Below are 70,927 nucleotides of genomic sequence, written 5' to 3' on the forward strand. Positions count from 1 at the left end.
AAATTGAACAAGGCGTTTACGATGAAACGTTGGAAATGAATTATCTCCAAAAAATAATAAATCATGGTTTTTCCTTGACAGCTTATAGGGAAGGTAACAAAACGGGGATGAAATGCTATATCATTCCGTATATAAACGTATTTCCATGTTTAAAGCGTGTTCAAAAAATGGAATTTAGCGTTAAAAAATGCTTTTTCAATTAAACCTGGAAAATGAGGCTCTCTCCAAATATCAACAAATAAATATTCCTTCCCTTGTTGCGGAGAGTTGGTACCACGGTCCGACTCATTTTCGTTTCGTTCAAGTTGTATTTTCGCTCCATTTCTGTTCCGATTCCGCTCCTTTTCCGCTTCCTTTCCGTTCCTTTTCCGCTACGTTTCCGCTCCGTTCCCGGTTCCATTCCGCTTCCTTTCCGTTTGCTTTACCCTAATAAAGGATATCTCAAAGCAGCAACAAATGAATGTTTTTTCTTTATTATCGAATAGAAATGTCACAAGATGAGAATTCAATGCTATTTAATTCTGCATTTGTACCTATTTCAATGTGCAACACGGATTCAAACATAATGTCTTTAAAAATTGAACAAGGCGTTTACGATCAAACGTTGGAAATGATTTATCTCCAAAAAATAATGAATCATGGTTTTTCCTTGACATCTAATAGGGAACGTAACAAAACGGGGATGAAATGCCATATCATTCCGTATATAAACGTATTTCCATGTTTAAAGCGTGTTCAAAAAAATTGAATTTAGCGTTAAAAAATGCTTTTTCAAGTAAACCTGGAAAATGAGGCTCTCTCCAAATATCAACTTATTATTATTCCTTCCCTTGTTGCGGAGAGTTGGTACCACGGTCCGACTCATTTTCGTTTCGTTCAAGTTGTATTTCCGCTCCATTTCTTTTCCGATTCCGCTCCTTTTCCGCTCCCTTTCCGTTCCTTTTCCGCTCCGTTTCCGCTCCGTTCCCGGTTCCAATCCGCTTCCTTTCCGTTTGCTTTACCCTAATAAAGGATATCTCAAAGCAGCAACAAATGAATGTTTTTTCTTTATTATCGAATAGAAATGTCACAAGATGAGAATTCATCGCTATTTTATTCTGCATTTGTACTTATTTCAATGTGCAACACGGATTCAAACATAATGTCTTTAAAAATTAAACAAGGCGTTTACGATGTAACATTGGAAATGAATTATCTCCAAAAAATAATAAATCATGGTTTTTCCTTGACAGCTAATAGGGAAGGTAACAAAACGGGGATGAAATGCTATATCATTCCGTATATAAACGTATTTCCATGTTTAAAGCGTGTTCAAAAAAATGGAATTTAGCGTTAAAAAATGCTTTTTCAATTAAACCTGGAAAATGAGGCTCTCTCCAAATATCAACTAATATTTATTCCTTCCCTTGTTGCGGAGAGATGGTACCACGGTCCGACTCATTTCCGTTTCGTTCAAGTTGTATTTCCGCTCCATTTCTGCTCCGATTCCGCTCCTTTTCCGCTCCCTTTCCGTTCCTTTTCCGCTCCGTTTCCACTCCGTTTCCGCTCCTTTTCCGCTCCGTTTCCGTTTCATTCCCGGTTCCTTTCCGCTACCTTTCCGCTTTCTTTCCATTAAAAAAAGGGTATCTCAAAGCAGCAACACATATGTTTTTTCTTGATTATCGAATAGAAATGTCACAAGACGAGAATTCAATGCTATTTAATTCTGCATTTGTACTTATTTCAATGTGCAACACGGATTCAAACATAATGTCTTTAAAAATTGAACAAGGCGTTTACGATCAAACGTTGAAATGAATTATCTCCAAAAGATAATGAATCATGGTTTTTCCTTGACAGCTAATAGGGAACGTAACAAAACGGGTATGAAATGCCATATCATTCCGTATAAAAACGTATTTCCATGTTTAAAGCGTGTTCAAAAAAATGGAATTTAGCGTTAAAAAATGCTTTTTCAATTAAACCTGGAAAATGAGGCTCTCTCCAAATATCAACAAATATTTATTCCTTCCCTTGTTTCGGAGAGATGGTACCACGGTCCGACTCATTTCCGTTTCGTTCAAGTTGTATTTCCGCTCCATTTCTGCTCCGATTCCGCTCCTTTTCCGCTCCCTTTCCGTTCCTTTTCCGCTCCGTTTCCGCTCCGTTCCCGGTTCCTTTCCGCTTCCTTTCCGTTTGCTTTCCCCTAATAAAGGATATATCAAAGCAGCAACAAATGAATGTTTTTTCTTTATTATCGAATAGAAATGTCACAAGATGAGAATTCATTGCTATTTTATTCTGCATATGTACTTTTTTCAATGTGCAACACGGATTTAAACAAAATGTCTTTAAAAATTGAACAAGGCGTTTACGATGAAACTTTGGAAATGAGGCTATCTCCAAAAAATAATAAAACATGGTTTTTCCTTGACAGCTTATAGGGTACGTAACAAAGCGGGGATGAAATGATATATCATTCCGTATATAAAAGTATTTCCATGTTTTAGTGTGTTAAAAATAATGGAATTTAGCGTTAAAAATGCTTTTTCGATTAAATCTGGAAAATTAGGCTCTCTCCAAATATCAACATATAAATATTCCTTCCATTGTTGCGGAAAGATGGTACCAAGGTCCGTTTCATTTCCGTTTCGTTCAAGTTGAATTTCCGCTCCATTTCCGCTCCGTTTCCGCTCCCTTTCCACTCCGATTCCGCTCCGTTTTCGATCCGCTTCCGCTCCCTTTTCGCTCCTTTTCCGCTCCGTTTTCGTTTCGTTCCCGGTTCCTTTCCGCTACCTTTCCGCTTTCTATTCATTAAAAAAAGGGTATCTCAAAGCAGCAACACATATGTTTTTTCTTAATTATCGAATAGAAATGTCACAAGACGAGAATTCAATGCTATTTAATTCTGCATTTGTACTTATTTCAATGTGCAACACGGATTCAAACATAATGTCTTTAAAAATTGAACAAGGCGTTTACGATCAAACGTTGGAAATGAATTATCTCCAAAAGATAATGAATCATGGTTTTTCCTTGACAGCTAATAGGGAACGTAACAAAACGGGTATGAAATGCCATATCATTCCGTATATAAACGTATTTCCATGTTTAAAGCGTGTTCAAAAAAATGGAATTTAGCGTTAAAAAATGCTTTTTCAATTAAACCTGGAAAATGAGGCTCTCTCCAAATATCAACTAATAATTATTCCTTCCCTTGTTGCGGAGAGATGGTACCACGGTCCGAATCATTTCCATTTCGTTCAAGTTGAATTTCCGCTCTATTTCCGCTCCGTTTCCGCTCCGTTTCCGCTCGGATTCCGCTCCGTTTCCGCTCCGTTTCCGCTCCTTTTCCGCTCCGTTTCCGTTTCGTTCCCGGTTCCTTTCCGCTACCTTTCCGCTTTCTTTCCTTTAAAAAAAAGGTATCTCATAGCAGCAACACATATGTTTTTTCTTAATTTTCGAATAGAAATGTCACAAGATGAGAATTCAATGCTATTTTATTCTGCATTTGTACTTATTTCAATGTGCAACACGGATTCAAACATATTGTCTTTAAAAATTGAACAAGGCGTTTACGATGAAACTTTGGAAATGAAGCTATCTCAAAAAAAAATTAAAACATGGTTTTTCCTTGACAGCTTATAGGGAACGTAACAAAGCGGGGATGAAATGATATATCATTCCGTATATAAACGTATTTCTATGTTTTAGTTTGTTAAAAAAAATGAAATTCAGCGTTAAAAATGCTTTTTCGATTAAACCTGGAAAATGAGGCTCTCTCCAAATATCTACAAATAAATATTCCTTCCATTGTTGCGGAAAAGATGGTACCACGGTCCGACTCATTTCCGTTTCGTTCAAGTTGAATTTCCGCTCCATTTCCGCTCCGTTTCCGCTCCGTTTCCGCTCCGATTCCACTCCGTTTCCGCTCCGTTTCCGCTCCGTTTCCGCTCCTTTTCCGCTCCGTTTCTGTTTCGTTCCCGGTTCCTTTCCGCTACCTTACCGCTTCCTTTCCATTAAAAAAAGGGTATCTCAAAGCAGCAAAACATATGTTTTTTCTTAATTATCGAATAGAAATGTCACAAGATGAGAATTCAATGCTATTGAATTCTGCATTTGTACTTATTTCAATGTGCAACACGGATTCAAACATAATGTCTTTAAAAATTGAACAAGGCGTTTACGATGAAACGTTGGAAATGAATTATCTCCAAAAAATAATAAATCATGGTTTTTCCTTGACAGCTAATAGGGAAGGTAACAAGACGGGGATGAAATGCTATATCATTCCGTATATAAACGTATTTCTATGTTTTAAGCGTGTTTAAAAAGATGGAATTTAGCGTAAAATATGTTTTTCGATTAAACCTGGAAAATGAGGCTCTCTCCAAATATCAACTAATATTTATTCCTTCCCTTGTTGCGGAGAGATCGTACCACGGTCCGACTCATTTCCGTTTCGTTCAATTTGTTATTCCGCTCCATTTCCGCTCCGTTTCCGCTCCGTTTCCGCTCTGATTCCGCTCCGTTTCCGATCCGCTTCCGCTCCCTTTTCGCTCCTTTTCCGCTCCGTTTCCGTTTCGTTCCCGGTTCCTTTCCGCTACCTTTCCGCTTTCTATTCATTAAAAAAAGGGTATCTCAAAGCAGCAACACATATGTTTTTTCTTAATTATCGAATAGAAATGTCACAAGATGAGAATTCAATGCTATTTAATTCTGCATTTGTACTTATTTCAATGTGTAACACGGATTCAAACATAATGTCTTGAAAAATTGAACAAGGCGTTTACGATCAAACGTTGGAAATGAATTATCTCCAAAAAATAATAAATCATGGTTTTTCCTTGACAGCTAATAGGGAACGTAACAAAACGGGGATGAAATGCTATATCATTCCGTATATAAACGTATTTCCATGTTTAAAGCGTGTTCAAAAAAATGGAATTTAGCGTTAAAAAATGCTTTTTCAACTAAACCTGGAAAATGAGGCTCTCTCCAAATATCAACAAATAAATATTCCTTCACTTGTTGCGGAGAGTTGGTATCACGGTCCGACTCATTTCCGTTTCGTTCAAGTTGTATTTCCGCTCCATTTCTGCTCCGATTCCGCTCCTTTTCCGCTCCCTTTCCGTTCCTTTTCCGCTCCGTTTCCGCTCCGTTCCCGGTTCCTTTCCGCTTCCTTTCCGTTTGCTTTCCCCTAATAAAGGATATCTCAAAGCAGCAACAAATGAATGTTTTTTCTTTATTATCGAATAGAAATGTCACAAGATGAGAATTCATTGCTATTTTATTCTGCATTTGTACTTATTTCAATGTGCAACACGGATTCAAACATAATGTCTTTAAAAATTAAACAAGGCGTTTACGATGAAACGTTGGAAATGAATTATCTCCAAAAAATAATAAATCATGGTTTTTCCTTGACAGCTAATAGGGAAGGTAACAAAACGGGGATGAAATGCTATATCATTCCGTATATAAACGTATTTCCATGTTTAAAGCGTGTTCAAAAAAATGGAATTTAGCGTTAAAAAATGCTTTTTCAATTAAACCTGGAAAATGAGGCTCTCACCAAATATCAACTAATATTTATTCCTTCCCTTGTTGCGGAGAGATGGTACCACGGTCCGACTCATTTCCGTTTCGTTCAAGTTGTATTTCCGCTCCATTTCTGCTCCGATTCCGCTCCTTTTCCGCTCCCTTTCCGTTCCTTTTCCGCTCCGTTTCCGCTCCTTTTCCGCTCCGTTTCCGTTTCGTTCCCGGTTCCTTTCCGCTACCTTTCCGCTTTCTTTCCTTTAAAAAAAAGGTATCTCATAGCAGCAACACATATGTTTTTTCTTAATTTTCGAATAGAAATGTCACAAGATGAGAATTCAATGCTATTTTATTCGGCATTTGTACCTATTTCAATGTGCAACACGGATTCAAACATATTGTCTTTAAAAATTGAACAAGGCGTTTACGCTGAAACTTTGGAAATGAAGCTATCTCAAAAAAAAATTAAAACATGGTTTTTCCTTGACAGCTTATAGGGAACGTAACAAAGCGGGGATGAAATGATATATCATTCCGTATATAAACGTATTTCTATGTTTTAGTTTGTTAAAAAAAATGAAATTCAGCGTTAAAAATGCTTTTTCGAATAAACCTGGAAAATGAGGCTCTCTCCAAATATCTACAAATAAATATTCCTTCCATTGTTGCGGAAAAGATGGTACCACGGTCCGACTCATTTCCGTTTCGTTCAAGTTGAATTTCCGCTCCATTTCCGCTCCGTTTCCGCTCCCTTTCCGCTCCGATTCCACTCCGTTTCCGCTCCGTTTCCGCTCCGTTTCCGCTCCTTTTCCGCTCCGTTTCTGTTTCGTTCCCGGTTCCTTTCCGCTACCTTACCGCTTCCTTTCCATTAAAAAAAGGGTATCTCAAAGCAGCAAAACATATGTTTTTTCTTAATTATCGAATAGAAATGTCACAAGATGAGAATTCAATGCTTTTTAATTCTGCATTTGTACTTATTTCACTGTGTAACACGGATTCAAACATAATGTCTTTAAAAATTGAACAAGGCGTTTACGATGAAACGTTGGAAATGAATTATCTCCAAAAAATAATAAAACATGGTTTTTCCTTGACAGCTAATAGGGAAGGTAACAAAACGGGGATGAAATGCTATATCATTCCGTATATAAACGTATTTCCATGTTTAAAGCGTGTTCAAAAAAATGGAATTTAGCGTTAAAAAATGCTTTTTCAATTAAACCTGGAAAATGAGGCTCTCTCCAAATATCAACTAATAATTATTCCTTCCCTTGTTGCGGAGAGATGGTACCACGGTCCGACTCATTTCCGATTCGTTCAAGTTGTATTTCCGCTCCATTTCTGCTCCGATTCCGCTCCTATTCCGCTCCCTTTCCGTTCCTTTTCCGCTCCGTTTCCGTTTCATTCCCGGTTCCTTTCCGTTTCGTTCCCGGTTCCTTTCCGCTACCTTTCCGCTTTCTTTCCTTTAAAAAAAGGGTATCTCATAGCAGCAACAAATATGTCTTTTCTTAATTATCGAATAGAAATGTCACAAGATGAGAATTCAATGCTATTTTAATCTCCGTATGTACTTATTTCAATGTGCAACACGGATTCAAACATATTGTCTTTAAAAATTGAACAAGGCGTTTACGAAGAAACTTTGGAAATGAGGCTATCTCCAAAAAATAATAAAACATGGTTTTTCCTTGACAGCTAATAGGGAACGTAACAAAGCGGGGATGAAATGATATATCATTCCGTATAAAAACGTATTTCTATGTTTAAGTATGTTAAAAAAATGGAATTTAGCGTTAAAAATGCTTTTTCGATTAAACCTGGAAAATGAGGCTCTCACCAAATATCTACAAATAAATATTCCTTCCATTGTTGCGGAAAAGATGGTACCACGGTCCGACTCATTTCCGTTTCGTTCAAGTTGAATTTCCGCTCCATTTCCGCTCCGTTTCCGCTCCTTTTCCGCTCCGTTTCCGTTTAGTTCCCGGTTCCTTTCCGTTACCTTTCCGCTTTCTTTCCATTAAAAAAAGGGTATCTCAATGCAGCAACAAATATGTTTTTTCTTAATTATCGAACAGAAATGTCACAAGATGAGAATTCAATGCTATTTAATTCTGCATTTGTACTTATTTCAATGTGCAACACGGATTCAAACATAATGTCTTTAAAAATTGAACAAGGCGTTTACGATGAAACGTTGGAAATGAATTATCTCCAAAAAATAATAAATCATGGTTTTTCCTTGACAGCTAATAGGGAAGGTAACAAAACGGGGATGAAATGCTATATCATTCCGTATATAAACGTATTTCTATGTTTTAAGCGTGTTTAAAAAAAATGGAATTTAGCGTTAAATATGCTTTTTCGATTAAACCTGGAAAATGAGGCTCTCACCAAATATCAACTAATATTTATTCCTTCCCTTGTTGCGGAGAGATGGTACCACGGTCCGACTCATTTCCGTTTCGTTCAAGTTGTATTTCCGCTCCATTTCTTCTCCGATTCCGCTCCTTTTCCGCTCCCTTTCCGTTCCTTTTCCGCTCCGTTTCCGCTCCGTTTCCGCTCCGTTTCCGCTCCGTTCCCGGTTCCTTTCCGCTTCCTTTCCGTTTGCTTTCCATTAAAAAAAGGGTATCTCAAAGCAGCAACAAATATGTTTTTTCTTAATTATCGAATAGAAATGTCACAAGATGAGAATTCAATGCTATTTTATTCTGCATTTGTACTTATTTCAATGTGCAACACGGATTCAAACATAATGTCTTTAAAAATTGAACAAGGCGTTTACGATGAAACGTTGGAAATGAATTATCTCCAAAAAATAATGAATCATGGTTTTTCCTTGACAGATAATAGGGAACGTAACAAAACATGGATGAAATGCCATATCATTCCGTATATAAACGTATTTCCATGTATAAAGCGTGTTCAAAAAATGGAATTTAGCGTTAAAAAATGCTTTTTCAATTAAACCTGGAAAATGAGGCTCTCTCCAAATATCAACTAATATTTATTCCTTCCCTTGTTGCGGAGAGATGGTACCACGGTCCGATTCATTTCCGTTTCGTTCAAGTTGAATTTCCGCTCCATTTCCGCTCCGTTTCCGCTCCCTTTCCGCTCCGATTCCGCTCCGTTTCCGCTCCGTTTCCGCTCCTTTTCCGCTCCATTTCCGTTTCGTTCCCGGTTCCCTTCCGCTACCTTTTCGCTTTCTTTCCATTAAAAAAAGGGTATCATATAGCAGCAACAAATATGTTTTTTCTTTATTATCGAATAGAAATGTCACAAGATGAGAATTCAATGCTACTTAAATTCTGCATTGTCGTTGAAAATGTTGTCGTTGAAAAAGTTGTTGTTGTTGTTGTTGTGTTTGTTGTTGTTGTTGTTGTTGTTGTTGTCGTGGTTGTTGCTCTTGTTGTTGAAACAGTTGTCGTTGAAAACGTTGTGGTTGAAAATATTGTTGTTGAAAATGTTGTCGTTGAGAATGTTGTCGTTGAGAATGATGTCGTTGAGAATGTTGTCTTTGAGAATGTTGTCGTTGAGAATGTTGTCGTTGAGAATGTCGTCGTTGAGAATGTTGTCGTTGAGAATGATGTCGTTGAGAATGTTGTCGATGAGAATGTTGTCGTTGAGAATGTTGTCGTTGAGAATGCTGTCGTTGAGAATATTCTCGTTGAGAATGTTGTCGTTGAGAGTGTTGTCGTTGAGAATTTTGTCGTTGAGAATGTTATCGCTGAAAATGTTGTCGTTGAGAATGTTGTCGTTGAAAATGTTGTCGTTGAGAATGTTGTCGTTGAAAATGTTGTCGTTGAGAATGTTGTTGTTGAGAATAATGTAGTTGAGAATGTTGTGGTTGAAAATGTTGTCGTTGAATATGTTGTCGTTGAAAATGTTGTCGTTGAAAATGTTGTCGTTGAAAATATTGTCGTTGAAAATATTGTCGTTGAAAATGTTGTCGCTGAGAATGTTGTCGTTGAGAATGTTGTCGTTGAAAATGTTGTCGTTGAGAATGTTGTCGTTGAGAATGTTGTCGTTGAAAATGCTGTCGTTGCAAATAATGTCGTTGATAATGTTTTCGTTGAAAATATTGTCGTTGAGAATGTTGTTGTTGAGAATGTTGTCGTTGAGAATATTGTCGTTGAGAATGTTTTCGTTGAGAATGTTGTTGTTGAGAATAATGTAGTTGAGAATGTTGTGGTTGAAAATGTTGTCGTTGAATATGTTGTCGTTGAAAATGTTGTCGTTGAAAATGTTGTCGTTGAAAATATTGTCGTTAAAAAGATTGTCGTTGAAAATGTTGTCGCTGAGAATGTTGTAGTTGAGAATGTTGTCGTTGAGAATGTTGTCGTTGAGAATGTTGTCGTTGAGAATGTTTTCGTTGAGAATGTTGTCGTTGAGAATGCTGTCGTTGAGACAGTTGTCGTTGACAATGTTGTCGTTGAGAATGTTGTCGTTGAGAATGTTGTCGTTGAGAATGTTGTCGTTGAGAATGTTGTCGTTGAGAATGTTTTCGTTGAGAATGTTGTCGTTGAGAATGCTGTCGTTGAGACAGTTGTCGTTGAGAATGTTGTCGTTGAGAATGTTGTCGTTGAGAATGTTGTCGTTGAGAATGCTGTCGTTGAGAATGTTGTCGTTGAGAATGTTGTCGTTGAGAATGTTGTCGTTGAGAATGTTGTCGTTGAGTATGTTGTCGTTGAGAATGTTGTCGTCGAGAATGTTGTCGTTGATAATGTTGTCGTTGAAAAAGTTGTCGTTGAGAATGTTGTCGTTGAAACTGTTGTCATTGAAAATGTTGTCGTTGAAAATGTTCTCGTTGAGAATGTTGTCGTTGAAAATGTTGTCATTGAAAATGTTGTCGTTGAAAATGTTGTCGTTGAAAATATTGTTGTTAATAATATTGTAATTGAAAATGTTGTCTTTGAGAATGTTTTCGATGAGAATGTTGTCGTTGGTAATGCTGTCGTTATGAATGTTGTCGTTGAGAATGTTGTCGTTGAGAATGTTGTCGTTGAGAATGTTTTCGTTGAGAATGTTGTTGTTGAGAATAATGTCGCAGAAAAAGTTGTCGTTGAGAATGTTGTCGTTTAAAATGTTGTCGTTGAAAATGTTGTCGTTGGAAATGTTGTCGTTGAAAATGTTGTCGTTGAAAATGTTGTCGTTGAAAATGTTGTCGTTGAAAATGTTATCGTTGAAAATGTTGTCGTTGAGAATGTTTTCGTTGAGAATGTTGTCGTTGAATATGTTGTCTTTGAGAATGTTGTCGTTGAGAATGTTGCCGTTAAGAATGTTGTCGTTGAGAATGTTGTCGTTGGGTATAATGTCGTTGAAAAAGTTGTCGTTGAGAATGTTGTCGTTGAAAATATTGTCGGTTGAAAATGTTGTCGTTGAAATGTTGTCGTAGAAAATGTTGTCGTTGAAAATGTTTTCGTTGAAAATGTTGTCGTTGAAAATGTTGTCGTTGTAATTGTTGCCTTTGAAAATATTGTTGTTGTTGTTGTTCTGTTGGTTGTTGTTGTTGTTGTTTTTGTTGTTGTTAATGTTGTTGAAATGGTTGTCGTTGAAAATGTTGTCGTTGAAAATATTGTCGTTGAAAATGTTGTCGTTGAGAATGTTGTCGTTGAGAATGTTGTCGTTGAGAATGTTGTCGTTGAGAATGTTGTGTTTGAGAATGTTGTCATTTAGAATGTTGTCGTTGAGAATTTTGTCGTTGAGAATGTTGTCGTTGAGAATGCTGTCGTTTAGCATGTTGTCGTTGAGAATGTAGTCGTTGAGAATGTTGTCTTTGAGAATGTTGTCGTTCAGAATGTTGTCGTTGAGAATGTTGTCGTTGAGAATGTTCTCGTTGAGAATGTTGTCGTTGAGAATGCTGTCGTTGTGAATGTTGTCGTTGAGAATGTTAACGTTGAGAATGTTGTCGTTGAGAATGTTGTCGTGTAGAATGTTGTTTTGAGAATAATATAGTTGAGAATGCTGTGGTTGAAAATGTTGTCGTTGAAAATGTTGTCGCTGAAAATGTTGCCGTTGAAAATGTTATCGTAGAAAATGTTTTCCTTTGAAAATGTTATCGTAGAAAATGTTGTCGTTGAGATTCATGTCGTTGAATTGTTGTCGTTGAGAATGTTGTCGTTGAAAATGTTGTCGTTGAGAATGTTGTCGTTGAGAATGTTGTCGTTGAGAATGTTGTTGTTGAGAATAATGTCGTTAAAAAAGTTGCGTTGAGAATGTTGTCGTTGAAAATGTTATCGTTGAAAATGTTGTCGTTGAAAATGTTGTCGTTGAAAATGTTGTTGTTGTTGTTGTTTTTTTTGTTGTTGTTGCTGTTGTTGTTGTTGTTGTCGTTGAAAAAATAGTCGTTGAAAATATTGTCGTTGAAAATGTTGTTGTGGTTGTTGTTGTTTTTGTTGTTGTTGTTGTTTTTGTTGTTGAGAATGTTGTCTTTGAGAATGTTGTCGTTGAGAATGTTGCCGTTAAGAATGTTGTCGTTGAGAATGTTGTCGTTGGGTATAATGTCGTTGAAAAAGTTGTCGTTGAGAATGTTGTCGTTGAAAATATTGTCGTTTGAAAATGTTGTCGTTGAAATGTTGTCGTAGAAAATATTGTCGTTGAAAATGTTGTCGTTGAAAATGTTGTCGTTGAAATTGTTGCCTTTGAAAATATTGTTGTTGTTGTTGTTCTGTTGGTTGTTGTTGTTGTTGTTTTTGTTGTTGTTGTTGTTGATAAATGGTTGTCTTTGAAAATGTTGTCGTTGAAAATATTGTCGTTGAAAATGTTGTCGTTGAGAATGTTGTCGTTGAGAATGTTGTCGTTGAGAATGATGTCGTTGAAAATGTTGTCGTTGAGAATGTTGTCGTTGAAAATGTTGTCGTTGAAAATGTTGTCGTTGAAAATGTTGTCGTAAAAAATGTTATCGTTGAAAATGTTGTCGTTGAGAATGTTGTCGTTGAGAATGTTGTCGTTGAGAATGTTGTCGTTGAGAATTTTGTCGTTGAGAATATTGTCGTTGAGAATGTTGTCGTTGAGAATGTTGTCGTTGAGAATGTTGTCGTTGAGAATGTTGTCGTTGAGTATGTTGTCGTTGTGAATGTTGTCGTCGAGAATGTTGTCGTTGATAATGTTGTCGTTGAAAAAGTTGTCGTTGAGAATGTTGTCCTTGAAACTGTTGTCATTGAAAATGTTGTCGTTGAAAATGTTCTCGTTGAGAATGTTGTCGTTGAAAATGTTGTCATTGAAAATGTTGTCGTTGAAAATGTTGTCGTTGAAAAAGTTTTTGTTGTTGTTTTTGTTGTTTTTGTTGTTGTTGTTGTTGTAGTTGAAAATGTTGTCGTTGAAAATGTTGTCGTTGAAAATATTGTTGTTAATAATATTGTAATTGAAAATGTTGTCTTTGAGAATGTTTTCGATGAGAATGTTGTCGTTGGTAATGCTGTCGTTATGAATGTTGTCGTTGAGAATGTTGTCGTTGAGAATGTTGTCGTTGAGAATGTTTTCGTTGAGAATGTTGTTGTTGAGAATAATGTCGCAGAAAAAGTTGTCGTTGAGAATGTTGTCGTTTAAAATGTTGTCGTTGAAAATGTTGTCGTTGGAAATGTTGTCGTTGAAAATGTTGTCGTTGAAAATGTTGTCGTTGAAAATGTTGTCGTTGAAAATGTTATCGTTGAAAATGTTGTCGTTGAGAATGTTTTCGTTGAGAATGTTGTCGTTGAATATGTTGTCTTTGAGAATGTTGTCGTTGAGAATGTTGCCGTTAAGAATGTTGTCGTTGAGAATGTTGTCGTTGGGTATAATGTCGTTGAAAAAGTTGTCGTTGAGAATGTTGTCGTTGAAAATATTGTCGGTTGAAAATGTTGTCGTTGAAATGTTGTCGTAGAAAATGTTGTCGTTGAAAATGTTTTCGTTGAAAATGTTGTCGTTGAAAATGTTGTCGTTGAAATTGTTGCCTTTGAAAATATTGTTGTTGTTGTTGTTCTGTTGGTTGTTGTTGTTGTTGTTTTTGTTGTTGTTAATGTTGTTGAAATGGTTGTCGTTGAAAATGTTGTCGTTGAAAATATTGTCGTTGAAAATGTTGTCGTTGAGAATGTTGTCGTTGAGAATGTTGTCGTTGAGAATGTTGTCGTTGAGAATGTTGTGTTTGAGAATGTTGTCATTTAGAATGTTGTCGTTGAGAATTTTGTCGTTGAGAATGTTGTCGTTGAGAATGCTGTCGTTTAGCATGTTGTCGTTGAGAATGTAGTCGTTGAGAATGTTGTCTTTGAGAATGTTGTCGTTCAGAATGTTGTCGTTGAGAATGTTGTCGTTGAGAATGTTCTCGTTGAGAATGTTGTCGTTGAGAATGCTGTCGTTGTGAATGTTGTCGTTGAGAATGTTGTCGTTGAGAATGTTGTCGTTGAGAATGTTGTCGTGTAGAATGTTGTTTTGAGAATAATATAGTTGAGAATGCTGTGGTTGAAAATGTTGTCGTTGAAAATGTTGTCGCTGAAAATGTTGCCGTTGAAAATGTTATCGTAGAAAATGTTGCCTTTGAAAATGTTATCGTAGAAAATGTTGTCGTTGAGATTCATGTCGTTGAATTGTTGTCGTTGAGAATGTTGTCGTTGAGAATGTTGTCGTTGAGAATGTTGTCGTTGAGAATGTTGTCGTTGAGAATGTTGTCGTTGAGAATGTTGTTGTTGAGAATAATGTCGTTAAAAAAGTTGCGTTGAGAATGTTGTCGTTGAAAATGTTATCGTTGAAAATGTTGTCGTTGAAAATGTTGTCGTTGAAAATAATGTTGTTGTTGTTGTTTTTTTTGTTGTTGTTGCTGTTGTTGTTGTTGTTGTCGTTGAAAATATTGTCGTTGAAAATGTTGTTGTGGTTGTTGTTGTTTTTGTTGTTGTTGTTGTTTTTGTTGTTGAGAATGTTGTCTTTGAGAATGTTGTCGTTGAGAATGTTGCCGTTAAGAATGTTGTCGTTGAGAATGTTGTCGTTGGGTATAATGTCGTTGAAAAAGTTGTCGTTGAGAATGTTGTCGTTGAAAATATTGTCGTTTGAAAATGTTGTCGTTGAAATGTTGTCGTAGAAAATATTGTCGTTGAAAATGTTGTCGTTGAAAATGTTGTCGTTGAAATTGTTGCCTTTGAAAATATTGTTGTTGTTGTTGTTCTGTTGGTTGTTGTTGTTGTTGTTTTTGTTGTTGTTGTTGTTGATAAATGGTTGTCTTTGAAAATGTTGTCGTTGAAAATATTGTCGTTGAAAATGTTGTCGTTGAGAATGTTGTCGTTGAGAATGTTGTCATTGAGAATGTTGTCGTTGAAAATGTTGTCGTTGAGAATGTTGTCGTTGAAAATGTTGTCGTTGAAAATGTTGTCGTTGAAAATGTTGTCGTAAAAAATGTTATCGTTGAAAATGTTGTCGTTGAGAATGTTGTCGTTGAGAATGTTGTCGTTGAGAATGTTGTCGTTGAGAATTTTGTCGTTGAGAATATTGTCGTTGAGAATGTTGTCGTTGAGAATGTTGTAGTTGAGAATGTTGTCGTTGAGAATGTTGTCGTTGAGAATGTTTTCGTTGAGAATGTTATCTTTGAGAATGCTGTCGTTGAGAATGTTGTCGTTGAGAATGTTATCGATGAGAATGTTGTCGTTGAGAATGTTGTCGTTGAGAATGCTGTCGTTTAGCATGTTGTCGTTGAGAATGTAGTCGTTAAGAATGTTGTCGTTGAGAATGTTGTCGTTCAGAATGTTGTCGTTGAGAATGTTGTCGTTGAGAATGTTGTCGTTGAGAATGTTGTCGTTGAGAATGCTGTCGTTTTGAATAATGTCGTTGAGAATGTTGTCGTTGAGAATGTTGTCGTTGAGAATGTTGTCGTTTAGAATTTTGTTGTTGAGAATAATATAGTTGAGAATGCTTTGGTTGAAAATGTTGTCGTTGAAAATGTTGTCGTTGAAAATGTTGCCGTTGAAAATGTTATCGTAGAAAATGTTGCCTTTGAAAATGTTATCGTAGAAAATGTTGTCGTTGAGATTCATGTCGTTGAATTGTTGTCATTGAGAATGTTGTCGTTGAGAATGTTGTCGTTGATAATGTTGTCGTTGAGATTGTTGTCGTTGAGAATGTTGTTGTTGAGAATAATGTCGTAAAAAAGTTGCGTTGAGAATATTGTCGTTGAAAATGTTATGGTTGAAAATTTGGTCGTTATAAATGTTGTCGTTGAAACTGTTGCTGTTGTTGTTGTTTTTTTTGTTGTTGTTGCTGTTGTTGTTGTTGTTGTTGTCGTTGAAAAAATTGTCGTTGAAAATATTGTCGTTGAAAATGTTGATGAGGTTGTTGTTTTTTTGTTGTTGTTTTTGTTGTTGAGAATGTTGTCTTTGAGAATGTTGTCGTTGAGAATGTTGCCGTTAAGAATGTTGTCGTTGAGAATGTTGTCGTTGGGTATAATGTCGTTGAAAAAGTTGTCGTTGAGAATGTTGTCGTTGAAAATATTGTCGTTTGAAAATGTTGTCGTTGAAATGTTGTCGTAGAAAATGTTGTCGTTGAAAATGTTGTCGTTGAAAATGTTGTCGTTGAAATTGTTGCCTTTGAAAATATTGTTGTTGTTGTTGTTCTGTTGGTTGTTGTTGTTGTTGTTTTTGTTGTTGTTGTTGTTGTTGTTGAAATGGTTGTCGTTGAAAATGTTGTCGTTGAAAATATTGTCGTTGAAAATGTTGTCGTTGAGAATGTTGTCGTTGAGAATGTTGTCGTTGAGAATGTTGTCGTTGAAAATGTTGTCGTTGAAAATGTTGTCCATAAAAATGTTGTCGTTGAAAATGTTGTCTTTGAAAATGTTGTCGTAAAAAATGTTATCGTTGAAAATGTTGTCGTTGAGAATGTTGTCGTTGAGAATGTTGTCGTTGAGAATGTTGTCGTTGAGAATGTTGTCGTTGAGAATTTTGTCGTTGAGAATGTTGTCGTTGAGAATGTTTTCATTGAGAATGTTGTCGTTGTGAATGTTGTCGTTGAGAATGTTGTAGTTGAGAATGTTGTCGTTGAAAATGCTTTCGTTGAGAATGCTATCGTTGAGAATGCTGTCGCTGAGAATGTAGTCGTTGAGAATGTTATCGATGGGAATGTTGTCGTTGAGAATGTTGTCGTTGAGAATGCTGTCGTTTAGCATGTTGTCGTTGAGAATGTAGTCGTTGAGAATGTTGTCGTTGAGAATGTTGTCGTTGAGAATGTTGTCGTTGAGAAGTTGTCGTTGAGAATGTTGTCGTTGAGAATGTTGTCGTTGAGAATGCTGTCGTTGTGAATGTTGTCGTTGAGAATGTTGTCGTTGAGAATGTTGTCGTTCAGAATGTTGTTGTTGAGAATAATATAGTTGAGAATGCTGTGGTTGAAAATGTCGTCGTTGAAAATGTTGTCGTTGAAAATGTTGCCGTTTAAAATATTATCGTAGAAAATGTTGCCTTTGAAAATGTTATCGTAGAAAATGTTGTCGTTGAGATTCATGCGTTGAAATGTTGTCGTTGAGAATGTTGTCGTTATGAATGTTGTCGTTATGAATGTTGTCGGTGAGATTGTTGTCGTTGAGAATGTTGTTGTTGAGAATAATGTCGTTAAAAAAGTTGCGATGAGAATGTTGTCGTTGAAAATGTTATCGTTGAAAATGTTGTCGTTGAAAATGTTGTCGTTGAAAATGTTGTTGTTGTTGTTGTTGTTTTTTTTGTGTTTGTTGCTGTTGTTGTTGTTGTTGTCGTTGAAAAAATTGTCGTTGAAAATGTTGTTGAGGATGTTGTTGTTTTTTCTTGTTGAGAATGTTGTCTTTGAGAATGTTGTCGTTGAGAATGTTGCCGTTAAGAATGTTGTCGTTGAGAATGTTGTCGTTGGGTATAATTCGTTGAAAAAGTTGTCGTTGAGAATGTTGTCGTTGAAAATATTGTCGTTTGAAAATGTTGTCGTTGAAATGTTGTCGTAGAAAATGTTGTCGTTGAAAATGTTGTCGTTGAAAATGTTGTCGTTGAAATTGTTGCCTTTGAAAATATTGTTGTTGTTGTTGTTCTGTTGATTGTTGTTGTTGTTGTTTTTGTTGTTGTTGTTGTTGTTGTTGTTGTTGAAATGGTTGTCGTTGGAAATGTTGTCGTTGAAAATATTGTCGTTGAAAATGTTGTCGTTGAGAATGTTTTCGTTGAGAATGTTGTCGTTGAGAATGTTGTCGTTGAATATGTTGTCGTTGAGAAAGTTGTCGTTGAAAATGTTGTCGTTGAAAATGTTGTCGTTGAAAATGTTGTCGCAAAAAATGTTATCGTTGAAAATGTTGTCGTTGAGAATGTTGTCGTTGAGAATGTTGTCGTTTAGAATGTTGTCGTGGAGAATGTTGTCGTTGAGAATGTTGTCGTTGAGAATGTTGTCGTTGAGAATGTTTTCATTGAGAAAGTTGTCGTTGAGAATGTTGTCGTTGAGAATGTTGTAGTTGAGAATGTTGTCGTTGAGAATGTTGTCGTTGAGAATGTTTTCGTTGAGAATGTTATCGTTGAGAATGCTGTCGTTGAGAATGTTGTCGTTGAGAATGTTATCGATGAGAATGTTGACGTTGAGAATGTTGTCGTTGAGAATGCTGTCGTTTAGCATGTTGTCGTTGAGAATGTAGTCGTTGAGAATGTTGTCGTTGAGAATGTTGTCGTTGAGAATGTTGTCGTTGAGAATTTTGTCGTTGAGAATGTTGTTGTTGAGAATGTTGTCGTTAAGAATGCTGTCGTTGTGAATGTTGTCGTTGAGAATGTTGTCGTTGAGAATGTTGTCGTTGAGAATGTTGTCGTTTAGAATGTTGTTGTTGTGAATAATATAGTTGAGAATGCTGTGGTTGAAAATGTTGTCGTTGAAAATGTTGTCGTTGAAAATGTTGCCGTTGAAAATGTTATCGTAGAAAATGTTGCCTTTGAAAATGTTATCGTAGAAAATGTTCTCGTTGAGATTCATGTCGTTGAATTGTGTTCGTTGAGAATGTTGTCGTTGAGAATGTTGTCGTTGAGATTGTTGTCGTTGAGAATGTTGTTGTTGAGAATAATGTCGTTAAAAAAGTTGCGTTGAGAAAAATGTCGTTGAAAATGTAATCGTTGAAAATGTTGTCGTTGAAAATGTTGTCGTTGAAAAGATGGTTGTTGTTGTTTTTGTTGTTGTTGCTGTTGTTGTTGTTGTTGTCGTTGAAAATATTGTCGTTGAAAATATTGTCGTTGAAAATGTTGTCGTTGAAAATGTTGTTGTTGTTGTTGTTTTTTTTGTTGTTGTTGCTGTTGTTGTTGTTGTCGTTGAAAATATTGTCGTTGAAAATATTTTCGTTGAAAATGTTGTCGCTGAGAATGTTTCGTTGAGAATGTTGTCGTTGAGAATGCTGTCGTTGAGAATGCTCTCGTTGAGAATGTTGTCGTTGAGAATGTTGTTGTTGAGAATAATGTAGTGTAGAATGTTGTGGTTGATAATGTTGTCGTTGAAAATATTGTCGTTGAAAATGTTGTCGTTGAAAATATTTTCGTTGAAAATGTTGTCGCTGAGAATGTTGTCGTTGAGAATGTTGTCGTTGAGAATGTTGTCTTTGAGAATGTTGTCGTTGAGAATGTTGTCGTTGAGAATGTTGTCGTTGAGAAAGTTGTCGTTGAGAATGCTGTCGTTGAGAATGTTGTCGTTGAGAATGTTGTCGTTGAGAATGCTGTCGTTGAGAATGTTGTCGTTGAGAATGTTGTCGTTGAGTATGTTGTCGTTGAGAATTTTGTCGTTGAGAATGTTGTCGTTGAGAATGTTGTCGTTGAGAATGTTGTCGTTGAAAAAGTTGTCGTTGAGAATATTGTCGTTGAAAATGTTGTCATTGAAAATGTTGTCGTTGAGAATGTTGTCGTTGAGAATGTTGTCGTTGAGAATGTTGTCGTTGAGAATGTTGTCGTTGAGAATGCTGTCGTTGAGAATGTTGTCGTTGAGAATGTTGTCGTTGAGAATGTTGTCGTTGAGAATTTTGTTGTTGAGAATAATGTCGTTGAAAAAGTTGTCGTTGAGAATGTTGTGGTTGAAAATGTTGTCGTTGAAAATGTTGTCATTGATAATGTTGTCGTTGAAATTGTTGTCGTTGAAAATGTTGTCGTTGAAAAATTTGTCGTTGAAAATATTGTCGTTGAAAATGTTGTCGTTGATAATGTTGTCGTTGAGAATTTTGTCGCTGAGAATTTAGTCGTTGAGAATGTTGTCGCTGAAAATGTTGTCGTTGAGAATGTTATCGTTGAGAATGTTGTCGTTGAAGATGTTGTCGTTGAAAATGTTGTCGTTTAGAATGTTGTCGTTGAGAATGTTGTCGTTGAAGATGTTGTCGTTGAAAATGTTGTCGTTGAAAATGGTGTCGTTAAAAATGTTGTCGTTGAAAATGTTGTCGTTGAAAATGTTGTCGTTAAAAATGTTGTCGCTGCAAATGTTGTCGTTGAAAATGTTGTCGTTGAAATGTAGTCGTTGAAAATGTTGTCATTGAAAATGTTGTCGTTGAAAATGTTGTCGTTGAGAATGTTGTCGTTGAGAATATTTTCGTTGAGAATGTTGTCGTTGAGATTGTTGTCGTTGCGAATGTTTTCGTTGAAAATGTTGTCGTTGAAAATTTTGTCATTGAAAATGTTATCGTTGAAAATGTTGTCGTTGAAAATGTTGTCGTTGAAAATGTTGTCGTTGAAACTGTTGTCGTTGAAATTTTTGTCGTTGAAAATGTTGTCGTTGAAAAATTTGTCGTTGAAAATGTTGTCGTTGAAAATTTTGTCGTTGAAAATTTTATCGTTGAGAATGTTGTCGTTAAGAATGTTGCCGTTGAGAATGTTGTCGCTGAAAATGTTGTCTTTGAGAATGTTGTCGTTGAGAATGTTGTCGCTGAGAATTTTGTCGTTGAGAATGTTGTCGCTGAAAATGTTGTCGTTGAGAATGTTATCGTTGAGAATGCTGTCGTTGAAGATGTTGTCGTTGAAAATGTTGTCGTTTAGAATGTTGTCGTTGAGAATGTTGTCGTTGAAGATGTTGTCGTTGAAAATGTTGTCGTTGAAAATGGTGTCGTTAAAAATGTTGTCGTTGAAAACGTTGTCGTTGAAAATGTTGTCGTTAAAAATTTTGTCGCTGCAAATGTTGTCGTTGAAAATGTTGTCGTTGAAAATATTGTCGTTGAAATGTAGTCGTTGAAAATGTTGTCATTGAAAATGTTGTCGTTGAAAATGTTGTCGTTGAGAATGTTGTCGTTGAGAATATTTTCGTTGAGAATGTTGTCGTTGAGATTGTTGTCGTTAAGAATGTTTTCGTTGAAAATGTTGTCGTTGAAAATTTTGTCATTGAAAATGTTATCGTTGAAAATGTTGTCGTTGAAAATGTTGTCGTTGAAAATGTTGTCGTTGAAACTGTTGTCGTTGAAATTTTTGTCGTTGAAAATGTTGTCGTTGAAAATTTTGTCGTTGAAAATGTTGTCGTTGAAAATTTTGTCGTTGAAAATTTTATCGTTGAGAAGGTTGTCGTAAAGAATGTTGCCGTTGAGAATGTTGTCGCTGAAAATGTTGTCTTTGAGAATGTTGTCGTTGAGAATGTTGTCGCTGAGAATTTTGTCGTTGAGAATGTTGTCGCTGAAAATGTTGTCGTTGAGAGTGTTATCGTTGAGAATGTTGTCGTTGAAGATGTTGTCGTTGAAAATGTTGTCGTTTCATATGTTGTCGTTGAAAATGTTGTCGTTGAAGATGTTATCGTTGAAAATGTTGTCGTTGAAAATGTTGTCGTTAAAAATGATGTCGTTGAAAATGTTGTCGATGAAAATGTTGTCGTTAAAAATGTTGTCGCTGCAAATGTTGTCGTTGAAAATGTTGTCGTTGAAAATGTTGTCGTTGAAACTGTTGTCGTTGAAATTTTTGTCGTTGAAAATGTTGTCGTTGAAAATTTTGTCGTTGAAAATGTTGTCGTTGAAAATGTTTTTGAAAATGTTGTCGTTGAAAATGTTGACGTTAAGAAGGTTTGCGTTGAAAATGTTGTCGTTAATAATGTTGTCGTTGAGAATGATGTCGTTGAGAATGTTGTCGTTGAAAATGTTGTCTTTGAGAATTTTGTCGTTGAATATGTTGTCGTTGAAAATGTTGTCGTTGAAAATGTTTTTGAATATGTTGTCATTGAAAATGTTGTCGTTAAAATAGTTGTCGTTGAAAATGTTGATGTTGTTATTGTTGTTGTTGTAATTTTTGTTGTTGATGTTGTTGTTGTTGTTGATGAAAATGTTTTCGTTGAAAATGTTGTCGTTGTAAATGTTGTCGTTGAAAATGTTGTCTTTGAAAATGTTGTCGTTGAGAATGTTGTCGTTGAGAATGTTGCCGTTGAGAATGTTGTCGTTGAAAATGTTGTCTTTGTGTATGTTGTCGTTGAGAATGTTGTCGCTGAGAATGTTGTCGTTGAGAATGCTTTTGTTGAGAATGTTGTCGTTGAGAAAGTTGTCGTTGAGAATGTTGTCGTTGAAGATGTTGTCGTTGAAAATGTTGTCGTTGAAAATGGTGTCGTTAAAAATGTTGTCGCTGAAAATGTTGTCGTTGAAAATGTTGTCGTTAAAAATGTTGTAGCTGCAAATGTTGTCGTTGAAAATGTTGTCGTTGAAAATATTGTCGTTGAAATGTAGTCGTTGAATATGTTGTCATTGAAAATGTTGTCGTTGAAAATGTTGTCGTTGAGAATGTTGTCGTTGAGAATATTTTCGTTGAGAATGTTGTCGTTGAGATTGTTGTCGTTAAGAATGTTTTCGTTGAAAATGTTGTCGTTGAAAATTTTTCATTGAAAATGTTATCGTTGAAAATGTTGTCGTTGAAAATGTTGTCGTTGAAAATGTTGTCGTTGAAACTGTTGTCGTTGAAATTTTTGTCGTTGAAAATGTTGTCGTTGAAAATTTTGTCGTTGAAAATGTTGTCGTTGAAAATTTTGTCGTTGAAAATTTTATCGTTGAGAATGTTGTCGTTAAGAATGTTGCCGTTGAGAATGTTGTCGCTGAAAATGTTGTCTTTGAGAATGTTGTCGTTGAGAATGTTGTCGCTGAGAATTTTGTCGTTGAGAATGTTGTCGCTGAAAATGTTGTCGTTGAGAATGTTATCGTTGAGAATGTTGTCGTTGAAGATGTTGTCGTTGAAAATGTTGTCGTTTCATATGTTGTCGTTGAAAATGTTGTCGTTGAAGATGTTATCGTTGAAAATGTTGTCGTTGAAAATGTTGTCGTTAAAAATGATGTCGTTGAAAATGTTGTCGTTGAAAATGTTGTCGTTAAAAATGTTGTCGCTGCAAATGTTGTCGTTGAAAATGTTGTCGTTGAAAATGTTGTCGTTGAAACTGTTGTCGTTGAAATTTTTGTCGTTGAAAATGTTGTCGTTGAAAATTTTGTCGTTGAAAATGTTGTCGTTGAAAATGTTTTTGAAAATGTTGTCGTTGAAAATGTTGACGTTAAGAAGGTTGTCGTTGAAAATGTTGTCGTTAATAATGTTGTCGTTGAGAATGATGTCGTTGAGAATGTTGTCGTTGAAAATGTTGTCTTTGAGAATTTTGTCGTTGAATATGTTGTCGTTGAAAATGTTGTCGTTGAAAATGTTTTTGAATATGTTGTCATTGAAAATGTTGTCGTTAAAATAGTTGTCGTTGAAAATGTTGATGTTGTTATTGTTGTTGTTGTAATTTTTGTTGTTGATGTTGTTGTTGTTGTTGATGAAAATGTTTTCGTTGAAAATGTTGTCGTTGTAAATGTTGTCGTTGAAAATGTTGTCTTTGAAAATGTTGTCGTTGAGAATGTTGTCGTTGAGAATGTTGCCGTTGAGAATGTTGTCGTTGAAAATGTTGTCTTTGTGTATGTTGTCGTTGAGAATGTTGTCGCTGAGAATGTTGTCGTTGAGAATGCTTTTGTTGAGAATGTTGTCGTTGAGAAAGTTGTCGTTGAGAATGTTGTCGTTGAAGATGTTGTCGTTGAAAATGTTGTCGTTGAAAATGGTGTCGTTAAAAATGTTGTCGTTGAAAATGTTGTCGTTGAAAATGTTGTCGTTAAAAATGTTGTAGCTGCAAATGTTGTCGTTGAAAATGTTGTCGTTGAAAATATTGTCGTTGAAATGTAGTCGTTGAAAATGTTGTCATTGAAAATGTTGTCGTTGAAAATGTTGTCGTTGAGAATGTTGTCGTTGAGAATATTTTCGTTGAGAATGTTGTCGTTGAGATTGTTGTCGTTAAGAATGTTTTCGTTGAAAATGTTGTCGTTGAAAATTTTGTCATTGAAAATGTTATCGTTGAAAATGTTGTCGTTGAAAATGTTGTCGTTGAAAATGTTGTCGTTGAAACTGTTGTCGTTGAAATTTTTGTCGTTGAAATATTTGTCGTTGAAAATGTTGTCGTTGAAAATTTTGTCGTTGAAAATTTTATCGTTGAGAATGTTGTCGTTAAGAATGTTGCCGTTGAGAATGTTGTCGCTGAAAATGTTGTCTTTGAGAATGTTGTCGTTGAGAATGTTGTCGCTGAGAATTTTGTCGTTGAGAATGTTGTCGCTGAAAATGTTGTCGTTGAGAATGTTATCGTTGATAATGTTGTCGTTGAAGATGTTGTCGTTGAAAATGTTGTCGTTTCATATGTTGTCGTTGAAAATGTTGTCGTTGAAGATGTTATCGTTGAAAATGTTGTCGTTGAAAATGTTGTCGTTAAAAATGATGTCGTTGAAAATGTTGTCGTTGAAAATGTTGTCGTTAAAAATGTTGTCGCTGCAAATGTTGTCGTTGAAAATGTTGTCGTTGAAAATGTTGTCGTTGAAATTTTTGTCGTTGAAAATGTTGTCGTTGAAAATTTTGTCGTTGAAAATGTTGTCGTTGAAAATGTTTTTGAAAATGTTGTCGTTGAAAATGTTGACGTTAAGAAAAATGTCGTTGAAAATGTTGTCGTTAATAATGTTGTCGTTGAGAATGATGTCGTTGAGAATGTTGTCGTTGAAAATGTTGTCGTTGAAAATGTTTTTGAATATGTTGTCATTGAAAATGTTGTCGTTAAAATAGTTGTCGTTGAAAATGTTGATGTTGTTATTGTTGTTGTTGTAATTTTTGTTGTTGATGTTGTTGTTGTTGTTGATGAAAATGTTTTCGTTGAAAATGTTGTCGTTGTAAATGTTGTCGTTGAAAATGTTGTCTTTGAAAATGTTGTCGTTGAGAATGTTGTCGTTGAGAATGTTGCCGTTGAGAATGTTGTCGTTGAAAATGTTGTCTTTGTGTATGTTGTCGTTGAGAATGTTGTCGCTGAGAATGTTGTCGTTGAGAATGCTTTTGTTGAGAATGTTGTCGTTGAGAAAGTTGTCGTTGAGAATGTTGTCGTTGAAAATGTTGTCGTTTCATATGTTGTCGTTGAAAATGTTGACGTTGAAAATGTTGTCGTTGAAAATGTTGTCGTTGAAAATGTTGTCATTGAAAATGTTGTCGTTGAAAATGTTGTCGTTAAAAATGTTGTCGTTGAGAATGTTGTCGTTGAGAATGTTGTCGTTAAGAATTTTTTCGTTGAAAATGTTGTCGTTGAAAATTTTGTCATTGAAAATGTTGTCGTTGAAAATGTTGTCGTTGAAATTATTGTCGTTGAAAATGTTGTCGTTGAAAATGTTGTTGAAAATGTTGTCGTTGAAAATGTTGACGTTAAGATGGTTGTCGTTGAAAATGTTGTCGTTAATAATGTTGTCGTTGAGAATGTTGTCGTTGAGAATGTTGTCGTTGAAAATGTTGTCGTTGAGAATGTTGTCGTTAAAATGTTTTCTTTGAGAATTTTGTCGTTGAAAATGTTGTCGTTGAAAATGTTGTCGTTGAAAATGTTTTTGAAAATGTTGTCATTGAAAATGTTGTCGTTAAAATTGTTGTCGTTGAAAATGTTGATGTTGTTATTGTTGTTGTTGTTGTTGTAATTTTTGTTGTTGTTGTTGTTGTTGATGAAAATGTTGTCGTTGAAAATGTTGTCGTTGAAAATGATGTCGTTGTAAATGTTGTCGTTGAAAATGTTGTCTTTGAAAATGTTGTCGTTGAGAATGTTGTCGTTGAGAATGTTGCCGTTGAGAATGTTGTCGTTGAAAATGTTGTCGTTGGGTGTTGTCGTTGAGAATGTTGTCGCTGAGAAAGTTGTCGTTGAGAATGTTGTCGTTGAGAATGTTATCGTTGAGAATGACGTCGTTGAAAATGTTGTCGTTGAGAATGTTGTCGTTGAAAATGTTGTCGTTGAAAATGTTGTCGTTGAAAATGTTGTCACTGAAAATGATGTCGTTGAAAATGTTGTCGTATAAAATATGTTTGAAAATGTTATCGTTTAAAATGTTGTCGTTGAAAATGTTGTACTTGAAAATTTTGTCGCTGAAAATGTTGTCGCCTAAAATGTTGTCGTTGAAAATGTTGTCGTTGAAAATGTTGTCGTTGAAAATACTGTCGTTGATAATGTTGTCGTTGAAAATGTTAACGTTGAAAATGTTGTCGGTGAAAATGTTGTCGTTGAAAATGTTGTCATTGGGAATGTTGTCATTGAAAATGTTGTCGTTAAGAATGTTTTCGTTGAAAAAATTGTCGTTGAAAATTTTGTCTTTGAAAATGTTGTCGTTGAAAATGTTGTCGTTGAAGATGTTGTCGTTGAAAATGTTGTCGTTGAAAATGTTGTCGTTGATAATGTTGTCGTTGAAATTGTTGTCGTTGAAAAAGTTATCGTTGAAAATTTAGTCGTTGAAAATGTTGTCGTTGAAAATGTTGTTGAAAATGTTGTCGTTGAAAATAATGTCGTTGAGAAGATTGTCGTTGAAAATGTTGTCTTTGAGAATGTTGTGATTGAGAATGTTGTCGCTGAGAATGTTGTCGTTTAAGATGTTTTCGTTGAAAATGTTGTCGTTGAGAATGTTATCGTTGAGAATGTTGTCGTTGAAGATGTTGTCGTTGAAAATGTTGTCGTTGAGAATGTTGTCGTTGAAAATGTTGTCGTTGAAAATTTTGTCATTGAAATTGTTGTCGTTGAAAATGTTGTCGTTGAAAATGTTGTCGTTGAAAATGTTGTTGTTGAAAATGTTGTCGTTGAGAGTGTTGTCGTTGAGAGTGTTGTCGTTGAGAATGTTGTCGTTGAAAATGTTATCGTTGAGAATATTGTCGTTGAAAATGTTGCCGTTGCGAATGTTGTCGTTGATAATGTTGTCGTTGAGAATGTTGTCGTTGAATATGTTGTCGTTTAAATTGTTCTCGTTGAAAATTAAATGTTGTTGTTGTTTTTGTTGTTGTTGTTGTTTTAATTGTTGTTGTTTTTGAGGTTGTTGGTGTTATTGTTGTTGTTGTTGAAAATGTAGTCGTTGAAAATGTTGTCGTTGAAAATGTTGTCGTTGAAAATGATGTTGTTGAAAATATTGTCGGTGAAAATGTTCTCTTTGAAAATATTGTCGCTGAAAATGTTGTCGTTGAAAATGTTGTCGTTGAAAATGTTGTCGTTGAGAATGTTGTCGTTGAGAATATTGTCATTGAGTATGTTGTCGTGTAGAATGTTGTCGTTGAGAATGTTGTCACTGAGAATGCTGTCGTTGAGAATGTTGTCGTTGAAAATGTTGTCGTTGAGAATGTTGTCGTTGAGAATGCTGTCGTTGAGAATGTTTTCGTTGAGAATGTTGTCGTTGAAAATGTTGTCGTTGAGAATGTTGTCGTTGAAAATGTTGTCGTTGAAAATGTTTTCGTTGAAATTGTGGTAGTTGAAAATGTTGTCGTTGAAAATGTTGTCGTTGAAAATGTTGTTGTTGAGAATGTTGTCGATGAGAATGTTGTCGTTGAAAATGTTGTCGTTGAGAATGTTGTCGTTGAGAATGTTGTCGTTGAGTATGTTGTTTTTGAAAATGCTGTCTTTTAAATTTTTGTCGTTGAAAATGTCGTCGTTGAAAATTATGTCGTTGAAAATGTTGTCGTTGAAAATGGTATCGTTGAAAATGTTGTCGTTGAGAATGGACTCGTTGAGAATGTTGTCGTTAAGAATGTTGTTGTTGAAAATGCTGTCGTTGAAAATGTTGTCGTTGAAAATGTTATCGTTGAAAATGTTGTCGTTGAAAATGTTGTCGTTGAAAATGTTGTCGTTTAGAATGTTGTCGTTGAAAATGTTGTCTTTGAGAATTTTGTCGTTGAAAATGTTGTCGTAAAAAAAATTGTCGTAGAAAATGTTTTCGTTGAAAATGTTGTTGAAAATGTTGTCATTGAAAATGTTGTCGCTTAAATTGTTGTCGTTGAGAATGTTGTCGTTGAGAATGTTGTCGTTGAGAATGTTGACGTTGAGAATGTTGTCGTTGAGAATGTTGTCGCTGAGAATGTTGTCGTTGAGAATGTTGTCGTTGAGATTGTTGTCGGTGAGAATGCTTTCGTTGAGAATGATGACGTTGAGAATGTTGTCGTTGAGAATGTTGTCGTTGAGAATGTTGTCGTTGATAATGTTGTCGATAAAAATGTTGTCGTTGAATTGTTGTCGGTGAAAATGTTGTCATTGAAAATGTTGTCGTTGAAAATGTTGTCGTTGAAAATGTTGTCGTTGAAAATGTTGTCGTTGAAAATGTTGTCGTTGAGAAGGTTGTCTTTTAAAATGTTGTCGTTGAGAATGTTGTCGTTTAGAATGTTGTCGTTGAAAATGTTGTCTTTGAGAATTTTGTCGTTGAAAATGTTGTCGTTGAAAATGTTGTCGTAAAAAAAAAATTGTCGTAGAAAATGTTTTCGTTGAAAATGTTGTTGAAAATGTTGTCATTGAAAATGTTGTCGTTGATAATGTTGTCGTTGAGAATGTTGTCGTTGAGAATGTTGTCGTTGAGAATGTTGTCGCTGAGAATGTTGTCGTTGAGAATGTTGTCGTTGAGAATGTTGTCGTTGAGAATGGTGTCGTTGAGAATGTTGTCGTTGAGAATGTTTCGTTGAAACTGTTGTCGTTGAAATTTTTGTCGTTGAAAATGTTGTCGTTGAAAATTTTGTCGTTGAAAATGTTGTCGTTGAAAATGTTTTTGAAAATGTTGTCGTTGAAAATGTTGACGTTAAGAAGGTTGTCGTTGAAAATGTTGTCTTTAATAATGTTGTCGTTGAGAATGATGTCGTTGAGATTGTTGTCGTTGAAAATGTTGTCTTTGAGAATTTTGTCGTTGAATATGTTGTCGTTGAAAATGTTGTCGTTGAAAATGTTTTTGAATATGTTGTCATTGAAAATGTTGTCGTTAAAATAGTTGTCGTTGAAAATGTTGATGTTGTTATTGTTGTTGTTGTTGTTGTAATTTTTGTTGTTGATGTTGTTGTTGTTGTTGATGAAATTGTTTTCGTTGAAAATGTTGTCGTTGTAAATGTTGTCGTTGAAAATGTTGTCTTTGAAAATGTTGTCGTTGAGAAAGTTGTCGTTGAGAATGTTGCCGTTGAGAATGTTGTCGTTGAAAATGTTGTCTTTGTGTATGTTGTCGTTGAGAATGTTGTCGCTGAGAATGTTGTCGTTGAGAATGCTTTTGTTGAGAATGTTGTCGTTGAGAAAGTTGTCGTTGAGAATGTTGTCGTTGAGAATGTTATCGTTAAGAATGACGTCGTTGAAAATGTTGTCGTTGAAAATGTTGTCATTGAAAATGTTGTCGTTGAAAACGTTGTCGTTGAAAATGTTGTCGTTGAAAATGTTGTCGTTGAGAATGTTGTCGTTAAGAATGTTGCCGTTGAGAATGTTGTCGCTGAAAATGTTGTCTTTGAGAATGTTGTCGTTGAGAATGTTGTCGCTGAGAATTTTGTCGTTGAGAATGTTGTCGCTGAAAATGTTGTCGTTGAGAATGTTATCGTTGAGAATGTTGTCGTTGAAGATGTTGTCGTTGAAAATGTTGTCGTTTCATATGTTGTCGTTGAAAATGTTGTCGTTGAAAATGTTGTCGTTGAAAAAGTTGTCGTTGAAAATGTTGTCATTGAAAATGTTGTCGTTGAAAATGTTGTCGTTAAAAATGTTGTCGTTGAGAATATTGTCGTTGAGAATGTTGTCGTTGAGAATGTTGTCGTTAAGAATTTTTTCGTTGAAAATGTTGTCGTTGAAAATTTTGTCATTGAAAATGTTGTCGTTGAAAATGTTGTCGTTGAAATTATTGTCGTTGAAAATGTTGTCGTTGAAAATGTTGTTGAAAATGTTGTCGTTGAAAATGTTGACGTTAAGATGGTTGTCGTTGAAAATGTTGTCGTTAATAATGTTGTCGTTGAGAATGTTGTCGTTGAGAATGTTGTCGCTGAAAATGTTGTCTTTGAGAATGTTGTCGTTGAGAATGTTGTCGCTGAGAATTTTGTCGTTGAGAATGTTGTCGCTGAAAATGTTGTCGTTGAGAATGTTATCGTTGAGAATGTTGTCGTTGAGAATGCTGTCGTTGAGAATGTTTTCGTTGAGAATGTTGTCGTTGAAAATGTTGTCGTTGAGAATGTTGTCGTTGAAAATGTTGTCGTTGAAAATGTTTTCGTTGAAATTGTGGTAGTTGAAAATGTTGTCGTTGAAAATGTTGTCGTTGAAAATGTTGTTGTTGAGAATGTTGTCGATGAGAATGTTGTCGTTGAAAATGTTGTCGTTGAAAATGGTATCGTTGAAAATGTTGTCGTTGAGAATGGACTCGTTGAGAATGTTGTCGTTAAGAATGTTGTTGTTGAAAATGCTGTCGTTGAAAATGTTGTCGTTGAAAATGTTATCGTTGAAAATGTTGTCGTTGAAAATGTTGTCGTTGAAAATGTTGTCGTTTAGAATGTAGTCGTTGAAAATGTTGTCTTTGAGAATTTTGTCGTTGAAAATGTTGTCGTAAAAAAAATTGTCGTAGAAAATGTTTTCGTTGAAAATGTTGTTGAAAATGTTGTCATTGAAAATGTTGTCGCTTAAATTGTTGTCGTTGAGAATGTTGTCGTTGAGAATGTTGTCGTTGAGAATGTTGACGTTGAGAATGTTGTCGTTGAGAATGTTGTCGCTGAGAATGTTGTCGTTGAGAATGTTGTCGTTGAGATTGTTGTCGGTGAGAATGCTTTCGTTGAGAATGATGACGTTGAGAATGTTGTCGTTGAGAATGTTGTCGTTGAGAATGTTGTCGTTGATAATGTTGTCGATAAAAATGTTGTCGTTGAATTGTTGTCGGTGAAAATGTTGTCATTGAAAATGTTGTCGTTGAAAATGTTGTCGTTGAAAATGTTGTCGTTGAAAATGTTGTCGTTGAAAATGTTGTCGTTGAGAAGGTTGTCTTTTAAAATGTTGTCGTTGAGAATGTTGTCGTTTAGAATGTTGTCGTTGAAAATGTTGTCTTTGAGAATTTTGTCGTTGAAAATGTTGTCGTTGAAAATGTTGTCGTAAAAAAAAAATTGTCGTAGAAAATGTTTTCGTTGAAAATGTTGTTGAAAATGTTGTCATTGAAAATGTTGTCGTTGATAATGTTGTCGTTGAGAATGTTGTCGTTGAGAATGTTGTCGTTGAGAATGTTGTCGCTGAGAATGTTGTCGTTGAGAATGTTGTCGTTGAGAATGTTGTCGTTGAGAATGGTGTCGTTGAGAATGTTGTCGTTGAGAATGTTGTCGTTGAAAATGTTGTCGTTGAAACTGTTGTCGTTGAAATTTTTGTCGTTGAAAATGTTGTCGTTGAAAATTTTGTCGTTGAAAATGTTGTCGTTGAAAATGTTTTTGAAAATGTTGTCGTTGAAAATGTTGACGTTAAGAAGGTTGTCGTTGAAAATGTTGTCTTTAATAATGTTGTCGTTGAGAATGATGTCGTTGAGATTGTTGTCGTTGAAAATGTTGTCTTTGAGAATTTTGTCGTTGAATATGTTGTCGTTGAAAATGTTGTCGTTGAAAATGTTTTTGAATATGTTGTCATTGAAAATGTTGTCGTTAAAATATATGTCGTTGAAAATGTTGATGTTGTTATTGTTGTTGTTGTTGTTGTAATTTTTGTTGTTGATGTTGTTGTTGTTGTTGATGAAATTGTTTTCGTTGAAAATGTTGTCGTTGTAAATGTTGTCGTTGAAAATGTTGTCTTTGAAAATGTTGTCGTTGAGAAAGTTGTCGTTGAGAATGTTGCCGTTGAGAATGTTGTCGTTGAAAATGTTGTCTTTGTATATGTTGTCGTTGAGAATGTTGTCGCTGAGAATGTTGTCGTTGAGAATGCTTTTGTTGAGAATGTTGTCGTTGAGAAAGTTGTCGTTGAGAATGTTGTCGTTGAGAATGTTATCGTTGAGAATGACGTCGTTGAAAATGTTGTCGTTGAAAATGTTGTCATTGAAAATGTTGTCGTTGAAAACGTTGTCGTTGAAAATGTTGTCGTTGAAAATGTTGTCGTTGAGAATGTTGTCGTTAAGAATGTTGCCGTTGAGAATGTTGTCGCTGAAAATGTTGTCTTTGAGAATGTTGTCGTTGAGAATGTTGTCGCTGAGAATTTTGTCGTTGAGAATGTTGTCGCTGAAAATGTTGTCGTTGAGAATGTTATCGTTGAGAATGTTGTCGTTGAAGATGTTGTCGTTGAAAATGTTGTCGTTTCATATGTTTTTTTTTATTATTATTATTATTATTCTATGGGCGGTTTTTTTAAAAGGTTTTATAAGTTTTTCGTCGTCACCTTGGTTTATTTCATAATAAAATCATCATTTTCAGTCATTATTCTTTTTGCATCTCTTCACCGCCTTTACACTCTCCGAAGGGGAGGGCCGCGCACAGGGGAGGTCCGCCGAAGGGGCTGGTTACCGCAACCTTGGACCCCATCCCTCCGCGCATGTGGCCTCCCCTTCCGAGTGGTTAATGCCTCCGTGTGGTTCCGCCCTTGTTACTTCATTCTTTCTTCTCTATGGCGCCATCTTCACTTTTAAAATTGTGTCCCCTGACTCCGTTTCTTCCACTTCAGAAAGAACACCGCTCTGACACCACAAGTCAATAAAAGATTTTGTGTCGCCCTTGCATTTATGATGTATATACTCCCTCCTGATTCTTCTTTCGATTCCTTTTTTTAAGTACTCGGCGTATGTTTTTTGAGCCGACCTTTCACCTTTTTCTGTTGCTGTAAAACAATGATATATGCTTGCCTTTGTTGCGGCTATAATGAAGTTTGCCAGTAAATCTCGCTTAGTATAGCCGCCCCTTTCAGGAGGTCTCCCCCTGTGTAATTCCAGTGCGCTCCTCACCCTGCGGCCCGTGACTCCTTTTATCCACTCCTTTGCTGTCCGCCATACCTCTCCCGCCTGTCTGCAGTCGTAGAGGATGTGCCAGGCCGTGGCCTGGCTTCCAGGGCATGCTCTGCACACTGAGTTTTCTCGCAATCCCGACCGCGACAGGAAAACGGCGTCTGCCAGGCGATCATGTGCCAGTCTCCAAGACACCTCCCCCTCCCTCCCCAGGACTGGCGCCGTCCAGAAGGCTTTCCAGCACGTAGACTCTCCCCATATGCCGTCCTTGTAGGGCCACTTCTCTTTGTTTTTTTTGGCAACGATTTCTCGGTAAATATCGCTTTTGTGTATGGGAAACGTTCGCGTTCGCTTCGACAGCTCGCTCCGGAAACCGAAGGGGAGAGATTCCTCCGTCGGGGGCCAAGATGTGGGGAGAGGTCCTCCGTTTTCCCCGGACCTCACGTCCATTGTGTCGAGGGCGCTTTTCAATGAGGAGTAGAAACCGTTCCTCTTAGGCCTGGTCTCGAGGAAGTAGGAAACGAAGATTTTCCACGGTTGAACTTCACCTGTGACGTACCGTTGAAAGAAATTTATCCTCATAGCGGTAATTTTTGCCTGCACGTCAGTCAGCCCCAGTCCTCCGCACCCGAGCGGGGCCGTCAGCACGGCTCCGGCAACCCAGTGTTTTCGGCCCCTACCCCACACAAAATCCGTGAGGGCGGCTTGCACCCGCCGGATGCATTGAGGGCTAATGCATTGGGTCTGTAGGCGGTACCAGATGGTCGGGGCCACGAACTGATTTACGACCCTTGTCCTTCCTCTCACGGAAAGGGCCCCTGAAGCCGCTTCCCACCTCCTCAATCCGTTTTGAATTTTTACCTCCAGGTCTTCCTCTAGTCCTTCTCTCTCTTTGATGGTGTCATTTTTAAAAACCACTCCGAGGAATCGGGCACCTTCGGTGGAGATCGCGAAGGGTCCGAGCCTATCCGTGCGCCCGCGCCAGGACCCGACGTACATCCCTTCAGTCTTGTTCTCGTTTAGTTCTGCTCCCGAGAGGGCGGCGTACGAATCGAATGATTTTATCACATTTCTTACAGCGTCGTTCTCCGAAAAGAATAAAGTTACGTCATCTGCGTATGCTGATAGCGTAATATGTGCTTCTTGAGTGGGGAGTGGAAAACCTGTAATTTTAGTTTTAAGGATGTGGAGTAGTGGCTCTAGGGCCAGTGCGTACAGCTGGCCGGAGAGCGGACATCCTTGTCTTATGCCTCGCTTAAAGGGGGTTGGAGGAGTCAGACTATTGCCAACCCTAACGAGGCATGATGCGTCCTCGTAAATTGTACTTAAAGTTTTTATGAAATTTTCGCCAAAATTCATGCGTCTCAATACATTGAATAAAAAATCATGGCGAACTTTGTCGAAAGCGCCCTTTTGGTCCAGACTTAATATGGCCAGTGGAGAATTAGTTTCATTCGCATATGCGATAATGTCACGAATTAGGGACAGGTTATCTAAGATGGTTCTGCCTGTGACGCCGCACCCTTGCTCGGGGGATACCACCTCTCGCATTGCCGACGACAGTCTCATGGAAAGGGCCTTCGCAATTATTTTGTAATCGGTGGTGGTGATCGAGATTGGTCTCCAGTTCTTCAAATTTGTTCTGTCTCCTTTTTTATGAATTAAATTCAGAACGGCCCATCTGCTGGAGATAGGGAGCATGCCTCTCTCTAGGCTAGCGTCGACCATTGACGCGAAGGGCTTCGCGAGGAGAGTCCAAAAGGTCTTATAGAATTCGGACGTTAGGCCATCGATTCCTGGTGCTTTCTTTCGGTTCAAGCTGTAGAGTGCAGTGCGGAGATCCTCTGGGGTCAGGGGCGCCTCCATCCGCGCTTTACTCTCCGCCGTCAATTCCGGCTGCCGCCGCGAAAGAATAATAAAATCGTCCTCCTGCAGCTCTGAGTCTGTCTGTACGGGGGCTTGAAAGACTTTTTCATAATAGTCTTTTACGTACTTCACAAGATGCTGCTGTTCGGAGAGGATAGTGCCGTCGTCTGTTTCCAATGACGTCAGGGGGGGTCGATGCATCCGTGTCACCGATCTTGAGAGAGCAGTCCCCAACGGATTCTCCGAAGACGCTATCTCTTCCCATCCCTCGATCGCCGTCGCTCTCTCGCCTACCTCCTTGTACGTGCGCCTTATTTCTTCCCTCGCCTTCATCGCCTCCTCTCCTCGAGTCGTCGCCTCCGTCGCCTCGAGCGATCTCATGTGGGATATGTTTCGGTCTTTACTAAGGCGTACATAAATCCTGGTGGCGGCTCTAATCTCAAATTTTAAAGTTTCCCAAGCGACGACGGGGTCCCCGCTCTCGTGGGTAGACGTCACTTCCTCGATAATTGTCGACATGAATTCGACAAATTCTTCGTTATCAAGTAAGTAGTTGTAGAATTTCCAGTACGGGGGAGGTGGTTTTATAACATCCTGGATGGTGAAGTCTATGGATAGAGCCATGTGGTCCGAGAACGAGGCTCGCCTTTCGATGGAGGATATTTTCTGTATGTTGTCTGTGTATATCCTGTCCAGGCGGGATGCAATATTGGGGTCGGCCGCAGAGTGGTACGTATACCCTTCCCTCCTTCCGTGCCTTTCCCTCCATACGTCTGATAGAGAGTGCTTCCTAATGAGTGCGGCGAGACGCCTCGCCTTCGTAGGCTCCCTCTCTATCCTCGATGAGCGGTCGTGACGAGGCGACAGCGTGCAATTATAATCACCAGCCAGTATGGTGAGATCTGGATGATAGTCTTCCGCCCTCCCTTGCTCGAGTGCGTCGTCCATCTTCCGTATCACTTCACCAGCTATGTCCTTGTCGTTAGGTATGTAGCTGTTAATAACGCGTAAGGTGGAGCCTGAGCTAAATTCGAAACGATGCTCTGTAGCATGCCCCGGATAGATGGTGTTTTCCTTCGTTATGTTGGGGGCGAGGTTCTTTTTTATTGCGATGCCAGTTCCCGCGGCTACTCTGTGGGTGGGGTTGAGGCTGAAAGAATAGCCGAGGCTGCGGAGGCAGGGTTGGAGATGGTCCGCGTTTGTTTCCTGCATAAGTAGGATATCTGGTTCCCACCGCTGGATGAAAAATTTGAGCTGTTGACTTTTTACGTTGCTGGCTACAGAACGCACGTTTAGGGTGGTCAGGTTGATGGTCTTCCCTCTGACGGACGTCATTGATTATGCGGTGGTTTGTTAGTTAGGGCCTTAAAAAACCTGTGGATCCTCATATCTAACGCAACATCTTTAACCGCTTTCTTCTCGACAAGCTCTCTCAACGTTTCGACGAGGGCATGCGTGTCTGAAAAAAAATTCTTAGCCATGTCCGTAATGTTCTTCTTTCCTTTCGTTTCTTTCAGGAATAAAATGAGTTTTGGACTATCTAAAAATCCTTCTTGTGGATGGTTGTTGAGGTAATCTTCTATCTCTTTGTATCCCCGTTCATCGGATGGGGTGGGGATTAATCGTTTTCTTTGGGGAGACGTTCTTTCCTCCGCCCTGACGTGTTTCCTTTTTGTTTGGCCTTGCACTTGAGAGAGGCTAGTTGGTGCGTGCGGGTTGTTTGTTTGATGATCTTCCGTTGCTGCTTCGGTGGCGTGGGAATCAAGATTATGGTCTGTGGCAACCAATTCGTCCGAGGAGGGGTTTTTTGCGGCGTGTTGGGTGGGTAAAGGTAGCGGGGTGGAGTGAGAAGTCTTGGTCTCGGGGGGCGTGTCGTTGCCGTCATTATTTTCATGATTGGCAACGTCCGCTTCCTCGGTGGGGTGAGGAGGGAGAGGAATTTGGGTGATAATATTTTTTTTCGGCGCTATGATTTGGTGATCTGCACCTCCGGGGGTGGGGGTCTTAAGTGATGCGGCCGGCGCGTCATTATTATGTTGTTTTTTGCCGTCGTTTATGCGAGGGTTAAAATTCGCCCTGCTTTCCCTTCCCTGGTCGAGATTGGCCTTGCAGGCGGAGGCAAAATGTCCGTCTTCGTTGCATCTAAAGCACCGAGGGTCATTAAAGTTGAAGAAAATTCGGTGCTTGGCGGGGCCGAAATCCAAGAGCAGCGACTCGGGTACAATCACACCTTCCCGACGTACGATGAAGACCTGCTTCCTCCACGACTCGACGTGGCTTAGATCATCTCTTTTTATTCCCACGCCCAGGGTGGTGACGGGGCTCACGACTCTTCCTATTTGGGAGATAATTTCCAACAAATCGGGAATCGGGAATTCTGGGGGCACGTTTGAGACGACTAGCCGCTCCACTTGCTGAACCATGCGGTTCGCAATTAAAAAATTATTCATTATGGTGAGACCTCCTTTATTCATCATGAAGTCGTTTAAAATGTCTTCATTCTTCAAATAGAAACAAACGCGATCCCCTGGAAGTTTTGTGGCGTGCGTTATCTGTCTCCCGCCCACCTCTTCGGCCATCGCCTCGATGTATTGGGCTATGGGAACGCCTGGGAGGCCGTTGAAAATAATTCCCGTCTTCCTTGTGGGGCCCGATTTCAATGGTATTATTTTTTTCGTTACGAATTTAAAAGGTTGGGGTGGGTTATCGCCGTTGCTTTGGGCTTGTCGATTTTCCTTCCCTCCTGTCACCCGCGCGTAGCTGACTAACGGTCTGCCCCGTTGGGGTGCGTCGCTAATGCTCGCGACTTCGCCTTCGCATCGAATAGGGTCCGCCCCGCTTACCGCACTCGATCCCCCTCCCCTTGCCGTCGCCGCGAGCGAGCGTGGCCTCGTCTCAGCTGAAGAGGTGATTTCCCCATCCCTCGTCGCCTGAGTAATGGGGAAAGCGGTGTCCGGGGGACGGCTTACGTCACGGGCATCGGAACTTTGAGTATCTATGGCTCCACTACTTGCATGGACAAATGAATTATGAATTCCGTAATTAATTTCGGTCGGTGAAACTTTGCCAGTGATAGAAGAGAAAGGGAGTGAGCGGACACCGATAGTTGTCGGAATGCGCCTTACTGTGGTAGTTAAAATACCGCCTTCGCGGCGCAATACTGTCGTCGGCGATTTTATTTCGTCATTTAGTGACTCCAGGGATAATGACAGATTACGTGAACTTCTGTAATTAATCGGAGGGGCTGTAGTGGCAACCTGAGCACGTCTCTGAGGTGACGACGGAGCACTTCTTACCCTCCTATCGTTAGTCGTGTCGCCGAGTTGACTGGAAGACGGAGACATCCTCCTTGGTGAATGCGGTGGGCTGATCATCTTCGACATAATGTCTGGTGAGTTGATAATTGCAGTATATCCGATACAATTGTTGTCTCGGTGTGAAAAAGAAGAGCACTTAGCTGGTCTTCTCGTTTCCTCTCTCACCGACTCCGAGGTGTCGGCGAGGATGGGTAACGAAACGAGATCCAAGATTTGACGCGAGTGTTTTTTAGTCACTTTTCGGTGAAATCAAGCACTAATTCGATTTAAAATCGAACACTAGAGATGCGTGTGGTATCACGCAACGATTAACAACTATTCCGAAGCACTTACAAGAAAAAAACTTCGCAAATACTCCGATAGAAACACTTGAAAGTGATGAGCTCGGGAGCGCAGTCGAAACACGTCCGCTCTGCTCGGCGTCTCAAGTTGTTGTTGTTGTTGTTGTTGTTGTTGTTGTTGTTGTTGTTGTTGTTGTTGTTGTTGTTGTTGTTGTTGTTGTTGTTGTTGTTGTTGAAAATGTTGTCGTTGAGAATGTTTTCGTTGAGAATGTTGTCGTTGAAAATGTTGTCGTTGAAAATGTTGTCGTTGAAAAAGTTGTCGTTGAAAATGTTGTCATTGAAAATGTTGTCGTTGAAAATGTTGTCGTTAAAAATGTTGTCGTTGAGAATATTGTCGTTGAGAATGTTGTCGTTGAGAATGTTGTCGTTAAGAATTTTTTCGTTGAAAATGTTGTCGTTGAAAATTTTGTCATTGAAAATGTTGTCGTTGAAAATGTTGTCGTTGAAATTATTGTCGTTGAAAATGTTGTCGTTGAAAATGTTGTTGAAAATGTTGTCGTTGAAAATGTTGACGTTAAGATGGTTGTCGTTGAAAATGTTGTCGTTAATAATGTTGTCGTTGAGAATGTTGTCGTTGAGAATGTTGTCGTTGAGAATGTTGTCGTTAAAATGTTTTCTTTGAGAATTTTGTCGTTGAAAATGTTGTCGTTGAAAATGTTGTCGTTGAAAATGTTTTTGAAAATGTTGTCATTGAAAATGTTGTCGTTAAAATTGTTGTCGTTGAAAATGTTGATGTTGTTATTGTTGTTGTTGTTGTTGTAATTTTTGTTGTTGTTGATGAAAATGTTGTCGTTGAAAATGTTGTCGTTGAAAATGTTGTCGTTTAGAATGTTGTCGTTGAAAATGTTGTCTTTGAAAATGTTGTCGTTGAGAATGTTGTCGTTGAGAATGTTGCCGTTGAGAATGTTGTCGTTGAAAATGTTGTCGTTGGGTATGTTGTCGTTGAGAATGTTGTCGCTGAGAAAGTTGTCGTTGAGAATGTTGTCGTTGAGAATGTTATCGTTGAGAATGACGTCGTTGAAAATGTTGTCGTTGAGAATGTTGTCGTTGAAAATGTTGTCACTGAAAATGATGTCGTTGAAAATGTTGTCGTATAAAATATGTTTGAAAATGTTATCGTTTAAAATGTTGTCACTGAAAATGATGTCGTTGAAAATGTTGTCGTATAAAATATGTTTGAAAATGTTATCGTTTAAAATGTTGTCGTTGAAAATGTTGTCGTTGAAAATTTTGTCGATGAAAATGTTGTCGCCTAAAATGTTGTCGTTGAAAATGTTGTCGTTGAAAATGTTGTCGTTGAAAATACTGTCGTTGATAATGTTGTCGTTGAAAATGTTAACGTTGAAAATGTTGTCGTTGAAAATGTTGTCGTTGAAAATGTTGTCATTGGGAATGTTGTCATTGAAAATGTTGTCGTTAAGAATGTTTTCGTTGAAAAAATTGTCGTTGAAAATTTTGTCTTTGAAAATGTTTTCGTTGAAAATGTTGTCGTTGAAGATGTTGTCGTTGAAAATGTTGTCGTTGAAAATGTTGTCGTTGATAATATTGTCGTTGAAATTGTTGTCGTTGAAAAAGTTATCGTTGAAAATTTAGTCGTTGAAAATGTTGTCGTTGAAAATGTTGTTGAAAATGTTGTCGTTGAAAATAATGTCGTTGAGAAGATTGTCGTTGAAAATGTTGTCTTTGAGAATGTTGTGATTGAGAATGTTGTCGCTGAGAATGTTGTCGTTGAGAATGTTTTCGTTGAAAATGTTGTCGTTGAGAATGTTATCGTTGAGAATGTTGTCGTTGAAGATGTTGTCGTTGAAAATGTTGTCGTTGAGAATGTTGTCGTGGAAAATGTTGTCGTTGATAATTTTGTCATTGAAATTGTTGTCGTTGAAAATGTTGTCGTTGAAAATGTTGTCGTTGAAAATGTTGTTGTTGAAAATGTTGTCGTTGAGAGTGTTGTCGTTGAGAGTGTTGTCGTTGAGAATGTTGTCGTTGAAAATGTTGTCGTTGAGAATATTGTCGTTGAAAATGTTGCCGTTGCGAATGTTGTCGTTGATAATGTTGTCGTTGAGAATGTTGTCGTTGAATATGTTGTCGTTTAAATTGTTCTCGTTGAAAATTAAATGTTGTTGTTGTTGTTGTTGTTTTTGTTGTTGTTGTTGTTTTAATTGTTGTTGTTTTTGATGTTGTTGGTGTTATTTTTGTTGTTGTTGTTGTTGAAAATGTAGTCGTTGAAAATGTTTCGTTGAAAAGTTGTCGTTGAAAATGATGTTGTTGAAAATATTGTCGGTGAAAATGTTCTCTTTGAAAATATTGTCGCTGAAAATGTTGTCGTTGAAAATGTTGTCGTTGAAAATGTTGTCGTTGAGAATGTTGTCGTTGAGAATATTGTCATTGAGTATGTTGTCGTGTAGAATGTTGTCGTTGAGAATGTTGTCACTGAGTATGCTGTCGTTGAGAATGTTGTCGTTGAAAATGTTGTCGTTGAGAATGTTGTCGTTGAGAATGCTGTCGTTAAGAGTTTTTTCGTTGAGAATGTTGTCGTTGAAAATGTTGTCGTTGAGAATGTTGTCGTTGAAAATGTTGTCGTTGAAAATGTTTTCTTTGAAATTGTGGTCGTTGAAAATGTTGTCGTTGAAAATGTTGTCGTTGAAAATGTTGTTGTTGAGAATGTTGTCGATGAGAATGTTGTCGTTGAAAATGTTGTCGTTGAGAATGTTGTCGATGAGAATGTTGTCGTTGAGAATGTTGTTTTTAAGAATGTTGTTTTTGAAAATGCTGTCTTTTAAATTTTTGTCGTTGAAAATGTCGTCGTTGAAAATTATGTCTTTGAAAATGTTGTCGTTGAAAATGGTATCGTTGAAAATGTTGTCGTTGAGAATGGACTCGTTGAGAATGTTGTCGTTAAGAATGTTGTTGTTGAAAATGCTGTCGTTGATAATGTTGTCGTTGAAAATGTTATTGTTGAAAATGTTGTCGTTGAAAATGTTGTCGTTGAAAATGTTGTCGTTTAGAATGTTGTCGTTGAAAATGTTGTCTTTGAGAATTTTGTCGTTGAAAATGTTGTCGTAAAAAAAATTGTCGTAGAAAATGTTTTCGTTGAAAATGTTGTTGAAAATGTTGTCATTGAAAATGTTGTCGCTTAAATTGTTGTCGTTGAGAATGTTGTCGTTGAGAATGTTGACGTTGAGAATGTTGTCGTTGAGAATGTTGTCGCTGAGAATGTTGTCGTTGAGAATGTTGTCGTTGAGATTGTTGTCGGTGAGAATGCTTTCGTTGAGAATGATGACGTTGAGAATGTTGTCGTTGAGAATGTTGTCGTTGAGAATGTTGTCGTTGATAATGTTGTCGATAAAAATGTTGTCGTTGAATTGTTGTCGGTGAAAATGTTGTCATTGAAAATGTTGTCGTTGAAAATGTTGTCGTTGAAAATGTTGTCGTTTAAAATGTTGTCGTTGAAAATGTTGTCGTTGAGAAGGTTGTCTTTTAAAATGTTGTCGCTGAGAATGTTGTCGTTTAGAATGTTGTCGTTGAAAATGTTGTCTTTGAGAATTTTGTCGTTGAAAATGTTGTCGTTGAAAATGTTGTCGTAAAAAAAATTGTCGTAGAAAATGTTTTCGTTGAAAATGTTGTTGAAAATGTTGTCATTGAAAATGTTGTCGTTGAGAATGTTGTCGTTGAGAATGTTGTCGTTGAGAATGTTGTCGTTGAGAATGTTGTCGCTGAGAATGTTGTCGTTGAGAATGTTGTCGTTGAGAATGTTGTCGTTGAGAATGGTGTCGTTGAGAATGTTGTCGTTGAGAATGTTGTCGTTGAAAATGTTGTCGATAAAAATGTTGTCGTTGAAATGTTGTCGTTGAAAATGTTGTCATTCAAAATGTTGTCGTTGAAAATGTTGTCGTTGAGAATGTTGTCGTTAAGAATATTGTCGTTGAGAATGTTGTCATTGAGAATGTTGTCATTGAGAAAATTGTCCTGTAGAATGTTGTCGTTGAGAATGTTGTCGTTGAGAATGTTGTCGTTGAGAATGTTGTCGTTGGGAATGTTGTCGTTGAAAATGTTGTCGTTGAAAATTTTTTTCGTTGAAATTGTTGTCGTTGAAAATGTTGTCGTTGAAAATTTTGTCGTTGAAAATTTTGTTGTTGAAAATGTTGTCGTTGAAAATGTTTTAGTTGAAAAAGTTGTCGGTGAAAATGTTGTCGTTGAAAATGTTGTCGTTGAAAATGGTACCGTTGAAATTGTTGTTGTTGAAAATGTTGTCGCTGAAAATGTTGTCGTTGAAAATATTGTCGTTGAAAATGTTGTCGTTGAAAATGGTACCGTTGAAATTGTTGTTGTTGAAAATATTGTCGCTGAAAATGTTGTCGTTGAAAATGTTGTCGTGGAAAATGTTGTCGTTGAGAATGTTGTCGTAGAAAATGTTGTCGTTGAAGATGTTGTCGTTGAAAATGTTGTAGTTGAAAAAGTTGTCGTTGAAAATGTTGTCGTTGAAAATGTTGTCGTTGAAAATGTTGTCGTTGAGAATGTTGTCGTTGAGAATGTTGTCGCTGAAAATGTTGCCGTTGAGAATGTTGTCGTTGATAATGTTGTCGTTGAGAATGTTGTCGTTGAAAATGTTGTCATTGAAAATGTTGTCGTTTAAATAGTTCTCGTTGAAAATTTAGTGTTGTTTTTGTTGTTTTTGTTGTGTTTGTTGTTGTTGTTGTTGTTGTAAATGTTGTTGTTTTTGATGTTGTTGTTGTTGTTGTTGAAAATGTTGTCGTTGAAAATGTTGTCGTTGAAAATGATTTTGTTGAAAAAGTTGTCGGTGAAAATGTTCTCGTTGAAAATATTGTCGTTGAAAATGTTGTCGTTGAAAATATTATCGTTGAAGATGTTGTCGTTGAGAATGTTGTCGTTGAGAATATTTTCATTGAGAATGTTGTCGTATAGAATGTTGTCGTAAAGAATGTTGTCGCTGAGAATGCTGTCGTTCAGAATGTTGTCGTTGAGAATGTTGTCGTTGAAAATGTTGTAGTTGAGAATGTTGTCGTTGAGAATGTTTTCGTTGAGAATGTTGTCGTTGAAAATGTTGTCGTTGAGAATGTTTTTGAAAATGTTGTCATTGAAAATGTTGTCGTTAAAATTGTTGTCGTTGAAAATGTTGATGTTGTTATTGCTGTTGTTGTTGTTGTAATTTTTGTTGTTGTTGTTGTTGTTGATGAAAATGTTGTCGTTGAAAATGTTGTCGTTGAAAATGATGTCGTTGTAAATGTTGTCGTTGAAAATGTTGTCTTTGAAAATGTTGTCGTTGAGAATGTTGTCGTTGAGAATGTTGCCGTTGAGAATGTTGTCGTTGAAAATGTTGTCGTTGGGTATGTTGTCGTTGAGAATGTTGTCGCTGAGAAAGTTGTCGTTGAGAATGTTGTCGTTGAGAATGTTATCGTTGAGAATGACGTCGTTGAAAATGTTGTCGTTGAGAATGTTGTCGTTGAAAATGTTGTCGTATAAAATAAGTTTGAAAATGTTGTCGTTTAAAATGTTGTCGTTGAAAATGTTGTCGTTGAAAATTTTGTCGCTGAAAATGTTGTCGCCTAAAATGTTGTCGTTGAAAATGTTGTCGTTGAAAATGTTGTCGTTGAAAATACTGTCGTTGATAATGTTGTCGTTGAAAATGTTAACGTTAAAAATGTAGTCGTTGAAAATGTTGTCGTTGAAAATGTTGTCATTGGGAATGTTGTCATTGAAAATGTTGTCGTTAAGAATGTTTTCGTTGAAAAAATTGTCGTTGAAAATTTTGTCTTTGAAAATGTTGTCGCTGAAAATGTTGTCGTTGAAAATGTTGTCGTTGAAAATGTTGTCGTTGAAAATGTTGTCGTTGATAATGTTGTCGTTGAAATTGTTGTCGTTGAAAAAGTTATCGTTGAAAATTTAGTCGTTGAAAATGTTGTCGTTGAAAATGTTGTTGAAAATGTTGTCGTTGAAAATAATGTCGTTGAGAAGGTTGTCGTTGAAAATGTTGTCTTTGAGAATGTTGTGATTGAGAATGTTGTCGCTGAGAATGTTGTCGTTGAGAATGTTTTCGTTGAAAATGTTTTCGTTGAGAATGTTATCGTTGAGAGTGTTGTCGTTGAAGATGTTGTCGTTGAAAATGTTGTCGTTGAGAATGTTGTCGTTAAAAATGTTGTCGTTGAAAATTTTGTCATTGAAATTGTTGTCGTTGAAAATGTTGTCGTTGAAAATGTTGTCGTTGAAAATGTTGTTGTTGAAAATGTTGTCGTTGAGAGTGTTGTCGTTGAGAGTGTTGTCGTTGAGAATGTTGTCGTTGAAAATGTTGTCGTTGAGAATATTGTCGTTGAAAATGTTGCCGTTGCGAATGTTGTCGTTGATAATGTTGTCGTTGAGAATGTTGTCGTTGAAAATGTTGTCGTTTAAATTGTTCTCGTTGAAAATTTAATGTTGTTGTTGTTGTTGTTTTTGTTGTTGTTGTTGTTTTAATTGTTGTTGTTTTTGATGTTGTTGTTGTTATTGTTGTTGTTGTTGTTGTTGAAAATGTAGTCGTTGAAAATGTTGTCGTTGAAAATGTTGTCGTTGAAAATGATGTTGTTGAAAATATTGTCGGTGAAAATGTTCTCTTTGAAAATATTGTCGTTGAAAATGTTGTCGTTGAAAATGTTGTCGTTGAAAATGTTGTCGTTGAGAATGTTGTCGTTGAGAATATTGTCATTGAGTATGTTGTCGTGTAGAATGTTGTCGTTGAGAATGTTGTCACTGAGAATGCTGTCGTTGAGAATGTTGTCGTTGAGAATGTTGTCGTTGAGAATGTTGTCGTTGAGAATGCTGTCGTTGAGAATGTTTTCGTTGAGAATGTTGTCGTTGAAAATGTTGTCGTTGAGAATGTTGTCGTTGAAAATGTTGTCGTTGAAAATGTTTTCGTTGAAATTGTGGTCGTTGAAAATGTTGTAGTTGAAAATGTTGTCGTTGAAAATGTTGTTGTTTAGAATGTTGTCGATGAGAATGTTGTCGTTGAAAATGTTGTCGTTGAGAATGTTGTCGTTGAGAATGTTGTCGTTGAGAATGTTGTCGTTAAGAATGTTGTTTTTGAAAATGCTGTCTTTTAAATTTTTGTCGTTGAAAATGTTGTCGTTGAAAATGGTATCGTTGAAAATGTTGTCGTTGAGAATGGACTCGTTGAGAATGTTGTCGTTAAGAATGTTGTTGTTGAAAATGCTGTCGTTGAAAATGTTGTCGTTGAAAATGTTATCGTTGAAAATGTTGTCGTTGAAAATATTGTCTTTGAGAATTTTGTCGTTGAAAATGTTGTCGTAAAAAAAATTGTCGTAGAAAATGTTTTCGTTGAAAATGTTGTTGAAAATGTTGTCATTGAAAATGTTGTCGCTTAAATTGTTGTCGTTGAGAATGTTTTCGTTGAGAATGTTGACGTTGAGAATGTTGTCGTTGAGAATGTTGTCGCTGAGAATGTTGTCGTTGAGAATGTTGTCGTTGAGATTGTTGTCGGTGAGAATGCTTTCGTTGAGAATGATGACGTTGAGAATGTTGTCGTTGAGAATGTTGTCGTTGAGAATGTTGTCGTTGATAATGTTGTCGATAAAAATGTTGTCGTTGAATTGTTGTCGTTGAAAATGTTGTCATTGAAAAAGTCGTTGAAAATGTTGTCGTTGAAAATGTTGTCGTTTAGAATGTTGTCGTTGAAAATGTTGTCTTTGAGAATTTTGTCGTTGAAAATGTTGTCGTTGAAAATGTTGTCGTAAAAAAAATTGTCGTAGAAAATGTTTTCGTTGAGAATGTTGTTGAAAATGTTGTCATTGAAAATGTTGTCGTTGAGAATGTTGTCGTTGAGAATGTTGTCGTTGAGAATGTTGTCGTTGAGAATGTTGTCGCTGAGAATGTTGTCGTTGAGAATGTTGTCGTTGAGAATGTTGTCGTTGAGAATGTTGTCGTTGAGAATATTGTCGTTGAGAATGTTGTCGTTGAAAATGTTGTCGATAAAAATGTTGTCGTTGAAATGTTGTCGTTGAAAATGTTGTCATTCAAAATGTTGTCGTTGAAAATGTTGTCGTTGAGAATGATGTCGTTAGGAATATTGTCGTTGAGAATGTTGTCATTGAGAATGTTGTCATTGAGAATGTTGTCCTGTAGAATGTTGTCGTTGAGAATGTTGTCGTTGAGAATGTTGTCGTTGAGAATGTTGTCTATGAGAATGTTTTGGTTGAGAATGTTGTCGTTGAAAATGTTGTCGTTGAGAATGTTGTCGTTGAAAATGTTGTCGTTGAAAATTTTTTTCGTTGAAATTGTTGTCGTTGAAAATGTTGTCGTTGAAAATGTTGTCGTTGAAAATTTTGTTGTTGAAAATGTTGTCGTTGAAAATGTTGTAGTTGAAAAAGTTGTCGTTGAAAATGTTGTCGTTGAAAATGTTGTCGTTGAAAATGGTACATTTGAAATTGTTGTTGTTGAAAATATTGTCGCTGAAAATGTTGTCGTTGAAAATGTTGTCGTGGAAAATGTTGTCGTTGAGAATGTTGTCGTAGAAAATGTTGTCGTTGAAGATGTTGTCGTTGAAAATGTTGTAGTTGAAAAAGTTGTCGTTGAAAATGTTGTCGTTGAAAATGTTGTCGTTGAAAATGTTGTCGTTGAGAATGTTGTCGTTGAGAATGTTGTCGCTGAAAATGTTGCCGTTGAGAATGTTGTCGTTGATAATGTTGTCGTTGAGAATGTTGTCGTTGAGAATGTTGTCGTAGAAAATGTTGTCGTTGAAGATGTTGTCGTTGAAAATGTTGTAGTTGAAAAAGTTGTCGTTGAAAATGCTGTCGTTGAAAATGTTGTCGTTGAAAATGATTTTGTTGAAAAAGTTGTCGGTGAAAATGTTCTCGTTGAAAATATTGTCGTTGAAAATGTTGTCGTTGAAAATATTGTCGTTGAAGATGTTGTCGTTGAGAATGTTGTCGTTGAGAATATTGTCATTGAGAATGTTGTCGTATAGAATGTTGTCGTTGAGAATGTTGTCGCTGAGAATGCTGTCGTTCAGAATGTTGTCGTTGAGAATGTTGTCGTTGAAAATGTTGTAGTTGAGAATGTTGTCGTTGAGAATGTTTTCGTTGAGAATGTTGTCGTTGAAAATGTTGTCGTTGAGAATGTTGTCGTTGAAAATGTTGTCGTTGAAAATTTTGTCGTTGGAATTGTGGTCGTTGAAAATGTTGTCGTTAAAAATGTTGTCGTTGAAAATGTTGTCGGTGAAAATGTTGTCGTTGAAAATGTTGTTGTTGAGAGTGTTGTCGTTGAGAATGTTGTCGTTGTAAATGTTGTCGTTGTGAATGTTGTCGTTGAAAATGTTGTCGTTGTGAATGTTGTCGTTGAGAATGTTGTCGTTAAGTATGTTGTTGTTGAAAATGCTGTCGTTGAAAATGTTGTCGTTGAAAATGACGTCGTTGAAAATTATGTCGTTGAAAATGTTGTCGTTGAAAATGTTATCGTTGAAAATGTTGTCGTTGAAATTGTTGTCGCTGAAAATGTTGTCGTTGACAATGTTGTCGTTGAAAATGTTGTCGTTGAAAATGTTGTCGTTGAGAATGTTGTCGTTGAAAATATAATCGTTGAAGATGTTGTCGTTGAAAATGACGTCGTTGAAAATTATGTCGTTGAAAATGTTGTCGTTGAAAATGTTGTCGTTGAAAATGTTGTCATTGAAATTGTTGTCGTTGAAATGTTGTCGTTGAAAATGTTGTCATTCAAAATGTTGTCGTTGAAAATGTTGTCGTTGAGAATGTTGTCGTTAAGAATATTGTCGTTGAGAATGTTGTCATTGAGAATGCTGTCGTTGAAAATGTTGTCGTTGAAAATGTCGTCGTTGAAAATATTTTCGTTGAAAATGTTGTCGTTGTGAATGTTGTCGTTGAGAATGTTGTCGTTAAGTATGTTGTTGTTGAAAATGCTGTCGTTGAAAATGTTGTCGTTGAAAATGACGTCGTTGAAAATTATGTCGTTGAAAATGTTGTCGTTGAAAATGTTATCGTTGAAAATGTTGTCGTTGAAATTGTTGTCGCTGAAAATGTTGTCGTTGACAATGTTGTCGTTGAAAATGTTGTCGTTGAAAATGTTGTCGTTGAGAATGTTGTCGTTGAAAATATAATCGTTGAAGATGTTGTCGTTGAAAATGACGTCGTTGAAAATTATGTCGTTGAAAATGTTGTCGTTGAAAATGTTGTCGTTGAAAATGTTGTCATTGAAATTGTTGTCGTTGAAATGTTGTCGTTGAAAATGTTGTCATTCAAAATGTTGTCGTTGAAAATGTTGTCGTTGAGAATGTTGTCGTTAAGAATATTGTCGTTGAGAATGTTGTCATTGAGAATGTTGTCATTGAGAATGTTGTCATTGAGAATGTTGTCCTGTAGAATGTTGTCGTTGAGAATGTTGTCGTTGTGAATGTTGTCGTTGAGAATGTTGTCGTTGAGAATGTTGTCTATGAGAATGTTTTGGTTGAGAATGTTGTCGTTGAAAATGTTGTCGTTGAAAATTTTTTTCGTTGAAATTGTTGTCGTTGAAAATGTTGTCGTTGAAAATGTTTTCGTTGAAAATTTTGTTGTTGAAAATGTTGTCGTTGAAAATGTTGTAGTTGAAAAAGTTGTCGTTGAAAATGTTGTCGTTGAAAATGTTGTCGTTGAAAATGTTGTCGTTGAAAATGGTACCGTTGAAATTTTTGTGGAAAATGTTGTCGCTGAAAATGTTGTCGTTGAAAATATTGTCGTTGAAAATGTTGTCGTTGAAAATGGTACCGTTGAAATTGTTGTTGTTGAAAATATTGTCGCTGAAAATGTTGTCGTTGAAAATGTTGTCGTGGAAAATGTTGTCGTTGAGAATGTTGTCGTAGAAAATGTTGTCGTTGAAGATGTTGTCGTTGAAAATGTTGTAGTTGAAAAAGTTGTCGTTGAAAATGTTGTCGTTGAAAATGTTGTCGTTGAAAATGTTGTCGTTGAGAATGTTGTCGTTGAGAATGTTGTCGCTGAAAATGTTGCCGTTGAGAATGTTGTCGTTGATAATGTTGTCGTTGAGAATGTTGTCGTTGAAAATGTTGTCGTTTAAATTGTTCTCGTTGAAAATTTAGTGTTGTTTTTGTTGTTTTTGTTGTGTTTGTTGTTGTTGTTGTTGTTGTAATTGTTGTTGTTTTTGATGTTGTTGTTGTTGTTGTTGTTGTTGTTGAAAATGTTGTCGTTGAAAATGTTGTCGTTGAAAATGATTTTGTTGAAAAAGTTGTCGGTGAAAATGTTCTCGTTGAAAATATTGTCGTTGAAAATGTTGTCGTTGAAAATATTGTCGCTGAAAATGTTGTCGTTGAGAATGTTGTCGTTGAGAATATTGTCATTGAGAATGTTGTCGTATAGAATGTTGTCGTTGAGAATGTTGTCGCTGAGAATGCTGTCGTTCAGAATGTTGTCGTTGAGAATGTTGTCGTTGAAAATGTTGTAGTTGAGAATGTTGTCGTTGAGAATGTTTTCGTTGAGAATGTTGTCGTTGAAAATGTTGTCGTTGAGAATGTTGTCGTTGAAAATGTTGTCGTTGAAAATTTTGTCGTAAAATTGTGGTCGTTGAAAATGTTGTCGTTAAAAATGTTGTCGTTGAAAATGTTGTCGTTGAAAATGTTGTCGTTGAAAATGTTGTTGTTGAGAGTGTTGTCGTGTAGAATGTTGTCGTTGAAAATGTTGTCATTGTGAATGTTGTCGATGAATATGTTGTCGTTGAGAATGTTGTCGTTAAGAATGTTGTCGTTGAAAATGCTGTCGTTGAAAATGTTGTCGTTGAAAATGTCGTCGTTGAAAATAATTTCGTTGAAAATGTTGTCGTTGAAAATGGTATCGTTGAAAATGTTGTCGTTGTGAATGTTGTCGTTGAGAATGTTGTCGTTAAGTATTTTGTTGTTGAAAATGCTGTCGTTGAAAATGTTGTCGTTGAAAATGACGTCGTTGAAAATTATGTCGTTGAAAATGTTGTCGTTGAAAATGTTGTCGTTGAAAATGTTGTCGTTGAAATTGTTGTCGCTGAAAATGTTATCGTTGACAATGTTGTCGTTGAAAATGTTGTCGTTGAAAATGTTGTCGTTGAGAATGTTGTCGATAAAAATATAATCGTTGAAGATGTTGTCGTTGAAAATAATGTCGTTGAAAAAGTTGACGTTGAAAATGTTGTCATTGAAAATGTTGTCGTAGAAAATGTTTTCGTTGAAAATGTTGTTGAAAATGTTGTCATTGAAAAGTTTTCGTTTAAATTGTTGTCGTTGAGAATGTTGTCGTTGAGAATGTTGTCGTTGAGAATGTTGTCGTTGAGAATGTTATCGCTGAGAATGTTGTCGTTGAGAATGTTGTCGTTGAGAATGTTGTCGTTTAGAATGTTGTCGTTGAAAATGTGGTCGATAAAAATGTTGTCGTTGAAATGTTGTCGTTGAAAATGTTGTCATTCAAAATGTTGTCGTTGAGAATGTTGTCGTTAAGAATGTTGTCATTGAGAATGTTGTCATTGAGAATGTTGTCATTGAGAATGTTGTCATTGAGAATGTTGTCCTGTAGAATGTTGTCGTTGAGAATGTTGTCGTTGAGAAAGTTGTCGTTGAGAATGTTGTCGTTGAGAATGTTGTCTATGAGAATGTTTTGATTGAGAATGTTGTCGTTGAAAATGTGTCGTTGAGAATGTTGTCGTTGAAAATGTTGTCGTTGAAAATTTTTTTCGTTGAAATTGTTGTCATTGAAAATGTTGTCGTTGAAAATTTTGTCGTTGAAAATTTTGTTGTTGAAAATGTTGTCGTTGAGAGTGTTGTCGTTGAGAGTGTTGTCGTCGAAAATGCTGTCGTTGAAAATGTTGTCGTTGAAAATATTGTCGTTGAAAATGTTGTCGTTGAAAATGGTAACGTTGAAATTGTTGTTGTTGAAAATGTTGTCGCTGAAAATGTTGTCGTTGAAAATGTTGTTGATGAAAATGTTCTCGTTGAAAATGTTGTCGTGGAAAATGTTGTCGTTGAGAATGTTGTCGTAGAAAATGTTGTCGTTGAAGATATTGTCGTTGAAAATGTTGTAGTTGAAAATGTTGTCGTTGAAAATGATGTCGTTGAAAAAGTTGCCGTTGAAAATGTTGTCGTTGATAATGTTGTCGTTGAGAATGTTGTCGTTGAAAATGTTGTCATTGAAAATGTTGTCGTTTAAATTGTTCTCGTTGAAAATTTAATGTTGTTGTTGTTGTTTTTGTTGTTGTTGTTGTTGTAATTGTTGTTGTTTTTGATGTTGTTGTTGTTGTTGTTGTTGAAAATGTTGTCGTTGAAAATGTTGTCGTTGAAAATGATTTTGTTAAAAAAGTTGTCGGTGAAAATGTTCTCGTTGAAAATATTGTCGCTGAAAATGTTGTCGTTGAAAATATTGTCGTTGAAAATGCTGTCGTTGAGAATGTTGTCGTTGAGAATATTGTCATTGATAATGTTGTCGTATAGAATGTTGTCGTTGAGAATGTTTTCGCTGAGAATGCTGTCGTTCAGAATGTTGTCGTTGAGAATGTTGTCGTTGAGAATGTTGTAGTTGAGAATGTTGTCGTTGAGAATGTTTTCGTTGAGAAAGTTGTCGTTGAAAATGTTGTCGTTGAGAATGTTGTCGTTGAAAATGTTGTCGTTGAAAATTTTGTCGTTGAAATTGTGGTCGTTGAAAATGTTGTCGTTGAAAATGTTGTCGTTGAAAATGTTGTTGTTGAGAGTGTTGTCGCTGAGAATGTTGTCGTTGAAAATGTTGTCGTTGAGAATGTTGTCGTTGAGAATGTTGTCGTTGAGAATGTTGTCGTTAAGAATGTTGTCGTTGAAAATGCTGTCGTTGAAAATGTTGTCGTTGAAAATGTCGTCGTTGAAAATTATGTCGTTGAAAATGTTGTCCTTGAAAATGGTATCGTTGATAATGTTGTCGTTGAGAATGTTGTCGTTGAGAATGTTGTCGTTAAGAATGTTGTTGTTGAAAAAGCTGTCGTTGAAAATGTTGTCGTTGAAAATGTTGTCGTTGAAAATGTTGTCGTTGAAAATGTTGTCGTTGAAAATGTTGTCATTGAAAAGTTGTCGTTGACAATGTTGTCGTTGAGAATGTTGTCGCTGAGAATGTTGTTGTTGAGAAAGTTGTCGTTGAGAATTTTGTCGTTGAGAATGTTGTCGTTGAGAATGCTTTCGTTGAGAATTTTGTCGTTGAGAAAGTTGTCGTTGAGAATGTTGTCGGTTAAATGTTGTCGTTGAAAATGTTGTCATTAAAAATGTTGTCGTTGAAAATGCTAGCGGTTAAATTTTTTCGTTGAAAATGTTTTAGTTGAAAATGTTGTCGTTGAAAATGATGTCACTGAAAATGTTAACGTTAAAAATGTGTTTGAAAATGTTGTCGTTTAAAATGTTGTCGTTGAAAATGTTGTCGTTGAAAATTTTGTCGGTGAAAATTTTGTCGTTGAAAATGTTGTCGTAAAAATGTTGTCGTTGAAAATGTTGTCGTTAATAATGTTTTCGTTAAAAATGTTGTCGTTGAAAATGTTGTCGTTGAAAATGTTGTCTTTGAGAAGGTTGTCGTTGTAAATGTTTTCGCTGAGAATGATGTCATTGAAAATGTTTTCGTTGAAAATTTTGTCTTTGAAAATGTAGTCGTTGAAAATGTTGTCGTTGAAAATGTTGTCGTTGAGAATGTTGTCGTTGAAAATATTGTCGTTGATGATGTTGTCGTTGAAAATAATGTTGAAAATGTTGTCGTTGAAAATGTTGTCTTTGAGAAGGTTGTCGTTGTAAATGTTATCGCTGAGAATGATGTCATTGAAAATGTTGTCGTTGAAAATTTTGTCTTTGAAAATGTAGTCGTTGAAAATGTTGTCATTGTAAATGTTGTCGTTGAAAATGTTGTCGTTGAAAATGTTGTCGTTGAAAATGTTGTCGCTGAAAATGTTGTCGTTGAAAATGTTGTCGTTGAAAATGTTGTCGTTGAAAATGTTGTCAATGAAAAGTTGTCGTTGAGAATGTTGTCGTTGAGAATGTTGTCGCTGAGAATGTTGTTGTTGATAATGTTGTCGTTGAGAATGTTGTCGTTGAGAATGTTGTCGTTGAGAATGCTATCGTTGAAAATGTTGTCGTTGAGAAAGTTGTCGTTGAGAATGTTGTCGTTGAGAATATTGTCGTTGAGAATGTCATCGTTGAAAATTTTGTCCTTGAGAATGTTGTCGTTGAAAATGTTGTCATTAAAAATGTTGTCGTAAAAAATGTTAATGTTGAAAATTTTATCGTTGAAAATGCTGTCGGTTAAATGTTGTCGTTGAAAATGTTGTCGTTGAAAATGTTGTCGTTGAAAATGTTGTCACTGAAAATGTTAACGTTGAAAATGTGTTTGAAAATTTTGTCGTTTAAAATGTTGTCGTTGAAAATGTTGTCGTTGAAAATGTTGTCGTTGAAAATTTTGTCGTTGAAAATTTTGTCGTTGAAAATGTTGTCGTTGAAAATGTTGTCGTTGAAAATGTTGTCGTTGAAAATAATGTCGTTGATAATGTTGTCGTTGAAAATGTTGTCGTTGAAAATGTTGTCGTTGAAAATGTTGTCGTTGAAAATGTTGTCGTTGAAAATGTTGTTCTTGAAAATGTTGTCGTTGTAAATGTTTTCGCTGAGAATGTTGTCATTGAAAATGTTGTCGTTGAAAATTTTGTCTTTGAAAATGTTGTCGTTGAAAATGTTGTCGTTGAAAATGTTGTCGTTGAAAATGTTGTCGTTGAATATGTTGTCATTCATAATAATGTCGTTGAAATTGTTGTCGTTGAAAATGTTGTCGTTGAAAATTTTGTCGTTGAAAATGTTGTCGTTGAAAATGTTGTCGTTGAAAATGTTGTCGTTGAAAATGTTGTCGTTGAGAAGGTTGTCTTTTAAAATGTTGTCGTTGATAATATTGTCGCTGAGAATGTTGTCGTTGAGAATGTTGTCGTTTAGAATGTTGTCGTTGAAAATGTTGTCTTTGAGAATTTTGTCGTTGAAAATGTTGTCTTTGAAAATGTTGTCGTAAAAAAATTGTCGTAGAAAATGTTTTCGTTGAAAATGTTGTTGAAAATGTTGTCATTGAAAATGTTGTCGTTTAAATTGTTGTCGTTGAAAATGTTGATGTTGTTGTTGATGTTGTTGTTTTTATTGTTGTTGTTTTTGTTGTTGTTGTTTTTAATGTTGTTGTTGTTGTTGTTGTTGTTGTTGTAGCTGTTGTGGTTGTTGTTGTTGTTGTTTTTGTAGTTGTTGTTGAAAATGTTGTCGTTGAAAATGTTTTCGTTGAAAATGTTGTCGTTGAAAATGTTTCGTTGAAAATGTTGTCGTTGAAAATTTTGTCGTTGAAAATGTTGTCGTTGAGAATGTTGTCGTTGAAAATGTTGCCGTTGAGAATGTTGTCGCTGAAAATGTTGTCGTTGAGAATGTTGTCGTTGAGAATGTTGTCACTGAGAATGTTGTCGTTGAGAATGTTTTCGTTGAAAATGTTGTCGTTGAGAATATTATCGTTGAGAATGTTGTCGTTGAAGATGTTGTCGCTGAAAATGTTGTCCTTGAGAATGTTGTCGTTGAAAATGTTGTCGTTGAAGATGTTGTTGTTGAAAATGTTGTCGGTGAAAATGTTGTCGTTGAAAATGTTGTCGTTTAAAATGTTGTCGTTGAAAATTTTGTCGTTGTAAATGTTGTCGCTGAAAATGTTGTCGTTACAAATGTTGTCGTTGAAAATGTTGTCGTTGAAATGTTGTCGTTGAAAATATCATTGAAAATGTTGTCGTTGAAAATTTTGTCGTTGAGAATGTTGTCGTTGAGAATGTTGTCGTTGAGAATGTTGTCGTTGAGAATGTTGTCGTTGAGAATGCTTTCGTTGAGAATGTTGTCGTTGAAAATGTTGTCGTTGAGAATGTTGTCGGGGAAAATGTTGTCGTTGAAATGTTGACGTTGAAAATGTTTTCATGAAAATGTTGTCGTTGAAAATGTTGTCGTTGAGAATGTTGTCGTTAACAATGTTGTCGTTGAGAATAATGTCATTGAGAATGTTGTCATTGAGAATGTTGTCGTGTAGAATGTTGTCGTTGAAAATGTTGTCGTTGAAAATGTTGTCGTTGAAAATTTTGTCGTTGTAAATGTTGTCGCTGAAAATGTTGTCGTTACAAATGTTGTCGTTGAAAATGTTGTCGTTGAAATGTTGTCGTTGAAAATATCATTGAAAATGTTGTCGTTGAAAATTTTGTCGTTGAGAATGTTGTCGTTGAGAATGTTGTCGTTGAGAATGTTGTCGTTGAGAATGTTGTCGTTGAGAATGCTTTCGTTGAGAATGTTGTCGTTGAGAATGTTGTCGTTGAGAATGTTGTCGGGGAAAATGTGTTCGTTAAAATGTTGACGTTGAAAATGTTTTCATGAAAATGTTGTCGTTGAAAATGTTGTCGTTGAGAATGTTGTCGTTAAGAATGTTGTCGTTGAGAATAATGTCATTGAGAATGTTGTCATTGAGAATGTTGTCGTGTAGAATGTTGTCGTTGAAAATGTTGTCATTGAGAATATTGTCGTTGAGAATGTTGTCGTTGAGAATGTTGTCGTTGAGAATGTTTTGGTTGAAAATGTTGTCGTTGAGAATGTTGTCGTTAAGAATGTTGTCGTTGAAAATGTTGTCGTTGAAAATTTTGTCGTTGAAATTGTTATCGTTGAAAATGTTGTCGTTGAAAATGTTGTCGTTGAGAATATTGTCGTTGAGAATGTTGTCGTTGAGAATATTGTCGTTGAAAATGCTGTGGTTGAAAATATTGTCGTTGAAAATGTTGTCGTTGAAAATGTTGTCGTTGAAAATGGTATCGTTGAAAATGTTGTTGTTGAAGAAGTTTTCGCTGAAAATGTTGTCGTTGAAAATGTTGTCGATGAAAATGTTCTCGTTGAAAATGTTGTCGTTGAAAATGTTGTCGTTGAGAATGTTGTCGTTATAAATGTTGTCGTTGAAGATGTTGTCGTTGAAAATGTTGTCGTTGAAAATGTTAACGTTGAAAATTTTGTCGTTGAAAATGTTGTCGTTGAAAATGTTGTCGTTGAAAATTTTGTTGTTGAAAATGTTGTTGTTGAAAATGTTGTCGTTGAAAATGTTGTCGTTGAAAATGTTGTCAATAAATGTTGTCGTTTAGAATGATGTCGTTGAGAATGTTGTCGCTGAGAATGTTGTTGTTGAGAATGTTGTCGTTGAGAATGTTGTCGTTGAGAATGTTGTCGTTGAAAATGTTGTTGAAAATGATGTCATTGAAAATGTTGTCGCTTAAATTGTTGTCGTTGAGAATGTTGTCGTTGAGAATGTTGACGTTGAGAATGTTGTCGTTGAGAATGTTGTCGCTGAGAATGTTGTCGTTAGGAATGTTGTCGTTGAGATTGTTGTCGGTGAGAATGCTTTCGTTGAGAATGATGACGTTGAGAATGTTGTCGTTGAAAATGTTGTCGTTGAAAATGTTGTCGTTGAAAATGTTGTCACTGAAAATGTTAACGTTGAAAATGTTGTCGTTTAAAATGTTGTCGTTGAAAATGTTGTCGTTGAAAATGTTGTCGTTGAAAATTTTGTCGTTGAAAATTTTGTCGTTGAAAATGTTGTCGTTGAAAATGTTGTCGTTGAAAATGTTGTCGTTGAAAATGTTGTCGTTGAAAATAATGTCGTTGATAATGTTGTCGTTGAAAATGTTGTCGCTGAAAATGTTGTTCATGAAAATGTTGTCGTAAATGTTTTCGCTGAGAATTTTGTCATTGAAAATGTTGTCGTGGAAAATTTAGTCTTTGAAAATGTTGTCGTTGAAAATGTTGTCGTTGAAAATTTTGTCGTTGAAAATGTTGTCGTTGAAAATGTTGTCGCTGAAAATGTTGTCGTTGAAAATGTTGTCGTTGAAAATGTTGTCGTTGAGAAGTTTGTCTTTTAAAATGTTGTCGTTGATAATATTGTCGCTGAGAATGTTGTCGTTGAGAATGTTGTCGTTTAGAATGTTGTCGTTGAAAATGTTGTCTTTGAGAATTTTGTCGTTGAAAATGTTGTCGTAAAAAAATTGTCGTAGAAAATGTTTTCGTTGAAAATGTTGTTGAAAATGTTGTCATTGAAAATGTTGTCGTTTAAATTGTTGTCGTTGAAAATATTGATGTTGTTGTTGTTGTTGTTGTTTTTGTTGTTGTTGTTTTTGTTGTTGTTGTTGTTTTTAATGTTGTTGTTGTTGTTGTTGTTGTTGTTGTTGTTGTTGTTGTTGTTGCTGTTGCTGTTGTTGTTGTTGTTGTTTTTGTTGTTTTTGTTGAAATTGTTGTCGTTGAAAATGTTGTCGTTGAAAATGTTGTCGTTGAAAATGTTTCGTTGAAAATGTTGTCGTTGAAAATTTTGTCGTTGAAAATGTTGTCGTTGAGAATGTTGTCGTTGAAAATGTTGCCGTTGAGAATGTTGTCGCTGAAAATGTTGTCGTTGAGAATGTTGTCGTTGAGAATGTTGTCGCTGAGAATGTTGTCGTTGAGAATGTTCTCGTTGAAAATGTTGTCGTTGAGAATATTATCGTTGAGAATGTTGTCGTTGAAGATGTTGTCGCTGAAAATGTTGTCCTTGAGAATGTTGTCGTTGAAAGTGTTGTCGTTGAAAATGTTGTTGTTGAAAATGTTGTCGTTGAAAATGTTGTCGTTGAAAATGTTGTCGTTGAAAATGTTGTCATTGAAAATTTTGTAGTTGAAAATGTTGTCGCTGAAAATCTTGTCGTTACAAATGTTGTCGTTGAAAATGTTGTCGTTGAAATGTTGTCGTTGAAAATGTCATTGAAAATGTTGTCGTTGAAAATGTTGTCGTTGAGAATGTTGTCGTTGAGAATGTTGTCGTTGAGAATGTTGTCGTTGTGAATGTTGTCGTTGAGAATGTTATTTTTGTTGAAAATGTTGCTGTTGTTGAAAATATTCCTGTTGTTGAATTGTACTATTGTTGAAATTGTTGCTGTTGATGAAAATTTTGCTGTTGATGAAAATGTTGCTGTTGATGAAAATGTTGCTGTTGATGAAAATTTTTCAGTTGAGGAAAATTTTGCTGTTAGTGAAAATGTTGCAGTTGATGAAAATTTTGCTGTTGATGAAAGTGTTGCTGTTGTTGTAAATGTTATTGCTGATGAAAATATTAATGTTGTTTAAAATGTTGCTGATGTTGAAAATGTTGCGGTTGATGAAAATATTGTTGTAAAAGAAACTGGTGCTGTAGTTGTTATTTAAAATGTTGCTGCTGTTGTTGAGAATGTCGCTGTTGTTGAAAATGTTTGTGTTGTTGAAAATGTTGTGTTGTTTTACAATATTGCTCTTGTTAAAAATTTTTCTCCTGTTTAAAATGTTGCTCTAGTTGAAGATGTTGCTGTTGCTTATAATGTTGCTTTTTTTGAAAATGCTGCTGTTGCTGAAAATGTTGCTGTTGTTCAAAATGTACTGTTGTTGAAAATGTTGCTGTTGCTAAAAATGTTGCTATTGTTGAAAATGTTGCTGTTGTTGAAAATGTTGCTGTTGTTGAAAATGTAGTGTTGTTGAAAATGTTGCGTTTGTTTGAAATGTTGCGGTTGATGAAAATTTTTCGTTTGCTGAAAATGTTGCTGTTGTTGAAAATGTTGCTGATGTTGAAAATGTTTCTGTTGTTGAATAATTCTGATGATGGAAATGTTGTTGTTGATGAAAATGTTGCTGTTGATGGCAATGTTTCTGTTGTTGCAAATGTTGCTGTTGTGGAAAATGTGTCTATTTGATGAAAATGTTGATGTTGTTGAAAACGTTGCTGTTGTTGAAAATGTTATCATTGTTGATAATGTTGCTGTTGATGAAAATTTTGCTGTTGATGAAATGTTTCTGTTGATGAAAGTGTTGCTGTTATTGTAAATGTTATTGCTGATGAAAATATTAATGTTGTTTAAAATGTTGCTGATGTTGAAAAAGTTGCGGTTGTTGAAAATATTGTTGTAAAAGAAACTGTAACTGTAGTTGTCATTTAAAATGTTGCTGCTGTTGATGAAAATGTCGCTGTTGTTGAAAATGTTGGTGTTGTTGAAAATGTTGTGTTGTTTTACAATATTGCTCTTGATAAAAATTTTTCTCCTGTTTAAAATGTTGCTCTAGTTGAAAAGTTTGCTGTTGCTTATAATGTTGCTTTTTTTGAAAATGCTGCTGTTGCTAAAAATGTTGCTGTTGTTCAAGATGTACTGTTGTTGAAAATGTTGCTGTTGCTAAAAATGTTGCTGATGTTGAAAATGTTGCTGTTGTTGAAAATGTAGTGTTGTTGAAAATGTTGCGTTTGTTGGAAATGTTGCGGTTGATGAAAATTTTTCGTTTGCTGAAAATGTTGCTGTTGTTGAAAATGTTGCTGATGTTGAAAATGTTTCTGTTGTTGAATATTACTGATGATGAAAATGTTGTTGTTGATGAAAATGTTGCTGTTGATGGCAATGTTTCTGTTGTAGAAAAGGTTGCTGTTGTTGAAAATGTTGCTGTTGTTGCAAATGTTGCTGTTGTGGAAAATGTGTCTGTTGATGAAAATGTTGATGTTGTTGAAAATGTTGCTGTTGTTGAAAATGTTATTGTTGTTAATAATGTTGCTGTTAATGAATATGATGCTGTTGTTGAAAATATTGCTGTGTTTTACAATGTTGCTCTTGTTGAAATCTTTCCTCTTGTTGAAAATGGTGCTCTTGTTGAAAATGTTGCTCTAGTTAAAAATAATGCTGATGTTGAAAATGTTGCTGTTGCTGAATATGACGCTGTTGTTGAAAATGTTGCTGTTGTTGAAAATGTCGCTGTTGTTGAAAATGTTGCTCTTGTTGAAAATGTTGCTCTAGCTGAAAATGTTGCTGTTGTGGAAAATGTTGCAGTTGATAAAATTTTCTGTTTATGAAAGTGTTGCTGTTGTTGAAAATGTTTCTGTTAATGAAAATATTGATGTTTTTGAATATGTTACTTTTGATGAAAATGTTGTTGTTGATGACAATGTTGATGATGATGAAAATGTTGATGTTCATGAAAATGTTTCTGTCCAAAAAAATGTTGCTGATGATGAAAATGTTGAGGTTGGTGAAAAAATTGCTGTTGTTGAAAATGTTGCTGTTGCTGAAAATGTTGCTTTTGTTGAAAATATTGCTGTTGTTAAAAATGTTGCTCTTGTTGAAAATGTTGCTGTTGCAGAAAATATGTCTGTTGTTGATAATACTGATCTAATTGAAAATGTTGCTGTTGTTGAAAATGTTGCTGTTGTTGAAAATATTGCTGTGTTTTACAATGTTGCTCTTGTTGAAAACTTTCCTCTTGTTGAAAATGGTGCTCTTGTTGAAAATGTTGCTCTAGTTAAAAATAATGCTGTTGTTGAAAATGTTGCTGTTGTTGAAAATGTCGCTTGTGTTGAAAATGAACTGTTGTTGAAAATGTTGTTGGTAATGAAAATTTTGCTTTTGATGAAAATGTTACTGTTGATGAACGCTTTGTTTTTGATGACAATTTTGCCGTTGAGGAAAATGTTGCTGTTGACGAAAATGTTGCTCTTGATGAAAGTGTTGCTGTTGTTGAAAATGTTACTATTGATGAAAATATTAATGTTGTTGCAAATGTTGCTGTTTTTGATAATGTTGCTGCTGTTGAAAATGTTGCCGTTGTTGAAAATATTGCTGTTGATGAAAATGTTGCTGTTGATGAAAATATTGTTGTTAAAGAAACTGTTGTTGTTGTTTACGAAAATATTGCTGTTGTTGTTGTTAAAATGTTGCTGTGTTTATAAATGCCGCATATGTTGAAAATGTTGCGGACGTTGAAAACGTTGCGTTTGTTGAAAATATTGCTGTTGTTGAAAATGTTGGTGTTGTTGAAAATATAACTGTTGTTGGAAATGTTGCTGTTGTGAAAAATGTTGCTGTGTTTGAAAATGATGCTGTTGTAGAAAATGTGTCTGCTAATGAAAATGTTGATGTTGTTGAAAATGTTGCTGTCGTTGAAAATGTTATTGTTGTTGAATATTTCTGCTGTTGAATATGTTGCGGTTGATGAAAATGTTACTGTTGTTGAAAATTATGCTGTTGTTGAAAATGTTGCTTTTGTTGAAAATGTCCCTGTTGATGAAATGTACTGTTGTTGAAAATGTTGCTGTTGATGAAAATTTTGCTGTTGATGAAAATGTTGCTGTTGATGAAAATGTTGCTGTTGATGAAAAGTTTTCTGTTGATAAAAATGTTGCTGTTAGTGAAAATGCTGCTGTTGATGAAAATGTTGCTGTTGATGAAAATGTTACAGTAGATGAAAGTGTTGCTGTTGTTGAAAATGTTATTATTGATGAAAATATTAATTTTGTTGAAAATGTTGCTGTTGTTGAAAATATGCTATTGTAAAAAATGTTGCGTTTATTTGAAAATGTTGTTGTTGTTGAAAATGTTGCTGTTTTTCTAAATTTTGCTGTTGTTGAAAATGCTGCTGTTGTTGAAAATGTTGCTGTTGTTGAAAATTTTGCTGTTGATGAAAATGTTGCTGTTGATGAAAATGTTGCTTGTGATGAAAATGTTGCTGTTAATGAATATGTTTCTGTTGATGAAAATGTTGCAGTTGCTGATAATGTCGCTGTTGTTGTAAATGTTGCTGTTGTTAAATTATTGCTAATGTAGAAAATGTTTCTGCTGTTAAAAAAGTTGCTGTTGTTGAAAATGTTGCTGTTGTTGAAAAATTTGCTGTTGTTGAAATTGTTGCTGTTGTTGAAAATGTTGCTGTTGTTGAAAATTTTGCTAATGTGTAAAATGTTGTTGTTGTTGAAAATGTTGCTGTTATTAAAAATGTTCTCTTGTTGAAAATGTTGCAGTTGTTAAAATGTTGCTATTGTTGAAAATGAAGCTGTAGTTGAAAATGTTGCTGTTGTTGAAAATGTTGCTGTTGTTGAAAATGTTGCGGTTGATTAAAATGTTGCTGTTGATGAAAATGTTGCTGTTGATGAAAATATTCGGTTGATGAAAATGTTGCTGATGATAAAAATGTTGCTGTTGATGAAAATCAACATCAACATTTTCAACTAGAGCAACATTTTCAACATGAGCAACATTTTCAACAAGTGCAAAATTGTCAACAACAGTAACTTTTCAACAACAGCAACATTAACAACAACAATAACATTGAAAACAACGGCAACATCTTCAACAACAGCAACGTTTTCAGCAACAGCAACATTTTCATTAGCAGCAACATCTCAACAACTGCAACATTTTTAACAACAGCAACATTTTCAACAAACGCAACATTTTCATCAACAGCAACATTTTCAACAACAGCAACATTTTTTAGGGCAGCTATATTTTCAACAACAGCACCATTCTCAACAAGTTCAACATTGTTGCTATTGCTGCTGATGATAATGTTGCTGTTGTTGGAAATGAACTGTTGTTGAAAATGTTGCTGTTGATGAAAATTATGCTGTTGATGAAAATGTTGCTGTTGATGAAAATATAGTTTTTAGAGAAACTGTTGCTGTGGTTGTTGATGAAAATGTTGCTGTTGTTGTTTTTGAAAATTTTGCTGTTGTTGAAAATGTTGCGTTTGTTGAAAATGTTCCGGTTGTTGAAAATGTTGCAATTGTTGAAAATGTTGCTGTTGTTGAAAATGTTGCTGATGTTTAAATGTTGCTGTTGTTGAAAATATTAATGTTGATGAAAATGTTGCTGTTGTTGAAAATGTTGCTGTTGATGAAAAAGTCGCTTTGATGAAAATGTTGCTGTTGATGAAAATGTTGCTCTTGTTGAAAATGTTAATTGTTGATGAAAATGTAAATGTTGTTGAAAATATTGCTGTTGTTGAAAATGTTGCTTTTGTTGAAATTGTGGCTATTGTTGAAAATGTTGCTGCTGTTGAAAATGTTGCTGTTGTTGAAAATGTTGCTGTGTATGATAATGTTGCTGTTGATGAAAATGTTGCTTTTGATAAAAATGTTGCTGTTTCTGATAATGTAGCTGTTAATGAAAATATTGCTGTTGATGAAAATATTGCTGTTGAGGTAAATGTTGCTGTTGATGAAAATGTTGCTGTTGATGAAAATCTTGCTTTTGTTGAAAATGTTGCTGTTCATAGAAGTAGATGCAACAATGCTGACGTTGTTGAAGATGTTCCTGTTGTTGAAAATGATGTAGTTGAAAATTTTGCTGTAGCGCGTACGCGTTAGGCACATCCCTTTGCTGCAGGAAAATTTCTAAGTCCCCTAATTTCTAAAAATAGCTCAGACATGCTGCGACATGTCTGACGACGCCGCACGTGCCAACGTGGGAGGTGGGTTGGAGAGCGGTCGGCGTCGGTGCCGTGTGAGATCTAGCAATTTATTTTTAATCAGATTGACCCCTCCAGAAGTGTATGATGGTATTCGCGAGGATGTGCGTGATAGTTTGCCTCCTTGTGGTTGGATCCGGAGCTTACGCTGGAGAGAGCCGTTACAAAGGCGAGGCAAGCAGAAGACGTGCACAGGCAACAGACGCTGATAAGGAGTAACTCAGGGGCAGATAAAACAGTCCACTCGCAGGCACGAGGATCTGAGGTGGACGTGGTGCGGAAGAAGGCTCCACGGCACCAGAAGGCATCGACGTCAACAGCCGCCCTACCCGACCAAATGAAGGTGAGTGGTCGCAAATGTCCACGGTGCGGGAAAACGCCGCAGCACGCTTTCGCACGATGTCCGGCGCGTCAATCTGCGTGCGCTCTTTGTAAAAAGAAAGGACATTGGGCAGCAGTTTGCAGAACGAAGGCGGTTGCTGAAATTGACAAGCGGCTACCGGGTGAAGACGACCATTTCTTTTTGGGAAGCATTTCGACGGGAGAAGAACCATGGAGGGTCTCACTCGTCATCGGTAACCAAGAAATCCCCTTCAAAGTCGATACAGGCGCGGATGTCACTGTCATCGGCGCCGAATTATTTAAAACGTTGAAGGGAATACAACTCGAAAACACCACAACATTCCTCCGCGGCCCAAATCGAAGCAGATTGCAGGCCAAAGGAAAATTCCGGTCACTTCTACGTTGGAAGGATCGCGTGTACGAGGACGAGATTTTCGTGGTGAATGGAGTTGAAGATGCGCTCTTGGGAAGTCCAGCTATATCATCCCTGGGAATTTTGACTTGGCTGCGAGAAATAAGAACTGGCCATCCGGAAGAAAATTACCAGGAACTTTTTCGTGGGCTAGGAAGAATGCCGAAACCTTACGTCATTCGCATCAAGGATGAAGCCGTGCCCTATGCGGTATCTACGCCGAGAAGAGTGCCCTTGCCATTGAGAGATAAGGTTGAGAAAGAAATCAAGAAAATGGTGGGGGAAGGAATAATAACGGCGGTAGAAGAGCCGACGGAGTGGTGCGCGCCCATGGTAGTAGTGCCTAAAGCAGACGGAGGAGTTCGAATATGTGTAGATTTCACTAAATTAAATAAATGCATTCGGAAAGAACAGCACGAACTGCCAACCGTGGATGAATGTCTAACACTGATGAAGGCTTCTGAAGCGAAAATTTTCACAAAATTGGATGCTTGCAGAGGATACTACCAAATACCACTGGAGAGGGAATGCCGTCCGCTGACTATTTTCATTACCCCTTTTGGAAGGTATTGTTTTAACCGGATGCCGATGGGATTATCTTCAGCGGGAGAGCATTTTCAAAGACGATTGTCTGAAGCATTGACGGGGTTAAAGGGAGTAGTCAACGTTATGGATGACATACTCGTATTTGCAGCGACGCAGCCGGAGCACGACGTGAGATTGAACGCCGTCCTCCAGCGTCTTAGAGAAAATGGGATCACGTTGAATCGCGAGAAATGCCGATTTCGGGTCGCAGAGACAAAATTCTTAGGTCATGTCATATCGGCCGAGGATGGAATCAAGCCAGATCCTGAAAAAATTACGGCAATAGAGAAATTGCCGCAGCCCGAAACGGTAGCAGAGATACGTCGATTTCTTGGAATTGTGCATTATCATCTGAAATTTCTCCCTCACTTGGCGGATGTTACCCAACCGTTGAGAGAGCTGATGAGGGAAAAAGAGCCTTTGCCATGGGCTGCTACGCACACCAAAGCTTTCCAAGAAATCAAGCAAAGATTAACTAGTGCCCCATCATTAGCCATGTACGAGACAAATCGACCGACAAGAGTATTAGCCGACTCATCGTCATATGGATTGGGAGCTACACTAGAGCAGCGGCAGTCAGATGGTGATTGGAGAGCGGTATGTTTTGCGTCACGGACGTTGACAGATACCGAAAGACGCTACGCCCAATTGGAAAAGGAGGTATTAGCGCTTACCTGGGCGTGTGAAAAATTAGCAAATTATTTAGTAGGCAAGAAATTTCTTCTATGTACGGATCATAAACCACTCGTGGCACTATTGGGAACAAAACTCCTCAGCGAATTGTCCGCCAGAGTGCAGCGTTTCCGTATGCGCCTCATGCGTTTCGACTATGAGGTAATTTATGTTCCCGGAAAGAAATTGTATACGCCAGATGCTCTCTCACGATCACCAATCTCCAAAACCCCAAAAGAAGGCGATATTCTCACCGATGAAGACGTGGAATTGTACGTCGAAGCTGTGAAAGCGGATTTACCAATGAGCGACTAACTCATGAAGGAAGTGTTGAAAGTGCAACGAGAAGATGAAAGAACTCGACGAATAACTAAGTATGTGAAAGAAGGCTGTCCACGTAAAGAGAAACTGCTGTTGGAGGATACCAGCTTCTACCACGAACGAGCAAATCTTTCCCTCCTTGACGGGCTACTAGTCAATGGGACCAGGGTTTACATCCCGGAATCATGGAGGAAAGAGATATTGAGCCGTATCCACGAAGGTCATCTAGGTATTTCAAAGTGCCGGAGGCGGATGCAGCAGTCGGTGTGGTGGCCAGGAGCATCCCATCAAATACTGGAAATGATAAGCAAGTGCCCGGAATGTCTCGAACGTCGTCCATCGTGAGTAGAGCCGTTGAGACCTACGGAGACACCGGCACGGCCCTGGCAGATGGTGGGAATGGATATTTTTCATAGCAGAGGGCGTGAGTACTTAGTCATCGTAGACTACTTTTCAAAATACCCTGAAGTCGCGTATTTGGAAAATACGCGGGCCACGAACGTGATAGCGAAAATAAAATCAATATTCGCACGTCACGGAATCCCACAAGTAGTCCGAACGGACAATGGGCCACCGTTTGGAGGAAGAGAGTTCCAGGAATTCGCGAACAAATACGGAATGGAGGTCGTAACTAGCAGTCCATACTACCCAAAGAGTAATGGACTAGCGGAAGCAGCGGTGAAAACGGTAAAAACAAACTGGCGAAAGAAAGAGACCCGTGGTTGGGGTTTCTTGCATACCGTGCATCACCCATGGAGTCGGGGTATTCCCCAGCGGAACTACTAATGGGACGTAAGCTGAGAACGACTTTGCCATTTCATCCTACGAAGTTGAATCCCAAATGGCCCAGCCTCACGGTCTTACGGGATAAGAATAAGGTCATCGCGGAGAGACAGAAGAGGAACTACGACCGACGACACCGGACGAAAGAACTACCCCTATTGCCTGCGGGAGCCACCGTTTGGGTGAGAGATCGTCGGGAGTATGGAACGGTTGTCGGAGAGTCGGGCCATCCCCGGTCCTATCTCATTGAGACGGGTAGTGGAGTCATCAGGAGGAATCGGGTGGCGCTGACATTAGCTGAACGGCAGCCGAGTATTTCGAGTGATTATGAAGCATTTTTTCCAGACCTCGAGTCTACAGCGAAGAGCCACAGCCCACCAGAGACGGGAGTATTCAGGACGAGATACGGACGACTTGTGCGTCCCCCTCAACGATACACTCCTTAGACCCTGTTCCTTTCCCTGTTTTATTCAGTGTTTTTTCAGAAGGAGAGATGTGGCGGGTTCGTCGCGGAGGCCCCATTTAATGACAACCCCGGATAGACAGCGGGCGCGGAAGTCGCGGAGCTGCGGGAGCGACGGATATAAAAGGCCGTGTCTTGTGGCAGATTATTTTGCTTTAAAGCCAGACTGTAACGTTGCTTGTTGGCTACTCAATAAGGAGGCCGAAACCCGGAACGGAGTTACTTATTTTTTCGGCAACAACAAAAGAAAGTGTTGCTGTTGTTAAAAATGTTACTGTTGATGAAAATATTAATGTTATTGAAAATTTAGCTCTTGTTGAAATTGTTGCTGTTGTTGAAAATGTCGCTGTTGTTGAAAATGTTTCCGTTGTTGAAAATGTTGCTGTTGATGAAAATGTTGCTGCTGATGAAAATGTTGCTGTTGATGAAAATGTTGCTGTTGTTGTTGTTGAAATGGTTACTACTGTTGAAAATGTTGCTGTTGTTCTCAATGTTGCTGTTGTTGAAACAGTTGCTATTGTTAAACATGTTGCTGTTGTTGAAAATGTTGCTGTTGATGATAATGTTGCTGTTGATGAAAATGTTGCTGTTGATGAAAATGTAGCTGTTGTCGAAAATGTTGCTATTGATGAAAATGTTAATATTGTTGAAAAAGTTGCTGTTGTTGAAAATGTTGCTGTTGTATAAAATGTGGCTATTGTTGAAAATGTTGCTGTTGTTGAAATTTTTTCTGTTGTTGAAAATGTTGCTGTTGTTGAAAATGATGCTGTTTTTGAAAATATTGCTGTTCATTAAAATATTACTTTTGATGAAAATATTGCTGTTGATGACAATGTTGTTGTAATGGTAAATGCTGATATTCATGAATATGTTGCTGTTGAAGAAAAAGTTGCTGTTGTTGAAAATGTTGATGTCGATGAAAATGTTGCTTTTGTTGAAATGTTGCTGTTGTTGAAAATGTTGCTTTTGTTGAAAATATTGCTATTGTTAAAAATGTTGCTGTTGTTGAAAATGTTGCTGTTGTAAAAAATGTTAATGTTGTTGAAAATGTTGCTGTTTTTGAATATGTTGTCTTTTTGATAATGTTTATGTTGTTGAAACAGTTCCTGTTGTTGAAAATGTTGCTGTTTTTGAAAATGTTGTTGTTGTTGAAAGTCTTGCTGTGTTAAACAATGCTGCTCTTGTTGAAAATGTTACTCTTGTAGAAAATGTTGCTCTAACTGAAAATGTTGCTGTTGTTGAAAATGTTCCTATTGTTGAAATTGTTGCTGTTGTTGAAAATGTTGCTGTGTTTGAAAATGAACTGTTGTTGAAAATATTGCTGTTGATGAAAATTTTCCTGTTGACGAAAATGTTGCTGTTGATGAAAATTTTGCTGTTGATGAAAATGTTGCTGTTGATGAAAATTTGCTGTTGATGAAAATGTTGCTATTGATGAAAGTGTTACTGTTGTTAAAAATGTTACTGTTGATGAAAATATTAATGTTCTTGAAAATTTAGCTTTTGTTGAAAATGTTGCTGTTGTTGAATATGTCGCTGTTGTTGAAAATGTTTCCGTTGTTGAAAATGTTGCTGTTGATGAAAATGTTGCTGTTTATGAAAATGTTGCTGTTGATGAAAATGCTGCTGTTGTTGTTGTTGAAAACAATGCTACTGTTCAAAATGTTGCTCTTGTTGTAAATGTTGCTGTTGTTGAAACAGTTGCTGTTGTTGAAAATGTTGCTGTTGCTGAAAATGTTGCTGTTGATGATAATGTTGCTGTTGATGAAAATGTTGCTGTTGATGAATGTGCTGCTGTTGTTGAAAATGTTGCTGTTGTTGCAAAATTTTGCTATTGTCGAAAATAATGATAGTGCTAATAATGAAGCTGTTGTTGAAAATGTTGCTGTTGTTGAAAATGTTGCTGTTGTTGAAAATGATTCTGTTGTTAAAAATGTGCTGTTGTTTAAAATTTGCTGTTGTTGAAAATGTTTCTGTGGTTGAAAATGCTGCTGTTGATAAAAATGATGCTGTTGATGAAAATGTTGCTGTTGATGAAAATATTGCTGTTGATGAAAACGTAAATGTTGTTGAAAATGTTGCTGTTTTTGAAAATGAGGCTATTGTTGAAAATTTTGCTGTTGATGAAAATGTTCATGTTGTTGAAAATGTTGCTGTTGTTGAAAATGTTGCTGTTGTCGAAAATGTTGCTGTTGTTGAAAATGTTGCTGTTGTTTAAAATGTTGCTGTTGTTGAAAATGTTGCTGTTGTTGAAAATGTTGCTGTTGTTATAAATATGCTGTTGTTGAAAATTTGCTGTTGTTGAAAATGTTGCTCTTTTTGAAAATTGTGCTAATAATAAAAATGTTGCTGAAAAAAAGCAACAAAAGTTTCAACAACAGCAACATTTTCAACAACGTCAACATTTTCAACAACAGACACATTTTCTACAACAGCAATATTTTCAACAACAGCACTAATATCAACAACAGAATCATAATCAACAACAGCAAAATATGGGAATGTTGGAAATATTGCTGTTGTTGAAAATGATGTTCCTGAAAATGTTGCTGCTGTTGAAAATGTTGCTGTTGTTGAAAATATTGCTGTTTTTGACAATGTTGTTGTTGCTGAAAATGTTCCTCTTGTTGAAAATATTGCTGTTGTATAAAATGTTGCTGTTGTTGAAATGTTGCTGTTGTTGAAAATATTGCTGTTGTTGAAAATGTACAGTTGTTGAAAATGCTGCTTTTTTTTAAATGTTGCTGTTGTTGAAAATGTTGATGTTGTTGAAAAGGTTGCTGTTGTTGAAAATGTTGGTGTTGATGAAAATGTTGCTGTTGAAGAAAATATTGCTGTTTATGAAAATGTTACTTTTTTTGAAAATGTTGCTGTTGATTACAATGTTGTTGTTGATGAAAATGTAGCTGTTGATGAAAATGTTGCTGTAAGAAAATGTTGCTGTTGATGAAAATGCTGATGTTGATGAAAATGTTGCTGTTCTTGTAATGTTTCTGTTGTTGAAAATGTTGCTTTTGTTGAAAATGTTTCTGTTGTTGAAAATGCTGCCGTTGTTGAAAATGTTGCTGTTGTTGAAAATGTTGCTGTTGTTGAAAATGTTGCTCTTTTTGAAAATGTTGCTTTTGTTGAACATGTTGAGGTTGTTGAAAATTATGTTGTTATTAAATTATTGCTGTTGTAGAAAATGTGTCTGTTGTTAAAAATGTGCTGTTGTTGAAAATGTTACAGTTGTCGAAATTGTTGCGATTGTTGGAAATAGTGTTGTTGAAAATGTTGCTGTTGTTGAAAACGTTGCTGTTTTTGAAAAAATTCTGTTGTTGAAAATGTTGCAGTTGTTGAAACTACTGCTAATGTGTAAAATGTTGTTGTTGGTGAAAATGTTGCTGGTGTTGAAAATGTTGCTCTTGTTGAAAATGATGCTTTTGCTGAAAATGTTGCAGTTGTTTAAAATGTTGCTGTTGTTGAAAATGTTGTTGTTGTTAAAAATGTTGCGGTTGATAAAAATGTTGCTGTTGATGAATATGTTGCTAGTGATAAAAATGTTGCTGTAGTGGTTTATGAAAATGTTGCAATTGATTCAAATGTTTTTGTTAATGAAAATGTTGCTGTTGATGAAAATATTCTGTTGATGAAAATGTTGCTGTTGATGAAAATGTCGCTGATGATGAAAATGTTGCTTTTGTTGAAAATGTTGCTGTTGATGAAAATATTAATATTGTTCAAAATGTTGCTATTGTCGAAAATGTAGCTGTTTATGAAAATCTTGCTGTTGCTGAAAATGTTGCTGATGTTGAAAATGTTGCTGTTGCTGAAAATGTTGCTTTTGTTGAAAATATTGCTGTTGTTAAAAATGTTGCTCTTGTTGAAAATGTTGCTGTTGCAGAAAATGTGTCTGTTGTTGATAATGCTGATCTAATTGAAAATGTTGCTGTTGTTGAAAATGTTGCTGT

This window comes from Ischnura elegans, assembly GCF_921293095.1.
Source record: "Ischnura elegans chromosome 13 unlocalized genomic scaffold, ioIscEleg1.1 SUPER_13_unloc_4, whole genome shotgun sequence".
Classification (NCBI taxonomy): Eukaryota; Metazoa; Arthropoda; class Insecta; order Odonata; family Coenagrionidae; genus Ischnura; species Ischnura elegans.